Source organism: Melanerpes formicivorus, unplaced genomic scaffold (genome assembly GCF_026170545.1).
Source record: "Melanerpes formicivorus ecotype bairdi unplaced genomic scaffold, bMelFor1.0.p_v2 SCAF_28, whole genome shotgun sequence".
NCBI classification, from domain to species: Eukaryota; Metazoa; Chordata; class Aves; order Piciformes; family Picidae; genus Melanerpes; species Melanerpes formicivorus.
Genome location: NW_027142380.1, coordinates 405,164 through 477,252, shown reverse-complemented (window position 1 = coordinate 477,252; position 72,089 = coordinate 405,164). Strand labels below are relative to the sequence as shown.

General features: G+C 42.3%; 1 long non-coding RNA gene across 2 annotated transcripts; it reads right to left on the bottom strand.

The window, feature by feature from the left end:
- Positions 1-11,755: 11,755 nt before the first annotated feature.
- LOC137449046 (uncharacterized) lies at positions 11,756-70,993 on the bottom strand. Of its 2 annotated transcripts, none has more exons than XR_010989306.1 (3): positions 70,864-70,993; positions 67,260-67,376; positions 11,756-11,785 (listed from the first exon to the last, which is right to left on the bottom strand). It is a non-coding gene; the product is annotated as an uncharacterized lncRNA (long non-coding RNA). The 2 variants fall into 2 exon arrangements; XR_010989307.1 differs by lacking the exon at positions 70,864-70,993 and adding an exon at positions 67,720-68,004.
- Positions 70,994-72,089: the final 1,096 nt, after the last annotated feature.

Sequence of the window (72,089 nt, the reverse complement as noted above, 5' to 3'; positions counted from 1 at the left end):
GCCATGGAAAATCCCAGGCCAGCAGACACCAGTGGTATGTGCTACGGTTGGGGCCTGTAAAGGCAGCAGTGATGTGCACTGTCACCCCCTGTGTGTTGGCAGGAGAGGGTTGAAGTCAACTGAATGTAATACACCAAGAGTATTATGCAAAAAAAAACCAACCTAAAAATACCAAAAGGAGAGAGAGAGAGAAATGGACAACCATAGTTGCAGAGGAGATGTCAATAATTTCCTAGATCAGACTGCCTCAATAGAGGGAGAAAATGAGAAGTAGAGTTGGAAAGGAAGGTTTGTCATCAACCTGAAGCTTGATCATTCTGGAATAAGAATTATGGCTTTGCATATGCCAAGAGTGCCTCTCTTGCTTTCAAGGAAGGCTCCGTGTTTTTAGTGTCCTACATGGTGGATTTCAATGTTTATAGATGATCTCATTCCAGCGCCACTGGCCCCTAGAAACCTGAAGAAGTCTCCAAATATCCTAGAAGTCTCAAAAAATCCCTGCTTCTGACTCTGATAGTGTATGAATGTGACTATCCTTCTATAGGTAACACCTAATAGCAAGCTAAACATATCCCACCTAGAGGAGCACCCATGGGTCATAGAGAGTCTGTCTACAATCATACAAGAAAACATGAGTGCTTCTTAAAGGCCACTTTTCCAAAAAGCACCTTGAATTTTGGGCCTTGCCTTTTTGACTAAAGGCACATAACTCAGATTAGGTGCCTCAATTTAGAAAAAGACATTTTGAACACCATACCAGTCAAGAAATGATGGGAAGGAAAAAAAAACAGAGAAATGTTCTGCATTTTAAGGAGGCATGTAACAATACAGCAGAATCAGACAAATTCAACTATCAGTGAGATGATTCATCTGCTCCAGTGAACATATGGCCTTTTTGCCTTTTCTTTCCAGGCAGTGAACTCCAGGTTCATGCCACTTCTGGTTCCCCACTGGCTCACCAGGGCTTTGATGGCTGACTTTCAACAAGCTCCTCATAGACATGAGAATATATTTACCTAGAAAAGAGATCTGGTATACTCTGGTTTCCAGAAAGATGCAAAGACTGATGCTACCAGCAAGTTAATATTTTCCTCATTTAGAGGCTGTCAGTCTTTCATACTTCTTGGAATAGTGGGCATGGTGGGAGCATAATAACAGGCCCAGCTCTCAGTGCCTGTATGTTGATAGAAGTAAAGGTGTTGGGCATGAGTATATAATTGGCATCACTAAGGATCAAAATACTTAAGGCTACATCTGCAGAGCTGAATAACCCAAGGAAGCACAAGGCTATTAAAACTTGGATCTTTACTGGCTATGACAAAATGCTCATTAAGATTTCTGTGGATCTCAGCCAAAATGTTTCTTAAAGAAAACTTGAGAATCCTAAAAGAGACAGGATCACCCCAAAGAAGCTCTGATGTGGTTTCCTTTGATGAGAGGGGATAGGGGTGGGTGCAAGAATTTCCTCATTCTCTTGTCTTAGAGACAGACAGAGAGTGACTTTGCACAAGTGCAACAGCCTGGCACAGCTATCCACACGGTATTTCAAGTCCTCCCTCAGCAGGGCAAAAGTCCACCTGAAAAAGAAATGGTGGGGAAGGAATCCCCAACAGCCACTGCCCTAGCCTGAATGCTGAGGCTCTTCCAGCCCTGCTCTGTAAACAGGAATTGCCTTTGGACCCTTAAAAAACACGCACTCTATCACTCCGGAATGGCGTTAATCTCTCTGTCATGCAGGTCAAAGAAAGCTTTCTATTATAAGCTCTGTGAGACACACCTCCTTCTCAGCCACTCAGTTGCAGGAAACAAAATCCAGTTGGCCAAAATGGTCCATGTGTAACAGGATACCAGAGCAGGCACTTGAGGGAACATGAGTGAGAGGTTTTGGAGCAGAGAGACCTCCAAGCTGGAGTCTGAGCCCTTGGTGAGGCAACACTGGCTCAGTGCCACAGTCAGGGAAGCAGAAGAGACAGTATTTTTTATGCTTCCTTGAAGAAGACAATGGTCTATTCAAGGACAATAGCAGCTGAAGAGGCTACAACCTCACCTCCTACTGGAGGTCCTGCAGGGCCTTGCCACAGTGCTCCCCAACAGCAGCCTGTCACTTTCCTAGCACCTTTGCAACAGTCCTTTTCCATCTGTCTCTGTAGCACTTTCGACAGCTAGAGACCAGGTAAGACTGTGCCTTGAGGTTACAAATGATAGTGCCCCAAACTTCTTCTTCACATTGGCTGGGATCAGTGATTGACATGTCCCAGGGTGTGGTAAACTGGGGTTAGCTGAGGACCCTCAACTTCTCTTTCTTTAACACATTTTCTGTGTATTTTCTTAGGGGTCTAGAGTGCACGTTGGCTTTGCTGATAAGTTTTATCAGTACCAGAGTGAAACATCCGTTTCATTTGTACTGTTTACACAAAGAATGTTTCTCCAGTTGGTAAGTGAGGATTGAGTGAACAGGGTGACCCTTGTGTTTTCTTTCATCCCCCAGGAATGTTGCTCCTAGCAGCGTGTGCTACGTGTCACAAGATGGAAGAGAATGCTGAGTCAGGAGGCAGCCCTCCCCCACCCCTATCCTGAGGGTCTTCACCTCCACACTGGAGGTCTTCCACCCCTATGCATCATTCCCAACCCAAGCCCTAGAGATGAGGAAAGGCTGTGGCACAGTGTGTGGATACCGATTACATCTCCAAACAGGAGGAGCACACAATCGGTGGGATCCGCCTGCTTTCCAGCCCCTTTGTGCTCGGGGGCAGAAATACAAATAAGCCTCAATGTCTTTTTCCTGCTTATATGAGCCCAGATCCGTTTTTCAATAGCAGGCCCTGGCAGATAAGTATTCCCTTTTCTTGGTATTTATTTTTGAGGAGGGAAAGCCTTTCACTGGCTCTCATGACGCCTCCCTCTAGCCCTCAGGAGATGCATTGAGTTGTCAGGTAGACCTGTGATTCAGGGATGCTCCTACAACCACTGGAAGCTGGTGTTGCCATGCCAACGCCACATTACCTGTGCACAGGCAGCCCAGGGCACCACAGGCTGCTACAGGATCTGTGTTTTTGCAGATAGATTAGTCTCAGGACCCTCCAGAGGAGGATCACTGTAGGACAGGTGATGGTGTCCCTGTGCATCCTCACCTCAGCTGCTCATCTCCCTTCTTTCAGCCCATTTGCTCAGATTGTCTTCAGAGGGAGGAGGACCATCAACTTTATGAGTTAGTTTTCCACCCAAATTGATTACACCACAATTCCATTGCTAATAACTCATGTTATTTCAGAAGGACCACAGAAACAGAACTAGGTAGGAATGGTAACAATCCTCCTCAGCAAGTCCAGGCACCCCTGGCAGCAGCCATCCCCACCTTTCACCTGCTCAACATGTAACCTCATGTGCCATGTGAGACAGCAACCCAGAGCCCGTTAACAGCAAAGCACAGGGGACACAAACTGCTACCTTTCCTCTGCTTAAACTCACCAAAAGGGATATTTTAAAATCTCTCCTTTCTGAAACACACGAAAGTGGTAAATCCAGCTCTGTGCAAAGCCAACAGGCAAGAGGCACCCTGCAGACAACTCATCATATGAAGACTCAAATTTGAACTTTATTGTCTTATTGCACTTGAAGAATTCCCTGGGTAATTTCCTGAGTATTTTCTAGGTTACTTCCTTATTGCTTTCTGGGTAAACTAGGTCAAAACACTTACCTTATCTAACCCTCAGTTTGCTAATATATAAAATGAAGGCAATGGGGCAACTTGTCCCATCTTATGGATCTTTCTTACAGAAAAGCCTGCCAGCTAAAGTGTGAATATCTTTATAGATCATAATATCTGAAATCTCAGGCAGCCCTCCAGGAACAAAAAGATGCCACTGCCCACTGTACTGCATCCCAGATCTGGTTGTTCCCTCCTGAGATATTGTAGTACAACTCTACCTTGTCAGCTGCCACTCTACACACGCTTCACCTGCTCTGACCTTTTCAGTCAAAAGCTGAGCATTTTGAACCACTGTAACATCTGGGGGTCCTGCAGCATGTGTAGTGGGATCTGACAAAGGAAAGCTGCTGCAAACAGATAGTGCAGAGAGACATATAGAGGCTGTCAAGTGTCTTTGAGACTGAACTGATGCAGAGGACTGCCAAGTTTCCCTCAGCAAAAAAAAGGAGTAGTCTACAGCACCATAGAGAGAAAAGATGACTGTTTTAAAGAAAGTAGGCAATTTTTTTATTGAGCAAAAATGTTTTAGTACATTGTTAGCATGCAGGGTAAAATATACCAACTAAGAGCATCTAAGGCAGGAGGCTGTTCTTCAGAGAGCCTTTCGATTTCTAACAGCCTTTCCTGCTGCATTAAATGTGGCAACAAGCAAGGACCAATTGCAGTGTACATTACACTGCATCAGAGCTCTCATACCATCTATAGGTTCCCATCCTTTCTTGTATAATAAGATCCAGCTATCTGGAGAGATTTTTAACTTGAGAGACTCCTTAATCATTTAGTGTTTCAGAATGTAGGAGAGATTTTGCCATCAGGTGTTTAAACACATACCTACAGTCTTTTCAGAGACAGAGATAACCAAATTAAGAACTGTAACTTATCAAGACCACTACAGGGGACAGAGGATAAAGGCTGTTATCACAGCAGTATTGCTATGGTTGTCATTTCCTATAGTATCCTTTGTTTGCTTTCCTCTAAGTGCTCCTTGCCTGGCTCCTCCTCAGTTGTACCATTTATGAGCTACATATCTTCTGTTTCATGGCTCTGTCCCCATTTTATGGTATCTTCTCAACGCATTACTATGACTTGTGTAGCTGGGTTTGGTACACAGGTTCAATAATGTTAGTCCTTTGAACCACATTCCTTGAGTCCATTTTTCATCCCATTATCAGATTGGTACTGAATAAAGGCCACATGGAAAATCCCAGCACGAAATGCACTCCCATGGCTGACATTCACGTAATGGCCATGTGCAGAAAAAGTTTGGTAGGAGACCTCACCATATACTGAACTATGTGAATTGTTTGTGTTTCATCTAGTTTGAACAATTTCTGGTATCTCAAGGTCAAACTCACTTTTCATAAGTAAATATTTTAGAGGACTCATACATTAAGAACATATCACTAGCCAGAACCAGAACTAGTTCTGCTTAGGCAGAACCTTGGACAGAAAAACATTTGACCAGTGAGACTCAGACATCAGGCTCCAGGCTTCAAAATAAGGACCATTTGCTACACTTCCTAACAGAGGCTGGGGTTTCAAAACCATAAAGCTACTTGAAAATGTTGGGAAAGCGTTTCACTGCCCATTGAGGGAAAAGAAAACAAAATAAACAAACAAAACCCCAACAAAGCACCAACAAAAAAAAACCAAAAACACCCAGCTATTTCTTGACAGTTTTAAAGACTGCTACAGTAGAATAAAAGAAAGTGTCATAGTGATGCTTGCAGACATAGTGATGCTTGACAATGACTTCTGGCCACACTAGATCCTTTAAGGCACATGAATGCTGAACAGAGCCTATAGATACCCACATCCTGGAGCACCCCTGCACATGCAGTCCCAAGAGGGGTTTTCCAAACTGCTCATATGAACTGTTGCATTAAATTACATTTGGCTTGAGTGATCAGTAGCTCATCACTTAACCTCTGATTCCTAATACCAGAAGCATCTGACATAAAGAAAGCCCTTGGAGAAAGCACAGGGGAATAAATAACTGTGCTAATAAAGCTATGCAAAGTGCCTTGGAGAACAGCACTCCAGTTCAAGGATGCCCTGACATTTCTGACCCACTACAAGTAGTGGTAGAAAAATTTCAGGAATTTAATGTGGAGTGTTTAATTGAGACATAGAGGAAAGAAACCAGTAGAATGTAAAATCTATTTCTTCTTTACAGCTAAACCATATCAGCTTGGAAGACTTAGTAAATATTTTTTTTTGCCACTAACATGTATTTTGATTGTACAGAAGGTAAATCATCCTCATAAACATGATAGAAAACCACGCTGACCTGGTGCCTTTATGAATTCTGTGCTTGCAGTGCAAATATAAATGCAATAGGCTTATTGCTACACCCTGCGTAGCACTTAAATACCATTTTTCTAATTCATTTTCATCATTTGAACCTAAGGACACAGAGGAATATTTTGAATTTTATGTATGACAAATATTTCTTCCTGAGAGTGAAGCTGTACACAATAACAAACTGTCACATCCAAACTCACTAAATTTTACAGTATCCACACAGGAAGCATAGATTGATTTACCCATTTTAACACATGGTTAAAAATGAGGCTTGCAAAAGAGACTTACCAAGGTCAAAATGCACATTAGGCACAGAGCTGGGTATAGAAATCCTGACTCAGATTCCCAGTTGTCTACTCGACTGGTTTGATGGTATTCCTTTCCCTGCCTATATTTAGGAACAGATTATCTGGATGTCCCATTCAAATAAAATGTCTTGAATGGGAGACAAGTCCTTTTCCTAAGATGGTTTGGAGCTCCCCACAGAAAATTTCTAGTTTTCTTCAAATGAAATAGTGTAAATTAATGCCTGATTTGGGCAATAATTTCACTAGTAGACAAAATTCAAGCCTCCTGTGTTGTAAAATAGCTCTCCTTTTCAATTTACTCCATAATCTGGGACTTCAGAATTCAGTTCACACTCACAGGTGTCAAACTGGGACAGCCTTTCCGTACTTGCTGAAGCTTAAATTAATTGTTCATGATTAGTGCAGTAGGGCAACAACTAATAAAAGTCCTTTCCATTCAGATGTTTTTATTCAGTGTCCCAAGGAAGAAACAAATACTTGGTGGAGTCTCTCTAGACACATTTCTCACTTTTTCCTGTTAGCAGGAACACAGAGGACTGGATGAGCAATCTTCTAACACTCTGGTGTACCAGGGCAACATCTTGTTACTACTACTAGATGAAAGAAGTATGGTGGAAGTGACTGATGAACCTGAGAAGAGTCAGAATAAAGGCAGCCTAGAGTTACAGAATTTTCTCCCTCTGACGTCTTAACTAGAGCAGTATCCTGCGGAGAGAGAAATCTAGATCCCATTGAATGGGAGAACATTGGCTGGGAAAGGCAGCAGCATCCCTTTGACGGCAGAGACAAAGAGGAAAACCATCGAACTCTCCCATTACAAAGTTTCCACTGGACCAAAACAAAAGAAGCATTCAGTTTGGCTATGCTTGAGACTGGCTTTTAAAATACTCATCTAGACCTCTTATTCTTTTTCCAGTTCTGGATGCTGCATGCTGAGCCCTCATGCCTTCACTCCTCTCCTGTGGCCATACAGCCTTGCTTGGGGAAGTCTCTGTGCTCTGACTCATGCTGCTCTTCATTTCCTAATGGTCTCATGTGCTTCTTTAAGGTGCCTGACAGAGCAATATGATATTTGGAGGTTTAATATAAGGAACAAGGAAGAATATATATTTGTTGTTTTATTTACATGAAGAGCAATGCAACTGTCTCTCCCTGTCTCAGTCTCGTGCTATTAATAAAGTCCGTGTGAGGAATATACAAATTCACATCACGTGTGGAACCTGTCAGCATAACTAGACATCAGCTAGAATACTTTCCATGTCATGTATTCTCCATACAGCCCATCATTCTCAGACATGTGACCCAGCAATGTGTCATCAGGACAACATGTAGTCACCAGACCGATGAAAGGAATTCAAGGGGAACAGAAGCAACAATGCTGCTTCTTCTAACCTCTACTCAGCTTGTTGCCATCTCTCTCTGAAAAAGTTAACAAGACATGAAAAAGATGTCATTGTCCCAACTTGGCCCTGGTTTTACTTTTCATACAGCAGGCATTTATGTAAGGCCATATTTTTCCAGAGATTACTTAGAAAAAGGAACTAAAAATCCACAGCTGTGAGTTTTTAAAAGCAAATAATCGCTGCCACACAATGGCTGAAAGGCAAGCTTGTACCTAAAGACTTGCAACTGGCATCACTGATTTTCATTGTCCAATCAAAATGTTAGAAATAAAAATAAACAGAGCCCACAAAGAGAAAAAAATACACTGGATTTTAACATGGTTTCACAATTCATAACCAAAGCTGTGGTCAGCAGCATGGAGAAAGAAAGACATTTGGTCATAAGTCATGGCTTTAATCAGTCTCACTGGCATCCCATGGAAACCTTCCAAATGAAATGGATGTCCAAACTAGAGACACTCAGACTAAAGATGAAACATCACAAATAAGCTCTTTTGTCTAGAATAAATAGAAAAAGAGTCAAATGCTCAGGAAGATAACTGATACAACATTGCTCCCTTGGGCATCTTTGCCAGTGATTGACTCTGTGTGTTTTAAATGCCTGAAACAATGAAAATAGTGGACAAGCTATTCTAGTCCTCTGGGCATGAACTGCCCTCCTAATCTCTGCTCACCAGGTCTCCCCGCAGCCACATCCTTCTAACGCCCCACTTCTTCCTTCCAGCCTCCAGCTGGTGACTCACTCTTTTTAATCTGCACAGCCATCAGGATATTCACCTACCAAATCAGAGCAACCCTTGATCTCCCTGCTGTGACCTCTGCTGTGCCTATTCCCGACTATTGTTTATTACTTTCGCTTATTGCTCCAAATCTAAACTTAGACTGTCAGTACATTGGGGCAAACCTCCCATTAGAAGTGTCACAACCCCTTCTTTTCCCCTCTGCTGTACAGTCTCTGCACACCTTATGTAAGCATAAGCCTCTTAACCACCCAAAGGGATGGAGGGAAGAAAGAAAGGCAGTCCTCAGGCGTGAGTAGGTTTGAAATCAAGGGTAAAATGTCCATTGGCACAAACAGTGCTGGATAAAGCAGGCAGGGATTCATCCTGAAGGTACTGCCAAGTGCCTCTTGAAAGGTCTGAATCTTCTCTCAGGAGAGGGATCTCATCTTGCAGATTCAAGTCCTAAGGCCCACAAACCACGTTAGTGCAGAGCATGAAACTCTTCCAACAAGGCTTGTTAGAGTTACCTGTTATGAAAGACACGCATCATTAAGGACTCTTGAGATGTAGGGGTCACCAGAAGGCATTTTATCATTCTTTCTGTGTTTTCTCCAGAAAGAATAAAGGAGATGGAAGAAAGGAAAAAATACGAGATTATGTCACAGCAAAGGAATGTCTCTACTTATAGGAAGATAGGCATTCTCCACTGAAGTCAAGTATCTTCAAATTATGACTATGAGCTGTGTTGCCATGCACTGCACAGCATTTTGTACAGTCTCTCCATTTCCTCATCAATATTGCCCTTGTATTTTATGTAAACCCCTACCTTATATATCACTTTGCACAGCTCAGTTGATCTTAAGATCCCTGCCAAGTCCAGTACCATATTAGAATAAGGAATAAGAATAAGAAGTGGTAGGCTTTTGATCTTGTCAGATGGACAATGGACACTTCAACAAACAGCCAAATCACACCTTGGACATACTGTTCAATTATCTGTGGACAGATTATCTGGGCCATGGATTGACTTACTCTGTCTTTCCCCTACAGCTTCAGCTGTGTCACAGCCAGGACACAGACTGACACCTGCTGACAAATGTCCTTGTTCCTAAGGTTATTCCTGTGCTCTGAGGAGATGCGCTTATCACATTTTAAAAGATGAATGTAATAGCCACTGTCTCACCAGCACATGTTTCACATTAGCTGTGGGTAAACTCCCCACTCCCTCTCTCTGCCCATCTTCATTATCTGGATAACCAGCTGCAGATCTTCTCTGAAGGAGTGGTTTTGGTAGTCATCGCAGGGGTGTATTATGAAAGAAGGAGCTCAATTGTACTAATATCTTAATTATAAGAACAGAAAGGCTGCATAACAGAAAGTTTCTGCCTTCCAGATCCCCATCATTCAGGCCTCATTCTGTGTTCAGCAGCCAACGCTGACGCCTCTACACAAGTCAGGCTCCCTCCTCTGCAGAGCTCCATCAGCCTAGGGTTTGTTTGGAGGAAATCCATGCTTCAAACATGGATTTGGGGGAAGTATGATGATGCAGAAATGTATCACCTAAGCAGCCTGTAGAAAAGCAGGGTATGGGCAGCAGTGACCTCTGGTTCTCTTTGCAAATGTCCTTTTGCAAAGGTACTCTATTTGGATTTATGTTGATAAATGGCAGAGGGGCTTCCAGGGTGCTAAGGCACATTTCAGGCTCTATTGCAGCAGGAACTCCCTGCTCAGCGGGATAGAGCTGAGAGACTCAGACTAAATAAACTGGCTGGTCACTATCCAGACCACAAGGATTTCAAAACATATGGTACCCATAGCTGGATCTACCCACTCAAACACATTGCTTTTAACCTAAGCCATCTACTCCTTTCCAGAATAATCCCATAATTGCTTTTATGGTGACTTAACTCAGTTTCGTTCTCTGAAGGGAAAACTCAAGGCACTTTTGGATGATATCTGATGTAATGATTCTGTTCACAGCTTCTATACTCTCCTGCCCAGGGAGTCAGCAGGGGGATAAACCACACCAAGCTGCACAATCACCTTCCCCATACTGCATTTATAGGTATCTAGAGGGACAGAGCACATGCACCTCAGGATGCAAGATATGACTCAGAGCTACCTAAGGAGAATCAGATGAAGAACCAGGAGCACGTTGGAGCTGAGCAAGGACCTCAGCTCATGCAGGCAAGATTAACAACAAAAACGTATTTTTGCATTATTTATCCTACAACACAAACATGTAGTCATTATTTCATAGAGATATTTCAGGATATCTCTATAGCACCCTGCGTGGGAGATGAAGAAGCAAGGCCTGTAGTCATCTGGGAATAATAAGAGGTGAAGAGCTGGTAGAAAGTGCACATCAAAGAGTTATTAGCTAACAGTATCACAGTATCACCAAAGTTGGAAGAGACCTCAGGGATCATCGAGTCCAACCTGTCACCACAGACCCATGACTAGACCATGGCACCAAGTGGCATGTCCAATTTCCTCTTGAACACCTCGAGGGATGAGGACTCCACCACCTCCCTGGGCAGCACATTCCAATGGCTAACAACTCTCTCAGTGAAGAACTTTCTCCTCACCTCGAGCCTAAACTTCCCCCGGCACAGCTTGAGACTGTGTCCCCTTGTTCTGGTGCTGGTTGCCTGGGACCCTTCCTTTCCTAGATTATACTTTTCTGATTCAGTTAAAGTTGTTGCCTCAGCTACACTGCTTTGCCTGAGATTTTCTTATTTACTTGCTATTAGCAGTCAGTTACACAAGGGGTTGTACTTTTCTTTCTACTGGGCACAGTCACTGTGAACCCTCCTGTATCAGCTGTGACACATTCACTTTGGGATGGTGACTTCTCCGAAATATCTAGTGATATAAGTTCTTGGAACATACGGGGAAGGAGTCTTCTGCTGTACACGTGGGAGCATGGCTACACAGAGATAATACATGTCAGCTCCAGAGGACTTGTAACAGCAAGCTTTTTTTCGTTGCTTTCATCATCTATATATGGGCTGTTACTGGAAAGCATGTGACTTCCTGAAGTTCAGCTTCCTGTGCTTGTAAACATGTGTAAGAATTCCACTTTCTGATTGCTGGCAAGTGAGGTACTTCTCAGTAAAGTTCTGCTCTGCTCTCCCCACCCTTCTCTCCCCCCCCCCCCCCCCCCAATATAAAAAACCAAAACAACCCAACAATTTTCTTACCTTATGCTTATCTTCTAAAATTGCAATATTCAGCCATAACCATCCTTTAGAAAGCTGGGATGTACTGGCACAAAGGTATGAAAATTCATCTGTTTCATTATTTATGGTGCAGTTGTCATCAACGACAAAAAAAGTACTGAAACGAGATGATAATAATTAAGCACACCCAGCTGCATTTTCTCTAGAAAATTTTCCACATGCTCTGAGTGTGGGAGAACTGACTCATCCTTTATGAAGAAAATGCAGTATAAATCCTGCTAATTATTTGTGCTGAATATGCCATCTAAAATTTATCTACTATAAGAGAGTTACAGAGCTGTGGTACTTTTTCATTAAGGCACCATTAATATTGCAGCTGGCTATGCTACAGACACTCTGCAAGATCTTGAGAAGTCATGCCTCAGATTGGGTAGAAATGCTTTAAAGGGCTTTTGTTCAACACATGTTAGTATTTTTCCTTTAAATGCACTTCCCTGGCAAACAAAACAATCTCAGTGACTCCAGTAAGACAAAAAAGAAAGCCTCAGCTGCTGCTGAAATTCAGAAACAGAGGTTATGCAGCACCAAGAAATACTGTGCGTTGTTAAAGGATTCTTTGAAGGAGTGTAGGACTGGAAGTGACTCTCCTGCCATTTATTAACCTCCTATCATTAAAGGCCACTCTCAGAATTAGCTACCAGGCTGTTCATTATCAGTCACTATTACATAAAATTAGAAACGAGGGATTGGCAATGCAACAGAAACCATGACACATCTTAGTCCCCACTCAGGCTATTTCACAGAAGGTCTCTGTGTTGAGTGATACCCATTCCTGGATCTGCCACAAGTCCTCCCAGTTCCAGAAATGGACCAGCTGCAGCAGAAAAACCTGTGTGTAGCAGTATGTGCTTGTATAAACTCAGGCAATATAGCAATATACAGGGAATAGGAAAGGAGAAGGGAGATGAGAAAAGCAGCAAATGAGAAGATGCAAATTACATCAAGCTTGAAAGAACTTGTCAAGGCCTTATCCTGCTATAGATCAGTTGCCTTAAGTTAGGTGAGCTGCTCCACCTTTCTGATAAAATAAAATGAATCTTCATTGCCATTCGTATCCAGACTCATGCTCCTGTCTGGCTGTCTCTAGGATATGCAACAGGAACCTAATGGAAAGCACCTGATAGCATCAGACACATAAGGTGGTTGATGTTCCCTCTGCAGCCCAAAATGTTGCAAAGATACAAAATAATATTTTGGGCTGAGATGACTCAGAAATCAGTATCAGCCTGCCAACTTGAAAGGCCCTAGGATGTTTGCCTCAAATAGTATCTTGGTAACAAATTCGTATGTCACATTCACATACACAAATCCATACATAATGAGATTAAAGGTCACAGCTGCTTAGGAGAAGCCCTGACAATAATGGAATACAACACCAAAAAAAAAGACTCCACTAGCTACAAACAGAAAACTTATAGTCCAGTGGCATTTCATTAAGTGAACTGATCTGTTTCTACAGCTCTGCTCCACAATGGCCTGCAGCAAGAAGAGCCCGTTCGGTTTTTTGGTTGGTTGGATTGGTGTGGGTGGGTTTTTTTTCCCATGTTTTTAGTCTGTCATTTTTATCATGCCTGGCTTTCAACCAGGAGCATTACATTTCAGGTAAAGGGGTTATTCTGAAGGCTTATGGGCTTTCTGATAGGCTGAAAACAGTTTGTTTGTTTGTTGTTTGTTTTGTTTTGTTGGTGGTGGGATTTATGCCTAGGAAAAGTTCCCTTTGGTATCTAGGAGCTCAGTTAAGAGGCCAGGAATGAGCCCCTACATTATCTATTAACAATTGACATGTGAACCTGTTAACAGTTTATTTTAGGAATGTCATCATGAAGATGAGCTCTATAATCAGCAATAACAAGAATAACTAAGAATGAGAACAGTCAGACTGCATCTAAGAATCAAGAATTCCTGTCCGTCCTCCAGAAACATTCCCCTGCAAAGGGGATGTCATGTACCTTGAGATGTTTACAGATTGCATCAAGGAAAAAGAACCAAACAAATCTACTTTCAAGTACACTGGAGATTAAGTGTACCTAAGGAGATGGACTAGGTCAGCTACAGGGCTAGATTATTACCGTTCTGAAGTCACCAATCAGTTAAGCCATGACACAAGCTGGCTGTGAATATCCTGTAACATGCCCCTACCCTAGAGCCTTTCCTTACTTTGTGTGGTCATGGGTTGCATGTGCAAACTACGACAGTTTCAAGCATCACAATGAGATCTGTGCTTTCTTTTCCCCTGGGTTATTCTGCAGACTGGAAAAAGGTATTTGGGGAAATGTTTAGGAAACATAGCCTGCCTGAAATTGTGTATTTTGAGCTCAGCACTAAGTAGGAGTTAGCAGTGTCTTAAAAGAAAACACAGTGCTGCTTTAGAAGTTTAAGTTAATTTCCATGACTGGAGTAGAAATCTCATACTGGATTTCTGTGTGTTTAACATGAAACAGAGAAACCTCTGATTTAGAGTTCAACATATTTCAATGGATTCCAAATAGCCTCAAGAGCAGCTCCAAAACTAAAGGTAATTATGAAAATAAGCGCTCAAATTTCTCCAACAAACCAAAGGATTGGTTTAAATTCTGAAAAGAAACATGTGGAGACTGGTCCATGCTGCATGACCTGAACCAGAGATGCAGACTGGCTCTGCACTAATCTGGTCATGTCTGAAGCATGACAATGAACAATCTCTTATGGCTTGCACTCAAGAGATACACACATGAAGCCTTACATACAAATTCAGTTTGGATCATGCTGCAAAACTAGGTGTCCTCAAGAGCAAAGCTCCCAGTGTCCTTGGCATGAAACCTGATGATTAGGCATCATTTGCTTGACCAATTACACAGATTCACAGACTGCATTGAGTTGGAAGAGACCCTCAAAGGTCATGTTGAAGCTGTACAGGCTTGGCATAAAGTCATTCAGTCATAAAAAGGTTCATTAAGTCTTTATCTTGATAGAAACAAGCAGCATCAGAGAGTTTCCTTGCTCAGAAGTCCCTCAGCCTGCCCTGTCAGTGAGGTCAAGGCTCAGGAAATCTTACTTCTTGCTTTCAAGGATCTAGTTCACAGTTTCATCTCCTGGCTTCCTGTCTACTAGCATCTATGCTCTGGGGCAGTATTTTAGTCCCTGTAATAGTAATCAGAGAAAACAGGGAACTTGGTTTTGCCTTACTGTGTGGCCAGCATTGGCTCATAGCACTTTGCTCGTCACTGGATCCATTATTGAGCCTGAGAGCACCCAGGAAATCCTACTGGCTGCAAAACTCTCCCTGTCTGTGAATATCTCTCAACATAAGGGTACAAAATAAATACCACACAACGGTATTGACTTTACTTCTGCGTTGTACTTAGCACGTAGTCACAGCTAGGTATTGCACCACACAGACTTAATGTTTGCTTTTCAACGATGGTCTCTTTTGGCTTATCAGCCTCCAGGCCCATTTCCTACCCTGACTTGAACCTGTGCTAATGCTATACTCCCTCCTAATTGTCCCAAATCTTTTCCTTGTCTCCTCGTGCTCTGGGATTGTTCAAGCTACCCATTTTGTACAGATGCTAGTATGGTGTTATAACAGCCCACCTGACTTACCAGCACTCTGTTTATTTTCAGAGGAGAGTTTGGCAGGTTTACACAAAACTCAGAGGCTTAGCTACAAAGAGACTTGTACAGCAGAGACCCTGACACTGGATGTGTGACAGCAGTCTGATGCTCACAAGGTTGTGCTGCGGAGCTTTCCAAGAAACAGAGCTGCAAGTGCAGGGTCCTGCATCTGGGTCGAGGCAATCCCAGGCACAAATACAGGCTGGGCAGTGACTGGCTGGAAAGTAGCCCTGAGGAGAGAGACTTGGGGGTGCTGGTGGACAAAAAGCTCAACATGAGCTCTCAATGTGCACTTGCAGCCCACAAAGCCAATCAGATCCTGGGCTGCATCAGGAGAAGTGTGGCTAGCAGGTCGAGGGAGGTGATCCTCCCCCTCTACTCAGCCCTGGTGAGACCCCACCTGGAGTACTGTGTCCAGTTCTGGAGCCCCTATTACAAGAGGGATGTGGAGGTGCTGGAATGTGTCCAGAGAAGGGCCACAAGGATGATCAGAGGGCTGGAGCGCCTCTCCTATGAGGACAGACTGAAGGAGTTGGGGCTGTTCAGTCTGCAGAAGAGAAGGCTCCGAGGTGACCTCATTGTGGCCTTCCAGTATCTGAAAGGGGCCTACAGGAAGGCTGGGGAAGGACTTCTCAGGATCTCAGGTAGTGATAGGACGAGGGGGAATGGAATGAAGCTGGAGGTGGGGAGATTCAGGCTAGATGTGAGGAGGAGGTTCTTCACCATGAGAGTGGTGAAAGCCTGGAATGGGTTGTCCAGGGAGGTGGTCGAGGCCCCGTCCCTGGAGGTGTTTAAGAGCAGGCTGGATGAGGCTCTGGGCGGCCTGATCTAGTGTGGGGTGTCCCTGCCCATGGCAGGGGGGTTGGAACTAGATGATCCTTGTGGTCCCTTCCAACCCTGAATGAAACTATGAAACTATGAAACTGAAGCACTATGAGTCCCTGGTCTGGGCTAAGCATTTATACCACTAACAACTGCTTATTACTGCTGATGTGAAAAATCTCCAGTAGCCAACATTTTAAAGACCTTTATCAAAAGCTCCTAAAACTGACAATGTTTTTCTTAATGATGATAAAACACAAAATCAGTAGTGTATGCCACACTAATTTTCTGGTCTGCTGGCATTTTCCACATTTATTTCATAGTATGAGTATTCTAAAACAAACCATTAAAGTTCCAAATAAGAGTGGTTTGCTCTTACAGATGTAAATTCAGGGCCTAACTTTGGTAGCTTTTGAAACTCAGGGACAGCAAAGGAAGTAATTTGGAGACGGGCTCAAAGATAACTACCTTACTTCTCTGTATCCATTAGCTGTACAGACCTTATTTGGGACATACATTAATTCACCAAAACCTAGGTTAGCTTCCACACCAAGGTATTCATCTCATCACCAGGGACTTCTTATACAGCAATAGTGCAAGCACACCTCTCAAATGTCTAGGAAGAGGAATAAGACCTTCCAGGTTACACTCTAAAATTTTACTATAACTTAAAAACCATCCATCTCATTCCATTGACAATACTGAGTCTTACTTTTGCTTGGCAGATCCTGTTTCCCACAGATCTGCCTCTCCTCTGCTTCTCCTTGTCCCACATCCTACGCCTCAGAGCTTCCCTCGCTCTCATCTCCCTAATCATCTTGGACTAATTTCCAGAGATCTACTTTTAAAAATACAGCAGCTTGCTATAAACAAGCTAGTCTTGTCAGATTTAAAACTTGCTCAAGTTACTGAGGCAGAAGAGGGGGGAAAAAAGGTATTCCAAGGGGACTTGCCTTGTTGTGACCATTCATCTGTCTACATCAGCAGTTCCCAAGCTTGTCAGCTCTCAACCTCATTTCCGGGCTCCTGACTTCTCTTCCATCAGCACTCCTAAGGGTCATGACCCTGACTTTGGAAACTTCTCATCTGGATCAGTCAAAAGTGACGCCTCGAGAATAATTTTCTAGTTGATGCCATGTTTGTTTACGCTCCTGAGTGGTGTGATTACCCTGAAGTTCAGGTTCAAACTCGTCTCTTTGCTTGTTTGTAAGTCTGGAAAGAATTTCTGGGTGTCACTCAGCCAACAGATAGTGAACTCTGTAACTTTTGACTGTTCTGGTTAGAGACAATTATATCCCAAGTGACCTGGTATGGCATTAAGCACTTGGCTGCAAAGTTCAGCTGTGCCTGGATGAAGCAGAGATTTTGCTTCTCTGCGGAGCATTGTTGTTTTCTCTACTTGCATGTCTCAGTCATTCAGATATAACAGATACCATACTCAGACCACTTCTTATACAGTAACACATTTTCATCTGCCACATGGGCATCCTTGCTGCTTCACCCACACAACTGCATGAACCCTCACAGCTGCTTCTCTGCACATCAGTTTGCCTTTCCCTACAGTCACTGAGAATATGTGGTCAGTGGAATTTTTAATGTTCACATTTCTAACTCTGCTTTGTCATCTTTGCTTGCTGGTAAACCAAGGTAGTAAAGTGGTTTGAACAGATTTTGAAAACACTATTAAAAACTTTCCAAAAATTTGCACTTTGGATGTGCTGCAGCCAGTCCTGCTTTGGAATTTCCCTGGAATTAAAATAACTGGTAATTTTTCAACTACCTGTTTCTCCTATTTTCTCATCATATCTCTACTCAGCCTTTCACTTTGCTGCCCAGAGGCTCTCTCTCTCATGTGGTGCTCTCTTACTCTAAACCTAAAGCAGGTTTTTTGGCTGTTTCATCTCAGTGTATTTCAATGTCACTGTTTTTCAGTTTTAACAGCCAAGAGATATCTGCCTAGACACACCAGGATGGAATTTGGGGAATGTAAAGTGGAAGCTGAGCAGCAGTGGTAGCACCTGGGAGTGGCCAGCCTTCATACCTGCCTTGGGAAAATGCAGAATGTAAATCTCAAGTCCAAAGGCAACCAGTTAGTATAAGTATATGAAAGGAACCTCCACTGTACATACAGCTGAAGGACATCAAATTGCTGAAGACCAGCAGAGGAGACAGGGAAAAGAAAGACATTTGATGTCTGTGGCTTTGCACCACTCAGGCACGTGTGAGTACATGAGGCAGTTAGGTAAAACCTCTTTTTGCAATTATTCAGCCTCCATAGAAGGTTTAAACATCTGACTTTGGTTGCTGCCAATAGAAGAGATTAGGGTGAAAATGCTTTAGCATGAAAGGCAACCACTGAAGACAACATCAGGGCTTCTCTTACCCTCAAATATGAGGGCAAAGCCCCACGGCCTGACAGTGCAGGCCAGCAAACAAGGAAAACTAAGTCATGCTTTGTTAGAATGAAACTTGGTGAGTGCCAGAGCACTCCATCAGCAAGTAGTTCCTGTTTGAGCTTGTAATGATTTGCGTGAGACCATCACAGCACTTTCAGAAGGGCCAATGATCCCTACTGAATTGCAAATGGCTTTCTCTTTCTTCCTGTATTTTGTTGACACATTGTGTTCATAAGAGTGCACCAAGGTCAGGTTTGCCTTTCGCTTTCTCTAGTGCCATTATGACATGGAAAACTGGTGGAGATGTCAAAGTGATCAGGCTCAAGAAGCCGGTGTGGTTATTGCTACAGAATTAAGCATACTCTGAAATAAATCTGCCTGAGACATTTCTTGTTTCAGCCAGGAAGCTTCAGAGAGGCAGGAGATTACAGGTTTGGGGGGAGTTCCATGCTTGCAGTTAAATTTTGTCCTTTTTTTTAAACTAACTAACTAACTAACAAAAGCAAAACAAACACAACCAAATTAAAACCCAACCAACCAAACCAACCCCCTCCCCCCAAACAAACAAACAAACAAACAACCCCCCTCCCAAAAAAAAACCCACAACAAAACAAACAAACACAAAACCCCAGAACTGGATTTGCTTCAACTAGGATGGAATTAAAATTTCTGGCAGAGAGGATGCAGCATTGGACAGATCCCAAATCTGCAGATATGAATCCATCCTCATGGTCAGAAAACGTGCATCATCATGGATCATGTTCTACAGAGAGAGAAAAACTGTACTGCTAAATAGAAAAGAGATATCAAAATGAAGATAATCTTTATTTTTTTTTATCCTAATAATACACATTAAAAGAGGATTGGTAGTCCCCAGCTCTGTACAGATTTAATGGAATTTAGTTTAAAAAGTGCAGGTGGACAACTGAAAAGGTTTTAATCTGTGTAGGAGGTTAATCATCCTTTTGGAGAGAAGGTCCACTGTCAAAGGTTCACAGCTGAAAAACCAATTGCAGATACACAGCATCCATGCAATCAGGTTAAACTCAAATGAATTGTCACATGCACAGGCTCATTTCAGGGATGTATGGAAGCACCCTTTGAAGTGCAGATTTCATATGGGGATGAATGTACAGGTGCAACATTTCTAATGCTTCCAAGAAAACACAAAGGGGCCTTTGAGGAAAGAGGTTCCTTCAGCCTGAAGCAGAGGTTCTTCTCTTGAAGATTACAAGACCATTCAGCTCATGTTTGGGCTCTTCCTTCTCATCCAATAACATCAAACAGCATGTGGGAGTGTTGGAAGGTGGTAGATTCGCTCTTGTCAAAGACTCATTCAGGAATCTTTTTATTTTCTAGTGGCAAGGTCAGAGGCGTTATTGATCCACTAGAATATGGCACTGCCAAACACTTTTCAGAAAAGGTAGAGTCAAAGGACAAGGGAGTGAAGTTCAATGATATCTCCACCATAGTTTTCAAACACACACATAATCATAGAGATCTAGGTCTCTTCTAGAACTGCCAGTGCAAACAAGACTGCAAGAGATACCTTCAATATATATGTTTCAGACTTCAGGGTACCAGAAGGCCCCCACAAACCAAGAATAATTTGGGGAAGGGATCGAGGGGACGTTAGAAAAGTGCATAAAAGATTAAAATACCTTTTTTAAAAGGAAGTCTTGTGCAATCATGTAGCAGCTGCAAAGCAAGGGATGAAGAGAAAGTCTAAAGTGAACTTTTCTGGCTGCTCTGACAGCCCTCCTCTCAGAGGAGTGAACGCTGAGCTGGCACATGTTGGTAAGGTTCCCATTGCCAAGGACTGTACATAAATTGATGGTAAGGGACCCATTCTGCTTGATTTATTACTGAAAAGATAATAATGTTTGCTCAGTTTACTCATTTATCAGTTTTGAATATGTGCCCATTAACTACATAAACTACATAGAGGGGAAAAAAGCAGCTGGTGGAAGGATCCTGCAAAATGGCAAGTGAATTCACTAAAAATCTGTAATTATGAGTAAGAATAACTGTCAGGAAGTTCATGGGACCTTGTGCGTGACTGTTGAAGGGAAAAGATCTAGACAAGATCTAATTTGTGAAACTGAAAAATCCATGTAGTCCTGGAAAGGAGGAAATGAACTTTTTGAAATAAGAATGCAAAAAGATTAATTCACCAGTTTGTTACTTTTTACCCTAAACCAGCTGAATAGACAGATATGGAAAACCAGTGCAGCTAGGCATCAACATGACAGCAGTGAGTCTTACTGCATGAGTTCTCAAAGTAAGAAGCCTGACTATATTATATTATGATACAGATCACATCTGAGACACCAAATCTTCAATCCCCAAAATAGAAACATTTTATCTCTATCTTGGAAATGATAATGATGCTAAAACCTTAGAGGCTGATGAAATTAAGACAACTTTCTTTGAAGGTGCTGAAAGGCACCAATGCTGAAACAAGACCAGGGAATCTGAAACTAGTACACACAAGATTATATGAATCAACAGGACAGCCCAGAGATGCTGGGGTCAAGTAGGCAGGGTAAAAAAAACAAGCAAACAAATAAAAAGATAGCACAGGCTATGGGGTTTTGAACCTGTGTTTGAACACATTTACATTCAATATCTGCCATGCACAAAAGCAGAACCTATTTCTGTGCCCTACCCTTGAGGAATGCTGCAATATTGCCTTACAATGTGATACTCACGAGATGGGCACTTCCCTAAATTAAGTGCTTTCTAACACCAGACAGTCTTTCAGACTTGCTTTTAAAGTAGATACTTGTTTAAAATAGCTTGCTGCACAGTTACTTGGAGTCACATGCTTGTGCCATTGATCACCCAGAGAGTATTTCACAAATTCTTTGGGAAAATACTCAGACTTGCTTAGATGAATAACAGAGCTATGTCTGTCACAGGAAATCCCTTCTTGGCTTGGAACAAACTGAAGACAGAGGGAGATGTTTCCACAGCTAGCACCAGAACTAAGAGTAAGAAGTGAGAGGTGCTCAGATGTAGGTTTGAATTCAATGAATTGACACAAGTAAACTGTGTGAGGTTGCAGAACTGGAGAAGGCAGCTGGGATTAAACCTGATCAGACCCTGCTGTTTCAAGAAATGCATCTCTGCAGAAGAAGCAACAGAGACTGATGAGGTCATGAAAAATGGAGGAAGACATGGACAGGCACAACCAGAGCTAAACCCAAGAGGGTAGCAGAGACTGCTAGGTGAGCTCAGCTACCTCTTACGAAGAGCAGTGGGGCTCCCCTTGTCCCTGGCTACTGCCTGGCGGGTTTGAGAGGAGCTCACAGCTATGAGGTTTGAGTGAGGGGCACTAGTGTGGTTTTAGATTTTATGCCTTCTGAATTTCAAAATTTGTGTGTCACTGCTCTGGGAGCATCAGTGTATGGATGGAAAAGCAGATCCCTATTCCCAGATATCCTAGTGGCTTACGCATAGCAAGGACAGAAAGAGTGGCACAGCAGTTTTAGAGGGACAAAGTGATGTTTTGATCTTGCATGTCCCTTCCTTTTCTCTGGTATCAACTGGAGCACCCTGAAGATAGCTCTAAGATGTGCTCTGCTTCTCAGCGTCCACAGTGGGCCCCGCACAGCAACAGATTTCAGAATGGTCCATTTGCAGCATTTCACAAGCTGGAAGGAGGATACAAAATGCATTGTTGATTCTCCTGTCCCTCTTCTACAGCCTCTGAGAGCTGTAAGGACAGCATAAGGGAAACTAAGTACAAGTAGGTGTCAAGTCCTGCTCCAAGAGTGGCTGAGAACTTTGATAAACAAACTGGCTGGTAAAGGTGACTGGGAAGTCTGATGTGTTTAAGTGTAAATCTTAGAGGACAGATCATTCTTAGAGAGGATGCCTTCAGTTATGTTCAGGATCACCACAGACCTCAAGCAAATACTCCAAAAGGCACCGAGTATTCACTACTAGGAACAGGAACTGCTCTGCTGAATTCTGCAATCCCATGCAAAGCAAGTTGCAACAGAACTAAACCCCAAAATGCTGCAGCAGGGCTGTCGTGTGGCCATCTGCTGTGTACCACCAAGGCCGAGCAGCCTCCTTTATCTCAGCCACCTGTGCAGGTGGCCTGACTCATTCTCTTAAGCATACCTGACGGACTTAAAAAGAGGATTTAGCCACCTAGAATTGAGCATCAAAACCACACTGAAATTAAAGGGCACAAACAAATGGTGCAAACAGCCTGTCTCCATGCAGTCCAAATGTGAGAGAGGGCACTGAGTTCTAATGCTGCTGTAAAAATTCTTGCAGAAACAGGAGATCTATTGTATTTATTGCAAATTTGCTAAGTAAGGTTAATAGCCTGGCATTGACCCTGCCTCACATGCCCTTAGTAACACTGTGGTGCTTTGTCCCATGAAGATTTTACAGCAGAAGAGATAACACATGGTCGACAGGCTATTATAAACAGGTACTTTTCTTCTCCTTTGCCTCCCCATGGCCTCTACCCCACTGTAGCAGGGAAGATAACGTTTCAGCCAGAGAATGTATTTCCAATGCCAGCCTGTAACCAGCTTATGCCTGAAGAAAAAGAGACTGATCAGCCATTGAGGTCTTTATCCTGGTGGTTGAATAGCCTATGTGAATATCAACATTATCACAAATCATTCAATTGCTGAAAGTCATCTTACTGTCAGAAGGAGCTGAATGGCAACCTTTTGTAAATCCTTATGTACCTCCATTTACAGCAGCTGAGCTGTGGGAGTAAGTAGACCTATTTTTCAGCTAGCGCAATAATCAAGCCATTCCTCATTTAAGAGTGAATTCATTTGCCATGGTATTAGTCCCAAAGAACAGTTCCACAGATTGATATGCAATCTCCAAATAAAACTAGGACCGAGCCGAGGGTGCCAAAATCCTTTATTCCTCAAAACACATTTAAAGTCCCCAGCCAGATTCTGATCTTGGCATGAATCTGAACACACTGAATTAAATACAAACGCCCTCGCTTTAGACCAGTCTTTCTCAGTAGCCCCAGAGTGGCCATAAAGATCAGAATCTGTCCTTAAGATCTCTGCATACTAGCACTGTGCAGAACTAGCTCCAGACTATTTATAGCCCATGCTATATATACACGCTGCAGCTTCTAAAAGTGTATTTTATCTTTTGGGAGGACAATGCTTTCAGAAATGTAATAAAAGGAAAAGGTTTTGTTACAAAAAGAAAAGGAAAAAAAAAAAAGTCTACTCAAACCCTTAACCTGGAAGAGTGGCCCCACGCTGCCAATCAGATAACAAGCTTAATTCTTACATCACACTTTATTTGTAGCTCACTGTGTAGTTAATGGTTGCAGCTTATCTAACAGGAGAAATGTGAAACCAGAGTTTTAGAACAATAGAAGCAAAGCTGTCACCAGCAGGCTGCCAATGAATCATGTCCCCACAGTCAAGTTCTCCCAGAAGGTCATTTGTAACAGAAATACATCTCTGCCTAGAGCAGGCAAAATGCTGAAAAGTGTTTCACTTTTACCCTAATAAAATATCAAGCTGATCAATTATGAGGACAACTTCACCTGGTGGTGCTTTTATGTTCTGTTGATTGCAAGACCTAATAGTAAAGGAGATTTAATAGCAGATATTACCAAGTGAGCTGGCCTGCTTGCTTCTGCATCTGCATCAGAAGAATTCTAGAGGTGCTTTTATGTTCAACCTAAATGCAAAGTATCTAACCCCCAACCTTCTACAAACCTTAAGACAGAAGCAATTTACTATTTCCTTTCATATTGAAACATTAAAAGGAAAAAAAAAAGAACAGTTAAGCAGTGAGTAACTTTCTTCCATACCATTCAGGACTGAAACTCTAAAACCACTGAAAGACAGTGAGCCCTGTAAAAAGGATTTGTCAAGGAACAAAAGGCAGCACTGACAGTTTCTCTCTTGTGTCACAGAGATGTGCAGAAAAAGGATAAGAAAAGTAAACAAAATAAAACCAAACCAAAATAAACACACATTAAAAAAAAAACCCAAAAAACTAAACCCACAGAACCCTGAAAATCTGGAATTGGAAGCTACCTGTGTCATAAATATGGAAGCTGGTTTTGCTCATACATAATTAGTTTAAAGTAAGTCTGCAGCTTAAAGAGGGAAAAAAAATCTCTTCTGCTGCACTTGCAAAAGAGCTCCAGATTTTCTGCAAGAGGGAAAAGAACAGATGATGGGGGGGAGCTATTCTTTTAAAAGGAATGTCATTGGCACAAACAGCTGGCAGTTAGTGGCATATTATTTATATGTGCAGTTGCCTGTGTTTTTCAGCAGATAAGAAAGCAGTATCTCATTTGCAATTCAGGTGAGGAACATGAGTGGCTCTGCCACGTCTCTGGCCCTTGGGCCTTGTTTCTTATCATATCAGAAACATCTGTCATGGTGCAAATGAATTCATTATAAAAGCTCATCAGGTATCCAGTTTCAGGATGAGACAGCAGCCTGCAAAGAAACCAGAAAACCAATCTTCCCCTATAAAAGCTGTGATGGTCTGTCCCATATTCACCAGGTGGGATGAGGGCAAGCACTGTGAGGGGGAAGGGGGAGAAAACCAGAGAGAAACCTTGGAAATGTCATGATTATAAATTATACCTTCTCCAGGAGCCAACTGTGTCTGAGAACGTGCTTGCTCACAAGGGTCTGGTGGTTCACATACAGCATTCTGACACAATACTAAATGATTCTCACATCATGCTGAGTCCCCCGCTCCTCTGCGCTGCAAACAGACTCGCCTGTCATCTTGGCCTTTACGTTTTAGAGGACTTGAGAAACTATCAATATGCTGTGGTAGAAAGGATTCATGGAGAGGTGACTAGATTGGGGGCTACTATCATAAGTGTACTTGCAGTGTCTCCACTCACAGACAATGAGATGATAGAAGCTTCCACTTCCAGGGAAAAGCAAGATGCATCTTCAGCCCATGCTGAGAAGGAAAACAGGACAAGCTGAAAACCACCCATGTACCCATCTTCATCTCTGCTGTAATGCTGCACCTGGTACAAATTTATCACAGTATCGCCAAGGTTGGAAGAGACCTCGAGGATCATCGAGTCCAACCTGTCACCACAGACCTCATAACTAGACCATCTCCTCTTGAATATATAATACACTGATTATAATACACTGATTTGTAATATGGGACATATTTTTCTCTGGTGTTGTTCTCCAGGGCTAGGTCTGATGTCCCTGTGAGTAGAAGGACATTTTTATGCTCCTCTCTAGCAGGGCTGACTTCAAAATTCCCTGTGCCTAGAGCTGCATGCCTAGAAATGCCCCTGTAGGTCTGGAAGCAGGCAGCTGGATTGGAACCTCCATTTGTGTCACAGTGGAGTGACTGTGTCTTTGGGCTTTTACTAAAAAATACAAGAGAAAACATTACTATGTCTTTTGCCCTTGCTGAGAAACCTTTCTGAACTTGAGCTGACACACAGGGCAAAACTGTGGACAGGCCCTGGATTGGATTGTTCCTTCTTTATTTGGTTTGCAGCAGCCAGGTGCACATGGCCTTTTCTGTCCCACCAAAGAGCACTTTGGTGAGCCTTTATGGATGCTCCTGCTGTTGTGGATGGAATATGAAATGTGCAACATCCTTGTTTCCCCACATTGTTTCCCCACCTCCCAAGGAGTACAGCATGCAGCTTAAGAAAACTTTGCTCCTAATCACAAAACATGCATTTTTAAACATGCAGACATCAGCAGAAACAGTGGTAAGGGCTCCCACTCTAAAGCAAACAGAAACATGTGCTTGGGCCCTCACACAAAATGGCAGCAGAAGTCCAACCCAATAATTATTTTCCTTGATTTTCAGCCAGACAAGGCACAAGACAAATAAGTCATCAAAGACAAATAAAAGGAGGTTCATTCATCGCATTCATGGCTGGAATCTTTAATGGTCACCAAATGAACTAAGATAACTAAGTAACCATTGTAAATATTAATCTTTAAAGGAAAACAATACTCCCAACAACAGGAAGCCTGATAAGACATTGGATGTTGCCATCAGTGTTATGGAGTCTCCCTAATTTCCTTAGTTTTTTTCTTATGCCTCTAGAGGGATCAGGAAAGGGAACATATGGTATCTCTCAAAGGAAGTAAATTAACATTATTAATAGCTAATGTGGGAGAGGTGAAGCAGTGATTGTTTGTGGTGGTTGTTATTGTGCTTTTGTTGTTGGGGGGGAAGCCTGCCTGCTAGTGAGTTCAAGCACTCAAGCCAAATTCAGAATCTTGTATTTATAAACAGATATCTGATAACAGTTGCCTAAGCACCCGTGATGCTTTGCCAGCGCACGCACATCAAGCTGATGCGGAGAGGCTGTGTCTTGGGGTTTGTCCCATGAGTTGGCTAAGGCAGATGAAAACTTATGGTGTGGTCCCTGTTCTCAAGAAACTCCTCACATGGGTGCTCATGTTCTACTTCTGCTCCAACTACACTAATGCAAAGGAGCAAGGGTGGGTAGATGTGCACTTTATCAAAATAGAATTAGAATACAATAGACTAGACTAGACTAGACTAGAATAGAATAGGAATAGAATAAGAATAGAATAAGAATTAGAATAGAATTAACCAGGTTGGAAAAGGCCTTTGAGATTGTCAAGTCCAACCTATCATCCAACACTATGTAATCAACTAAACCATGGCATCAAGCATCCTATCCAGTCTCTTCCTAAACACCTCCTGTGATGGTGACTCCACCACCTCCCTGGGCAGCCCATTCCAATGGCCAATTGCTCTTTCTGTGAAGAACTTCTTCCTAACATCCAGCCTAAACCTCCCTTGGTGCAGCTTGAGACTGTGTCCTCTTGTTCTGGTGCTGGTTGCCTGGGAGAAGAGACCAGCCCCCACCTGGCTACAACCTCCCTTCAAGTAGTTATAGACAGCAATAAGGTCTCCCCTGAGCCTCCTCTTCTCCAGGCTAAGCAACCCCAGCTCCCTCAGTCTTTCCTCATATGGCTTGTGTTCCAAACCCCTCACCAGCTTTGTTGCCCTTCTCTGGACACATTCCAGCAACTCAACATCTTTCCTAAACTGAGCGGCCCAGAACTGGACACAGTACTCGAAGTATGACCTAACCAGCACTGAGTACAGGGGCACAATGGCCTTCCTGCTCCTGCTGGCCACACTGTTCCTTATACAGGCCAGGATGCCATTGGCCTTCTCGGCCACCTGGGCACACTGCTGGCTCATGTTCAGCCTGAGGAACAAAACCTTTACTCTTGATATCTGTTGAGGCAGCTGATCAAGTGGCTATTGAGGGGATGGGTTACCACAGATATTAGCCGCTGATGTGGGACATCTACTTTCAAGTGCACAGTGAAGGTACCATCAGGTTTCTGAGGGGTGTGCAGCAGTGCAGCATGTAAACAGCAGAATTACTTTGTAGGAGTGATGATAACAAAGTCCTGTATTATGATGGTTATGATTAGAATTGGCAACCTGGAGGAGTATCTCAAAGTCCTGGGATCCCTTGCCATTTTCTTGCATTAAGAGAAGAATTTACCTTTCTCATACCTCTGTTTTTATCTCTTTCCCAAATACAAGATGGTATTTATTTACTCTAAATAGCATTGATTCTTACAGAATGTAAGTTATAAGCTGTGGCTACACAAAAGAGTGAAAAAACCCTGATTCCAGGTTTAGTCCTGTTTGTCCCTGAAAGCATGAAATGCATTCTTCACTTCTTCAAGAGATTCTGTATTTCCTACTTTCTTCCCAATCATAAAAGCCTGAGACAATTCCTAGCTGGCCTGGCAGAGGTGAACTTCACAACACCTTTCATGCTGAGGCAAAATTAGTTGGGCAGATCTTAGTAAAAACAAGAGGACTTGAGAAGAATTATCCAGTGAGCCTGTTAGATATAAGCAGATTTGAAGGAAATGGTTCAATAAAATCCTTAGAAAGAAAACAGTGGATTTTGGTGGTGGATCTTAATAAAAATTGAATAGGCCTGTAAGAAAACTTCATGTTTCAGGGACGTGGTGTTTGCTTTATAGAGACAAAGAATTCCCTTTGCCTTTTGCAAGTGTATACTTCAACTGCAAGTTGACAGCTCAACTTAGGTTTCTAGGTCTGAAGAGGACAACTTGAATATCTTAAAATAATATAGATTTAATTAAGCTTAAACAGGTGTAACTGCTCACTAAGGAAACCATTTCCCTAACACGTAACTCTACTTGAAGAAATACCTTGGTGAACTCTTGGAGCTAGTCTAAAACACCTTTTCCTGGTGTGATGATGGGATATTTTATTCCTTAAGAAACTCACCACTTCGAATAAAAAGCTCCTGAAAGGTGGAGAGAGCTGTGCATTGTTTCCTGGCGCTGTGGAGTTACATGACAAGGATGGACTGAAGCCCGGGTGGTTTATAATGTTGTGAAGTTTCCCACACTGCCTCTTTAGGGCCGTTTAGTATTTCATGTTATGTAAACTTGTAATAAAACTTGCTCCTCCTTGGCTCAGAAGAATGGGACTTTCTGCTCAACCACGACAGGGCTGAATTCCAGGCACGAAAGGGAGGATGCTTTCATGAAGGCTTAGGAGAGGACATTTCAAAAACAGCTCTACCAGTATTGTCAGGACGTGTTTAACCAGGACAGTTCTAGAATCAGGCAAGACACTAGTTCAAAGGAATTAACTGTGTCAAACATAATAGTAACTGAAATACCTTCTGAGAAATGCAACAAATCTGCGTATCTTCATAATCTTGAATACCAATACAATGATATCACCCTGAGGATTACAACTCATTTTGCTGTGGTCACACATTCACTTTTTATTGCCTGTCCCCACCTTTCATCCACATCAAGTGTAGTTTGGCGGTGGCAGATGAAAACAAGTCTCCTTTGAAACCACTATGACCTCAAAAAGAAAAGCAAGTTAGAGCATTGTTCCAGGGAACTGCATCACCAAGTCCAAAAGCTGAGATCTCTAGCTTACCCCATATCAGTGGGGTCTTGGAGGATGAATCTGTGGCAGGCAGAGAGCATGAGCAGCACTGGGCCATATGAAGAATACACACACGTGGCTAATCCCTGCACACTTGTGACCTATTTGCTATCCTTATCTTGTAATTAATCACACTTTGTGAGAGGTTCATGGAAGGAGTGATTTGTCTGGGGGTGGCTGCAATAACACAGTTGTAACTTGGACTCTCCATCCAGGCAGAGGAGTATTGGGAAATACTGCACTCCTTCCCTCCTCACTCACAGTCCTTGCACCTTGGCCAGGGTGCAGGTGCTGCCCCTCTTCCTCCGTGGCACGTGAGAGCGAAGGGCAGAGCTGGTCTCTACCCTGCTCTTGACCAGAGCAGAAGCACTCGGAGCAAGACATCAGGTGACAGTTGAAAGGTTATTTGTGGTAAAGCTCAGCAACTTGATTACTAATCTCTGGAAACGAAGGGAAAGCTGAGGAAGGATTTTGACCCTGTGGTGCATCTCAGCTCCCATGGACACACACTGCCTCCCACGGCCACCCCAGGGAAGTGTGCTTCCAGGACACTCCTCCCCTCACCCCAAGCTAGGGCACGACTGTGACTGCCAGAGGACAATTTACAGGACAAATATTGAGGATAATTAAGGATAATCTCTGCTTTACATGCCTCACAAAGAAGGTCAGCTACTTTCCTTGTCAGATGTGCTGAAGCTAGGCAGCTCCCATGAGCAGCAGGTACTCATTTCTCATAACAAATGATAATAAAAGAGCTATCTAGAGCCTAAACATTTCCTAGATTTAATCTTCTCAGGACTCAAACAAGATCCTCACAGCGAATTCTGCCTCTAAAGGGCAGTAATAGTGAATTGCATTCCCAGCACCCATCTCCTGCTGGTATGTGCTTTCCTTACTGTACCCACACCAGCACATACAGAAAGGTGCTATAATATTTTTGTCCTCAGCTCAGATAATAATGTCCTTTTCAATAACTTGGCAGATCAGGTTGGATTAGATAGTCACATGAAAGCAAAGGAGGAATCTGCCCCAGCAACTTCTGCTTTTTATTTTTGTTTGGTTTGTTTTGGTCTGCTTATTTCATAACATTCAGTCATAAGACACTGTTTTCAGTATTGACTTACTATCATGATGGGCTGCTTCTTAAATAGCCTTTAGGTAACAGAGATATACGTTGCTGGCAACATAAAGAAGCTGGGACAAATCAATTCCTGCTCTTGAAAAATTCCACTACTCTCCGCCTAATAGGACTTAAGAGGGCATCTAATGCATGCTCTCTTCTATCTATAGATGAGATAGCTGACACAGGAGGAGAGCTGGGAAAACTGTAGATTCCAGCCTCTGTTTCACAAACCCTGTGGATCTAAAAGCCTGATTTCTTGGAAATCAGTGCAACAGTAGTTCTCATCTCTGTGAAGAAGGGTTAATTCTTGGAAACATGTCTTGTGCCATTACAGGCAGGATGCTGAAGGTGAAGGACTAGCAGCCAGAAGAAGCCAGCTGGCCTGTGGTCAAGCCAAGACTGTGCTGAGGGAAGTTCTGTGATTTCTATGGAAAGACTGATTCAGAACACAGGAAAAACATGTGGCAACATAGATACTGAGATCTCACTGTCACAGTCAAGCCATTTGAAGCACTTTTGACCTAGAAATCCCTTTTTATTGTGTCTTCATGTGTCTGTCTCTCCTTTTGAATCTAGGCACACTGCTGCAGTACTTGAACAGCTCCAGCAACATTTCTAATGTATCAGCCTAACTATATTTTAATTAAACTTATGAGATTGAAAGCAACATTTGATCATCAAGGCTCCATAGAGCAATTGAGCCTTTACAAATAGCTATGCCCACATAATTATGAAAATAGGAACTGAAAGAGGCCTTTCCATGCAGCCCAGGTAATTAGGCATTTCTCTGTAATGCATAACATTAAACAATGCATGCTATTTTATCTCTGTACTGCTCTCTGCTTTCATGGTCTTCTGAAAGCTGAAAGATATACAAAAGTCCCATGAAATTACCTGTGTCTACTGGATCAAAGAACAGGCAAGGGGAAAACCCTTGCAGTGTTAGAACAGTCAAACCGTCCATGGCTGCAAGAAAGTTCTCCCTGAAGCAGATTCATTCCCATTTATCCTCTTCATGCAACACTTCTGCTCAGAAAGGCTGGCCCTAGCTCCCTTACTGTATGTTTTCATTGAGCCACAAACAGCTTTATAAATGAAGAACCAAGGTCTGGCCACTGTAAGGTTAACAGGTTAAATGGGCTATTGATCTAGCCTGGCACCTGCTGCCTTCCCTGGTGACCTTACAGTCTGGGACAGACGCCCAGAACTTAGCAGAAAGGGCATCCAGCTCCAAACTCCTCTTCCCCTGGGGGTAGGAGCCTGGATCTCTGGTTTAGTCCTCTCTAGCAAAGTCAGACTTAGGGATGCCTAGGGTCTATCTAGCATGTGCATAGGCAGAGCAAACTCAAAAGCTAAGGGGAAAGCTCACCATTATGTTGGATAAAACAGCAAGGTTATTGGAGAGAACAGTGTCACCATCACTATTTGTGACAGCACCAACTGACTGTGTTTCATGATGCTTACTTCCATACCCCCCTCCTGCCCCCACCCCTTATAAGCCAGGCAGCATTCCTCAGCTCCAGCTCTACTGATTTTGTTGCCCATGACTGAGTTCTGTGGAAAGACATGCTGGTGAGTTCACAAGGGTGCTTCTAGCAATGAGCAGCATCTCACAAGTAATGCCCAAGGAGCAAAGCTGACTTGCTGCACACTAGTCTCCAGGTTTGTGATCTTTGCTTTGGTGAGTGGTGGGGCTCCCTGGAACTAGAAATAATACCAGCCAAGAGCTCAAACCAAAGCCGCACCAACCTCACGTTAAAAGCCTCTGCAATTCATGCTGTATTTTGCTGGCTCCCAAAAGAGTGCAATGGCAGAGCAGGGGGCTGGCACTATTTTTAAACTCTAGGATGCTGAACTGAAGCTTGCCAGATTTGCACTCCAGCTTTTTAATTAAACTTGCTGAGCACTGAGTCTTCATGCCAACTGTACCTCACAGAACAGATGCTTGTGTTCAACAGGCTGCTGTGCCAGACTCACCTCCATTCTGTATCTCCTGTGCAGCAACTACATGGCCATAATTTAAACTTGCAAGCAAAAAAGCAGAGAAAGACAAGCTCTGAAATCCTGTACCCCTTAGGAGCCCAGTTCAGCTCTTTTCAGGCAACAAAAGGCACTTGAACTAGATAGTAAAAGAGTAGGTCTAATTTACTTCTAAACAACAGTAGCACTCAAGGGCTTCTGGCTTGCAGTTAGTCTTGTTGTGTGGCCAGTAATAGTTTTATAGATCCTCCCAATACTTATGTAAACCTTTCAACTACTAGACATTAAAAGAACTACTTATAAAAATATAGATACTATCATATTACTTTACAGATGGCAAAACACAGGCCTGAGGAAAGTATCAGATAACTTGTCCAGAGGCCCCTGATAAGAGCCCAGAACCACACCCACAGCTCTCCACTCTCTGATGCCCAAATGTCTGCACAATTTTCAGACCGCTTTTGATGAAATATCTTTTGTAACAAGAATTTAAATGCTTTATAACAGTTTTGACTTATGAACTATGAGACCACACTAGTAAGATGTAAAACTATAAGCAATGCACCCAGATTTAAAGTTTTCTCAAACTGTAAAGGCAGAGTGGGCTTATACTATCAGAAAGAAAAAAGCATTTTGTATTCCCCATAAGGATATGTTCAGCTCGATGATGGATCTGTCAAGTCTGACTTTTGCTCCTTACCCCATATCCATGATAAACCAGATTAAGTACTTTGTACAGCACCTCTTCCTTACAGGGCATTACAGATAGTTAATAACCCAGTACTAGTGACAAAGCATGCTCATACAAGTAAGTGGTTAAGCCTGCAAAATCCATGTGCACCTGCTTGGAAGCACTACTGGAAAATTTGGCTTCTACCATGCTTCATGGCTGTGATTTTTAAAAGAGGCTGAGGGTTGAACATCCAGTGAACACCAATGCACAAGGACTGCTGACTGCATTTTCTGAAGTCCTTAGCAAACACCAGCCAAAGAATAGCTCAATCTGTTACACAATCATGTAGTTATATTAATTAATGATAGCTTCATACCAGTGATCCCTGACTGGCAGGAACAGTGCAGTATATACAGCAGTCTAGAAATACATCAGATGAAATATGACCATATGACAGAAGGACATTCTTAACATAGGTGTTTTATGTAAAAAGCTGTGTCATACTTGGTGCTCTTTGAATCTTCTCAGCACCACTGCATTTGAAATTCTGGTTTAGAGCCCTGCTTATTCATCCATAATGAGAAAGTCAGACTGATGTCTGTTATTCTATTGTGAGCCCATCTTAACTTCATTAACTATCAGAAAAAGGTCATGCTCTGTTAAGTTTGTTCTTTCACATCCCTTAGTACCTTTGAATCATCCTAGCTGTCAGTGTACTGACATTTATAGTCTTCTACTATCACTGCTTTGTTTATGTTCAAAGTTCATTCATTGCCTTTCCATTGGGGCTCTGCAGCGCATTCTCTGCCCTAGTACTTCCTGCTACCTTCGTACTCGAACCATCAAAAGTTTCTATCTGTTGCTGAAGAAGAGCTAGTTTCCATGGAAACTCTGAAGGAGAGGCTAAGTTAACGAGGCATAAAATGAAGACAGTGTCCTCAAGCTCACCCATTTTGAATATCTAGGTCAGCAATGTTTGCTTAAAACATTCCACTCTTCTAAAACCATGTTCACTTGACTGTTAAGGATGCAAAAAAGAGAGAAGCTCTAGCATACTCTGAACCTGGCATGTTTAATATAATACCATATATCCCTGCGAATAAACCATCCTTACAATTTCTCTCTCAGCTTGTGTTCCCTGTTCAGTTTCCTTAGGAAAACCAATGGGCATTTAGTTTTCTCAACCAATTACTTATCTTCGCCAAACATTTACTTTGGCCATCATAATCCGACTTTCAGGTAGTGTTCGAGTAACCTGCTATGATCTCACTGAGGGCTAGAGGTATTAGCTATGTCACCCTTTATAATCTCATTTAGAGGATCTACAGGAACGAAAGGACTGCACACATGAAAGTCAAATTCGTTCTCAACTTTAACACCACACCGGCAGAAGCCAAGGAATGAAACCAGTGCTGAAATCCTGAAGCTGACTTTGCCTGCTTTTAATTCTGACTGATCTCAGCCACCAACTAGAAGTAGCAAACACTGATCCGTTGAAGAGTAATGGACCACGCTACAGTAAATTATTAATTGCATTTAAATGGGTTTCCTTAGCAAGAATCACAGTTTCTCTCAAGCAAAGAAACAGCCATACCAAGTGTTAGTGCTAAAATATGCTGTCAAGTACATCAGGTTATAGAAAGCTGCCTCAAAAAAACTGCTGTGGAAGGAAATAGTACTGATCATTTGATGGTTATTTCCTCTGCTAATTGAAAGCAGATGTAATCAGCTGCAGTTGAATACCTTTTGAGATGCAACTACTTCACCACCAAAGATATCCAAGTTTTCAGGCATGTCTCAACCTGATCTCCACTATTCATCTCTATAATTTATGCTGACTGAGGGCCTTCAGTGCTTTGAATAGCTGTTGATGACCTGTTCCCATTAGAAGGGGAGCTTTGCTTTTCTTGTCCGTAGCTGATAGTGAAGGGATTTCAGTTGTTGATGACAAGCAAGAACAAAGGTTAAGAAAATACCTATAACCTTATGACTTTCTGAGAAAGCAAGGTGCTCATGATGACAGCTTACAAAACCAAAGTCCTTTCTGGGTAAAAACCTACTGTAATTCATAATGTATTCCCAGTGTTATTAATTATCAAATCTGAAGTAAATCAAGCATTTTTACTGCCCAATGCTATTTTCCCTGCCTGAACCCCTGCGTAATATGTTGGTTTAGGAGGGAGGTGCAGCTGGGACAGTTTGAACAACTTATTTGAAGCAGAACATCAGTCCCCCCCAAAGACTTTGGTGTAATCCAATTACACTAATTAAAATAATTATTTCCACTTAGCTTGTTACTGAACTGCTTGCTTGGCACATCTAGAGTCAGAGCATGCAGAGGTCAAGTTCAGCCTCTCCAAAACGCAGTGAGGACAGGAAAAAAAAATGAAAAAGAAAAGCAGTGTTGTAAGATACAAGTCTCTAGACGTTGTTGTTGGCTGGGTTTTGCTCAAGTATGTAAGTTACAAACAGGCAGGTGGAGAGGCTCTGACTTGTTTCATCTTGTCTAAACACACCATACTATCCCGCTCAGCTCTTACTCCACACCTCAGTTGTGCTGCAAAGTGAATTCCCAGCAGGAGAAGCTTTTTTCAGTGGTAAATTAGGAAACGAGATGTGCTGAAACCTTGTGATCTCTCGGCAAATGGGTACTGGGTGGTGCTGATTCTGGAATGACAATCATAGGGTAGACAGCTTGCCCTCTAAAATTGCAATTGAAGTGTCTGCTACTCATGCCTACATCTTTTGCAGAATCTCTGGAGGAAAAAGCAATCCATTTTAGAGAAGAAACAAAGAGAGACATAACTGTCAAACATTTGCTTCTTCTTCTTCTTGTTTTTTCTTTTTTTTTAAGTGAGCCTAAAAAAGAGTTTCCTTCCACTCACTCCATGTTGCCAGTACAGCTTTGTCTCCATCACTTTACAATATTCTCCTGCCAAATCCTTCCCTTGACACAACCACAGAATAAATAAAAAAAGTCCTTTGCTTCCTTCCCTTGAATTGCCAACAAGCCACAGTGGGTTTTTAAACTACTGCCTTCTATGAAGCATCACTGAAAGTAGTCCTTAGTCATTTCCACTGGGCAATCATGCAACAGCCTGATTGGACTCTTTTTCTTGGGTCAAGAAATTCTTCATAGAGAGAGTGATTGGCCATTGGAATATGCTGCCCAGAGAGGAGGTGGAGTTGCCATCACTGGAGGTGTTTAGGAGGAGACTTGATGGGGTGCCTGGTGCCATGGTTTAGTTGATTAGATGGTGTTGGATGATAGGTTGGATGCGATGATCTCAAAGGTCTCTTCCAACCTGGTTTATTCTATACTATGACTTCTAATGACTTTTAATATTACCTGGAATACTGCCTTTGACAGGCTACCTCAGCAAGCTTTTAGGTCTTTCAAAGGGCCACCATCCCTCTGACTCTGACTGCAAACTGTTTTTCTTCCTTGACAAACCCAGGACCATGAAGTTGCTTCCTCACCATCTACCTTTGTCTAAAGCAAGTGTGAACAAAGCTGAGGTATTGAAGTTCCTAAAACAACAATTATTTTGATATGGCAGATGCTGTTGTAAAGCAACCTGTTGGCTACAAACACCAGAGCACATGGGGGTTTCTCAGATGACCTCGCATTGTCACTCACTGCTCTCATTCATATCAAAATGGGCATTGGTCTCTTCTCCCAGGCAACCAGCACCAGGACGAGAGGACACAGTCTCAAGCTACTCCAGGGGAAGTTTAGGCTGGAGGTGAGGAGAAAGTTCTTCACAGAAAGAGTTGTTGGTCATTGGAATGTGCTGCCCAGGGAGATGGTGGAGTCCCTGTCCCTGGAGGTGTTCAAAAAGGGATTGGATGAGGCACTTGAAGCCATGGTTTAGTAGTCATGAGGTGTTGGGTGACAGGTTGGACTTGATGATCCTTGAGGTCTTTTCCAACCTTATTGATTCTATGATTCTATGAAAAGGAGAAGGCCCTCTGCCTTGGATTTTTGTATTCTACTGACACCTGTGGCTTGTGAGATAACATCATGTGCCTACAGTAAGCATTATCTGTCAGGGTATGTGTATTCATTCACAAAATACAAACACAAACTTCCTGGTGAAAACCAAATGAACTTGAATTAGCTACTAGTTTAATTCTTGGGTGAAGTTAAAGAAGTTAAAAGTATAACACAGCAAAATAAGGTAATACAGTCAACAACTAGCATTCTGTTTATGATGATGATGGGAAGACACACACACACACAAAAATAGCTTGTTCAGTAGATCAATAGATCTATTGATCTATTTAGGGAGAACTAAGTAATGGAACATATGCCAAGCGCCTGTGCTTAAAAGGCACAGAGTAATCCATCTCCAAATGGCACTTGCTGCACATGTAAAATATGCCCTTGCAATCTATTGATTGTCATGGAATTGGATCAAAACACCAATCCCTTAGCACTGGCAGTAGTTTGGCCAGGGTCCAAAACCCCAAATATATGATGAATCCCAGCTAAGAATCTTTTAGGTTTCATCTCTTCTGTCTTTCTTATTCAGAGAGGAATTGGTACATCCATTTATGTTGCTCCACAACCTCTGGGTTATTTTTAGTCAAGGTTTACACTTTGATGAGAAATTGCATTCTGTCATTCAGATGTCCTGCTTCTATCCCAGTAATGCAGCTAGATTAGAGTTTGCATTATCCCAGGGAGATTGTGAGATGCTAATCCATTCTTGTGTTACATCTTGGCTGGGCTCCTCACACTCTTTGCTGACAGCTTTAACAGGCAGGGCCATGAATTTATTGCAGCTTAATCCAAATTTATCTGCAAAAGTTGCCACCTGAGACTAAGCATTTGTGTATCATTTTGCCTATCTTCAGATCCCATCAACACTCTCCTTAGGAAAGAAAAGTATTGGTATTAACAATTTCTCTGTTAATAGCTTTTGCCATACATTTGTGTGATTCTCTGCATAAGCATACATTGCTCCAGGCTCATCCTTTCACTTTGCTTCTAGTAGACAGATTTAATGATCTGAATGAGAGTAGAGAACATGCTAATTAAATTCAGGTATTGAATCTAAATCAGGAAGTGCTGCAAACAAGAAGGCAGGCAGGGAAAACAATTCAAGAGCGGTTCATAAACCTAGGGACTAAATGGAAAAGACTGTGAGGTCTGTGAGAATGCAAACAGTAATGTTTGGGAAAAGGGAGATATCATGAAAGATACTGAAGTATCACTGCAAAATGTTAATGGTAAATAGACTGTAGAAAGTAAATCAGATCAAAGCTTGGAGTGAAATGTGGCATTAATGAAAACAACACATGGCTAAAGAAACTGCAGGTTTTCTTGATCAGAAGCAGGACACATCTTTATATTCAATTTACTCCCAAGGATGCTGTGGGCCAGAAACACAGCCAAAAAAAGCCAAAAGGTGAGAGGAAAGCTGAAAGTGATTTATAGGATAGATATAAAGGACTACATGTGAGTGGCACAGACAGATGGATGAGGGAGGAGTAGAAAGGCTGGCAAGAGCTTGCTGAGAAAACTACCATGGAAGAGAGGAATTTGCAAAAGCTCAAGGGGGTTCAGATGGAAAAAATAAAATACAAAAATGAGTCAAGCTTTGAAAAATAGAAGGTTCCAAGATGACTGTCCAGAATTTGCAAAAGCTTAGGGGGTTCAGCTGGAAAAAAAAATATTGAGTCAAACTTTGAAAAATAGAAGGGTCCAGGGATACTGTCCAGAAAATGGTGAAGTCTAGAAACCTATTGGTCTGAAATATATTCCAGGGAACTAAAACTGATGGCTAATATAAGACAGAAACAGACTAAAGGGCAATAAAAAAGTAATTACTATATTTTATGTGCATAAAACTGCTAACTTTTTAAGCTCCAAAGGGCAAATCCCCAGCTGAACTAGACCACTGCAGCTTCACCAAAACTTGTGCCAGTTTACTGCAGCCAAGGTCTGGAAAACCTATCATAATTCATATGTTGAGTTACAGACTGTAATTTACTCTGCCTCCACCCAACATAGTTCCCTTGCTCCTTGTATTTGTTACTCAATATGTGCTTGAGGAATACAGGTCTCAAAGGACCTCCTGGATTGTCCAGTCCTGTCTTTTCCTGTTACAGTGAGCAATACCCACTCCAGTGGACAAACTGTAAAATTACCTTGGTCCTAACTGCTCTTTGTAAAAAACCCAAATAAAATAGTCTCCTCTATTTCATATCAGAGAGTTAGAAAACCTGACTTCATGCCTAAAATGATAAAATCCAGTTTAAAACTCCCTCTTTGCTAACAAGGTTCTCCTCTTGCCCTGGCATTTTCCTCTCCATAGTGAAAGAGGAATAAATTCCTCCTCTAATTACAGCTGATAAATTGGAGGAAAGGTGAACTTTGCTAGAGAACTAAAGATGTGGCTATTTGGCTTCTTCATGATCATTTGCATGGGGGATGCTTTGAACTAAACAATACTCACGTGGACCCTGAATTGTCATGATTGCCAGGACCAATGATGACAGCATTTTCTTTACTTTTTGGTTGTCTGTTTGTTTTCAGGAAGTCAACAGAATTGAGTAGCTGGATATACTAGACTGAAATCCTGATCCAGAGGAAGTCAGCATGAGATCTATCCCTGACAATGATTTTTCTGCCTCTGCTCATTGCTCCTCTGCATCAAAAATCCCTCCCCCACCTGAGGTTCACACCATCAAAGAGCTGTTGTTCCTCCTCCTTTGAGCTTTCACATATAATTTCTGAAGGCAAAAATGACCTTTCACCAGGCCAGACTACCATACTCCACATTCAGCAATGCCTAACATGCCCTGGGTCATCTGCAATAGCTTTTTCACAGGGTTAATGATTTTGAGAAGCTCTGACAGGCATTAGGCATTAGTGCAGAGAGAGCAATGTAGAACTAAGTTCATGCCAGAGGGAGTCAGAAGCCTCATGAGACTGGCCTAACTGCAGCTGTCCCAGAACAGGGCATTTACCCTACCCCAGAGAACATTAAAAAAAAAGCCAACCCAACAAATCAGACCTTGGTTTATGAAAGATAACAAATTTACTTAGAAGAAACATTTTACCTTGTATGTGAAGAGCAGCATGGGCCAGTAAAAATTCTTGCATGGCGGGGCAGAAGTTGACTGCGGTTATAGCTCGGCAGCAAATTCCCCCCTTTACACTACATCTTACAATGCATAAGGAAGTAAAAAGACCTATTGAAAACCATTTTCTCTGTTAGATCTCTTCAATGCCCCAGATTTGATGTGATTATCAAACCACCTATTTCACAAGATACTAGGAATTCAACAGATTTATGGGGAGCGATAAAATTGATACACCTGGAAGCGCAAATAAACTTACAAATAAGCTCCAAAACATCAGCCACTAACTTAATGCTAGCAGAGGCTAGGGAAACCACTCTGAGCTTACATTTATGCTTAGAAATCCACTTTTTGAGAGGCCTGTATTAATTTTCTTTTGCAGGGCAACTTTTTACTGTTGCTGTTCCACAGCGGCTCATTTCAATGCTCAAGCAGTGGCACACAATTTCTTCTCCACAGGCTTCCCCTTCTCCCCTCTTCTAAAAGAGCAAATAATGTTGAAGAATAGTTTAGGCTTTGTGGTTCCTGTCCAACAGCTGAAGATAGAGATGCCAAACAGGAGAGGGTTGCTGTGGTCAGGAGATGGAGATTAGAGAAGAAAACCACCATCCTTTATCAGTTCATGCAAGTTAAATAGGAAGGAACTGGCTGTCGATACTTAATATGCTGCATGTCCATGAATGCCTTGCAAATACTAACCCTCCCAAACCCCTTGTGAGACAGATTAATGGACACCATTTATACACAGGCAACCAAAGAGCAAGTGCCCAGTGCTTGCCTGTATGCCTTGATGGTGATTCAGAAACTGAAGCAGTTCAGTCAAACACATCTTCTAATGCTCTCCAGTCCATCTGGCTTTGGTCTCAACAGAAAAAATGACCAATATGTCATGTTGAAGATTCAAGCATGGCCCAACACTGTTGGACAATCTGGGATCCAGAATTTCACAGAAATCTGTGCTGGGGTGATAGGACTGGTACAATTTTAAAGAATTGGGGTAAGACCTAGGAAAAAGCTTGGCCATTTCAACTCAGCTTTGCAAATGTTAGTGTTGGTCCAAGTATGACTCAATATAATTGGCTGTGTGGCACCAAAGAAACTTCTCCATTTAGAGAATTCTCACCATCAAGACTGACAGGCTAAAATGCATTTTTTTTTCCCCTGAAAGGCATGTCCTCCTTGTGCCCATAATCCAGGAATTTAATACAGCACTTCAACACCTAAATTGACACCCTTCTGGTCCTTAACTTCATTTAATTTCCTTTATTACTGAGGAATTAACTTCACTCCTTATTTAAGCCAGTGAGCACAGTGATAGGGAGTGTTTTTTCACTTCCTTTTTGATGGAAAAGGCTTTCATTATCAACAAGAACCTGGCCAGATTTATCCTATCTTCCTGCCTGAACTATGAGACTGAGGGGAAGTTCCAAGAGAAGTTTAGCTTCCCTCTCTACTAAATCCAGTCTCTTCTGTCTAGGGCTGTAAGTGGAGCAGTTATAGCACAGCACTGGGACTGTTCAGCCTGGAGATGGGAAGGCTCCAAGAAGACCTTATAACTACATTCCAATATCTGAAGATATTGAAGGCTGGGGAAGAACTGTTTCGAAGAGCTTGTAGTGATTAGATGAGGGGCAATGGAGCAGGATAGGTTTAGGTGAAACACAAGGAGGGAGTTAAGAGAGTGGTAAAATACTGGAATAGGCTGCCCAGAGATGTGGTTGAGGCCCCAGAGATATTCAAGCTCAGACTTGACGTGGCCCTGTCAGCCTGATCTAGTTGGAGGTGACCCTGCTCACTGCAGGGTAGTTGTACAAGGTGACCTTTGAGGAGCCCTTCCAACTCTACTGAATCTGTGAATATGGCAGTGGGGACAGTCCAGTGCAGCAGAGCTAAAGGAGACCTCAGACAGCTGAGATAATACCAGAAATTTCATCTATACTTGACTTTTAGCTGACAATTAAAATACTTTGAAAGAAGTTATCTTAGCAAGGGAAATGACTGGTCAAAGCAAGGGGAGCACATCTAGCAATTTGATACAGGGACATGGTCCAGGATTCCCAGGGCTTATTCTGAGCCTTGCTGCAGGTTAGCTATCATTCAACATCTTTTCCTCTCACTTTGTTCTTCTTTATAGGGTTTCATAGTACTTTAATGCAGGACTTCACAGAGGATGTGTTTCTGCAATTCATTATGTGGGGTGCAACAAACCAGCTTGCTGCTTTGACATCATAGACTGAATAGTGACTGAATTGCTCCATGCCTTGGTTTTCCATGGACATAAAGAGAACATTCACATGCTTTGAGGTCTTGAGCGAAAAAAGAGATGCAAACACAAAAGTGCTACTCTTCTATTGAGAAGAAGAGACAGGTTAAATTCCACCCTTTGGTTCCTCACTCCATTAGGACTGGCATGAAAACATAAAGGTGACAGGCTGGGCCTCATTCTATTAAAATTTAAATTTAGCAAGGAACTGGAAAATTACTGGGAGCCTTATGTCTAACCTCTGCCTCAGAAGCAAATATGCATAATTCTTGTCCCATAGCTAAATTTGAATGAATTACCAAATGTTAGGCCAATAAAAGAGCTGTCCGGTGCAAACCTTATCTGCCCTCGATGCACGTATCTGCTTACAATATCCTTTGTTAGTTAAACAAAACAGAATCATTGTTGCTAAGAAGTGAATATTGTTTAAGATTCACTGGCTAACACGCAGAACACTTTCCTGCGTTCTCCCAAACACGTTCCCTTTCTGTTCTCTGAGGCTTTTTTCCCCTATTTTTTTTTCTTCAGACTTGGCTAAGGCTGAAGTTTTCTTTAGGTGAACTTGCTTGCAAGGTGGTATGAACTTTGAGGCAGGCAAACATTTCAGCTGATACAGTGAAGGGTAAATACCTGTTCAGATCAGAGCACACAGTTAATTTGAGGAGCAGAATATAACTGAAGTTATTCCCCAAGCACTGAGCAGGAGCCTATTTGCTCTGTCTCCTACCAGTGAACCTTCTTCCTGATTATTTCCCTGACCTGCTTATAGCTTTTCAAACCTGTGTTGCCAGTGCCCCAAATTCCTTCCTCTAAATAGTCGGTTACATAGAATAAAACAAACCACAGTACTGCAATATCCCTATGAGTAAATACCCTGCAATGCTTCCTGTGATGTACTTTTTAATTTGATCATCTTTTCTAATGCCTGCATTTCCATGCTCTGCAGCATTTACTGGGGTTGTTTAGTCTGGAGTAAAGGAAGCTAAGGTGATATCTTATTGTGGTGTACAATTACCTTAAAGGAGGTTGTATTGAGGCTGGTATTAGAATGGAATAAATAACATAGAATAGCATAGGATAGAATAGAATAAACCAGGTTGGAAAAGACCTTTGATTGGTCTCTTCTCCCAAGTAACTACTGATAGGGTGAGAGGGAATGGGTTTAAGTTGTGCCAGGAGAAGTTTAGCTTGCACATTGGGAAAAACTTCTTTACTGAGAGAGTGGTGAGGCACTGGAACAGGCTGCCCAGGGAAGTGGTGGAGTCACCACCCCTGGAGGTGTTCAAGAAGGGTGTAGATGTGGTGTTTAAGGACATAGTTTGGTGGTTATAATAGTTGAGTTACCATCTTTTCCAAGCTGAGTGATTCTATGATAAGGCCTACCATTTAAAACACACTTCTGTCAGGATAATTTTGCATGCCCTGTAGGGGTCTGCCAACAGAATTCTGCCCACCTGAGAGGTTACCACTTCAGGTCTCTGACTGATGCAACATACACTGGTATAAATACAGAGAATCAACTGGTTTGTAAGCTGTCATAGCCTTGCAGGGTCTTTGGCTGAAGCCAGCACAGAAAGCTATGCAGAGTAGACAATGTCACAGTGCCCACTTTTGCCCACTGTAACTAGACATCCTGGGCATCTCTACACAAGGCTGCAGCCTGCAGCATATGCAGGCACAGATATGCTACAAGTATGTAGGGAGGACATACTTAAACCCAAGAATATTATTCTGCTTTCACAGGCACAGCATTGATAAAAATCACTTTTTACTACTTTTGCTTCCCTATCAGAGGTAAACATCTCACATACTTAGCTTTCACTAACTACCAATTTTCTAGCCTAAAGACAGATGGAAAACATTTTTGACAGTCCTAAAAAATGAAGTTTTGAATTTTACACTCAAAACAGACAGAGAACTAGAGACAGCAGTGGAGGCTGCATGATCTAGAGATCAATCTGAGAGTTCATAACAGACATTTAAAGGGTTGAATTCCAACAGGCTGGCAATGAGAAACTCCTTAAGTCTTTATAAACAGCAAACTCCTCTCTGGAAAGTAAAAGGAGACTAAAATGCAACTAAAACTTGTGGCCCTTGCACAAACTGTGTCTGAATTTCTGCTGACATGAAGTAGACCTCATGAACAATGTTCAGGCCTAAATGTGTGATACAGCCAAAGTGGTGACAGGTAAAGTGGGCTGCCTCTCTGCACTGAATGAATTTGACACCATTTGCCAACTCTTCAAGGCAGAAAGGTATTGGGTATGCCCCAGCACGGTAGAAATGATCAAAATTGAAAGATGATCACATGTATTGACTGAGTTTGTCTTGCAAAGGAACTTGGAAGTCTGGCTGCCTAGGGGCTCTTGAAAGAGCATATCACAGAGATTTGCAGAAAACTGCAACAAGGTAGTCAGTGCAGATGCATCTTTGCCCCATACCAAGCAGAATTAAAATCTTTCACCTCATGTCATCAACCACTGACAAAAAAAAAGCTCATAGGGACATATTCTGTCTGAGATAGTAGAGATCTGCAGCTTCAGAGGATGGAGGAATTCATCTGCTGCACAGTTTTATCCACTGTGGAATCACAAATGGCTGTGATGTACAGTGTATAAACACTGAGAAAGTCTCAATTCAGTGTGAACTTGAGAGCTAGATGGAAGAATATGTTCTTTTTCTGATCAAGGAAGGTCAATCAACAAAAGCAGATTACAAGATACATTAAGTGAAACAGTTCCAAGCCCAAGCAAAGTGATGCCAAGATCAAAAAGACTATCTCCTCTCAGGAATATCTTCCCCTCCACAGTTAGATATAATCACAGGGTAGAACATAACTAAAAAGATTCAAAGCATCCATCAAAAAAGAGAACAGTGCCCTAGATCTAAATTGCAGAATAACTATTCCCTCCTGCCTTCAAAACATTTCCTAATCTGCATTCTTGATGGATTGGGATATCCTTTTTCAAAGCTGCACTCACACTCTCGGGAATCAGAAACCAAGATAAACCTCCCAGGAACTAAGGATTGCCACAAGCCTCCTACTTGCTGATCCAAAACTTAACTCTTCCAGCAGCTTTCACAGCCATAAGCACTGAGGATTGTAGAAATACACATCACAAACATTTGAAAGCTTATAGTCCCAGGACACTTCCTGGCATAGACAACCCATCCCAAAAAAGTGAGTGATATGTGACAGACATTACTTATGTCATGTGACTGCAAGGTACAGCACTACACTGGAGCTTGGGATAGAAGGTATAGTTGTATAGGAAGTTTCCAGCTCCCAGTCCAGGGTGATGTGTACTTCCATGAACTCCTTACAAGCCTGGACTGGGAGTCTTCTTCTATAAGTTTCTTTTATAAAACCTTTCATGCCTTACTTCATGTGTTGCACTCATCCACCTCAGTGTGCCATGGATCCCTCTAAGTTTCCCTTTTCCTCCGCTGCAGTTTATTAAAGCTACTACCTACTTACTATTTTAGATAATGCATAGCAACATGATTGGGAAAACAGAAACGAGTTTGGGGATGATTTCCCTCCCTCCCCTCTTTGTTTGGTTTTCTGGAACTATTTCATCCCAAACATTTGTAAATAGTGCCTGGAGTTACATTCCAAGTTCCAGCAGTAAACACTAAACTAGCTAATATATATAGAAGGATTCCTGCTCTTCCAGAGTATCCAGGCAACCTTGTAATACAAAGTTAAAGCACAGCTATTTGTTCAAAAAGTATTTTCACAGCTATTTCCTCTTCCCCTCACCCTCCCCACCCCCCCTTGACTTTTTCCACTAGGCACTACTTTTATTTTATTATCTAGAGATTCTGTTCTCTTTCTGCCTTTTAAAGCCTTTATAGCAGCACAGATATTTAGTGTACAATAAAGGTTGATTTCGTTTATGAAGAAGGAAAGAGAAAGAGCAAGTTTCACAAAGAGCACCTGAATATAACTCTGCTGTAGCAACTCTGGAAATAAGATAATTTCCAAATGCTAAGGAAACCAGAATGCTGCAGGAAGACTACACCTACCCAAACACTACAGCAAGCTGAAAATGGGGTTTGCTATGTCTTACCTCATACTAGCTGAAGTTATCAGAATGCTCTCAGAGAACATAGGTGAGGATAAACTAATTTCTTTCCTTTCTTTTTTTTTTTTTTTCCAAAGGGAAAAGATCAATTTTTATTAAATTTTCTAATTGAAAGAGCTTTGGAGTGAAGCCAACATCTCAATAGGCAGTGGTTTTTATTTCAAACTGTCAATTCAGAATCAAAACTGTTACTTCGACATATTGGGCACCTTTCCGAGGGAACGCTGACATTTCATGTTGCTGTTTCTCATTTGAAAATCTCTTTGGAGCATTTTTCTACTATATGGTTCACATTTTCAACTCTTGCTTCCTCTTCTGGTTAGAAACCATCTTCCCTACTATTAAAGCTTTCTGCTGGGCTAAAGAAGTCTCTTTGCTGAACATCTACTCTCAGTGCCATTCTTTTCTCACGTTCTGCTGTACATAGTTGACAACATAGCTGGTTTTTGTCTGAGTAATAGTCAATAAAATACTGCTTCTTTTAAAATGATATGGAAATGTTTATTGTTTTCAGGCTTTGGGCTGAGGGTAGCAGGAGTAATAAGAAAAAAAGCCCTGAAGATGCAGTGAGAGATTTTGGCAGTAGCATTCTCATACCAGTTTTTGCAAAGCAGCCCTAGTGGATTCCATCTATCTTTGTGCCCACCAAGCTAAAGAGAGTGGGTGACATCAAACTTAGGAAATCAAGTTTTGCTTCCTCCACAGAGGCAAAAACCACTTCCTAAATAACAGTTTTTGCTTTTACAAAATCTGCAGATTTGAGGTCATGTAGATTAACCAGGAAAACCAGCCTGACATGAGGAAGAGCTGGAAATTAATTTGCCACATTTATGAAGTACAGAGTAGTTTACACATCTCAAGTGTCCAGAATGAACTCCCATTGCCTTTTCCAGGCAACTCAGCTTCCAGCGAAGTGTCTCTTCCAGACTGCTCTGCTCTTGAGTTTACCAAAAAGGAAGCAATGGGTGCAAGGGCAGATGCTGATTTAGTAAACACAGACTCCTATCAGGCAAGTTGCTTTTCCTGAAGTTGTTTATGCTGAAAGCTGAGTTTGAGAAGCTGAGGCCAGCAAGGAAATATAGTTTATGGTTTGGCTTCAGAGTTGCTGTGTAATTTGTCTTCCAAGTCCTGGTGTTCAGAAAAAGCTATCTTCACAGCACTTTTCCTCACCTCAGTACCAAATCTGGTCTTGTTCTTGAACAGGTGAAGATCTTAGGTGATTACTTACTGCTTGAGCCCACAGAGTGATGTCTAACAACAAAGGCAGCAGGTAAAGTTCACTACAGATTTCTTCTCATTTTGAAGAAGTCCTTAATTCTAGCAGCTTCACTAAAGAACATGGTGGATTCCACTAAGATAAATGGGACTGGTGAAATACAGCTGTTACTCAGTGATTCTCATTTGTCAGTGGTACCTCATAAAAATTAACCCCTAGGTCTTTGATACTACATTGTAACTACCTGGTTCCAATGATAACACAAGGAGAACTTAACTAATTTCTAAGTTCACTCATGAAATACCAGGCAAATAAAATGGAGGGACAGTTAATAATAGTTCAAGAGGCTGTTGAAAACATATTAGTTTTCAGGACCCTGATGACAAGCAAGTAAGAAGATGACAAGCAAGTAAGAAGATGACAAGCTAGTAAGAAGATGACAAGATGCAGTGAGAAGATGCAGATGACCCTGATAACAATATGCAGTAAGAAGAACCACAGCTATGTGTAGATCTCATTTCCCCATCACATCTCCACTAAACCCCCAACCCAAACCAATCAAACAAAAACCCAAATAAGGAAAAAAAGTTTCTAACAAGTAAGTTTCCAAAGCCTCTCTAGGATGTCAATTGCTGTTCAGCCACTTCAACACTTCAACCTATTTCCTGTTTCATTGCTCCCATACATCAAGGGAAACTGTTTAAAACGAACGATGTTCTAAGGGTTATAACTGAGCCAGGAGGCAAACAACCCTGCTCATGCTTCCAATACAACTTCTACATAGTATCTTCTCTTTGTTTTGATATATTTTTTTCTCTTTTAAACAAAAATAGTCATATTGAACAAACTAGCCAGTGTGGAAGGGAAACAGTTCAAAAAGTGGGATTTTTTAATCATGTTTCCTTCTCTGCTGGACAGCATGACAGAGATTCAGAGTATTACTAGCAGCTATAAAGCTGGGTGAGTACAGACTGCCTTGCATATTCCCAGGCATATCAGAATGGCAAGGAATATTGCTTTTGAAGGTGATGGGCTTTTGTCTCAACATGATAAAAGATGAAACATTTACTACCTTCTTTCTAATGCAAGGTGGTTGCTCAAGCTTTGGGCACACACAAACATTACCTCCCTTCAGCTTTGTATAAATAAATGTCAGGAGCTCACAGTTTTGGATCCCCCCTGCAGATAAGTATGACTTAATTTCCTTAAAAGCAAAAAGCAACTAGATGGGAGTTGGTGGTTGTTTGGTTATTAACTCTGTTTTTCCCCTCTCATCCCCAAATTTTGGATGTAAACAAAGAAACAACTCAGACAGAACCTGTGCACCAGGAGTTATGCTTCAATGCCCAGACTGGCCAGAGAGAGCAGACCCATCCTATAGGCTACAGGTATCACTTCTCCCTTCAACAAAGGTAGGCACTTTGGTACCCAAAATTCTTTCCTAGCAGTGCTACCAGGTACTACTCCAGAGTCTCCTCATTCTCCAACACTAATTTCCACAGACAGCATGGCCTGGTTTCTGAGAATAGGATCTGGTCCTCAAGCAAGAGTTTGGTCCAAAGCCCTATGAAATAATGAATGACCTTCCATTATTTCAGGCTATACCTACTCCAGAAGGTCAACTGGAAATGAAATCCCAAAGACATGGTAAAGCTCTGCAGTTAACAAGAGTGAAAAGGTTTTGGCAGAGGGAGTAACTGCTTCCCCACTGCTGCTGCTGTTATGTTCTCCTAGGATGGTATCAACTCAGTAGGCTCCCAGAGCAACAAATTTCCCCAACCATGGAAAAACAACTGCTGCTATTGTGTGATGATGGTAAAGTCAAAGCCCTCCAACTCCTGAAAGTCAAGAGTAAAATCCACAGACCACTTTGTAAATCATGATGACAAATCCAAGGGGCAACCACTTAAAACAGAAGGACCAGATCTGCAGTGTGACTTGGATGCCACCATGTCAATTTATATCGTGTGAGGGAATCCATCCTGCATATTTTAAAGCAGCAAACTTTGACTAGATTAGGCTGGCCTTAATCATGAAAATGTTCTCTTTAGGGAATTCCTGTCACCCAGAAGAGAATTAACAGAGCACAGCCATTGTTAGCTGGAGAACAGAGGCCAAATGCTTTTCTGGCCAGCGCCTGTGGAAGGGTTGTGAGGTCAGAAGTGAGAAAAAAGTCTCCATGCTAGCTCTACTGGCACTCCAGCAGGACTCCACTAGGTTGTAAAGCTACTTTTCCTCTTGGTAGGATTCCATATGCTCCTCTTCAATGCATGACAGACAGAAGAAAACTTTGACAGGAAGCAAGAGATTCAGAGAATTGAAACTCAGTCTAGACTCTGTCTTCTCACATCCACCCAGCAACCTGGAACTAGCTTATCTCCTAGGAAAATGGAATTTCTGTCATCAGCAATTCTCATCTGCCCCAAACTACTACATAACTGCATATTGCTTCCTTTCCTATACCGAGTAGCTAGCACGTACTCACCCATCTGGCATTCCCCGAGTAAAATAACAGCACGATTCTCTCAAGAGTGCTCGCTCCCTTTACACCAAGTCTTGTCTCTGGGATTCTCCAGAGAGAATCACATCCTCAGTGGTGACATAAGCCTTTTCCACCCTTCTCCATTAAAAGCCATGTAGGATCCAGCAGTGTGGTTTGAGAGAGACAAGGCAAACATGCAAGACAAATAGAGACATCTTGCCAACTCCAGAGCAGTCTGATGGATCAAGACATGAGATTCATCCAAGGCACAACTTGTTGCCTTCATTCAGATTGTACAAAGAGTAGATGAAGCCTGGAAACAAAATTGATCCATCTGGATATAAGCTGATAGCAGTAATTAGAGCTGGTAAGAACTGTTGCAACTGCTGGCATCTCTCTCCCCTTGGCTCTTTGCTGCCCAGCAGCCTAATTCAATTCACCACTGTTTTAAATAATGGAGCTTCAGTTCTTAGCAATAGCTTGTCCTGTCTGAAATATCACTTTCCAACCCTGTGGCAAACCTGGAAACTGTTTAGAAATAGGCAATGAAAATGTGAGACAGATTCCTACACACAAAGGCATGAAGGAAAGGCTTACACATCTCAAGGTGAAGACATCACAGAAGACTATGACAGAGCTACACAGACTAGCTAATAGCATAGGAAAAGCTGGTAATGTAACGTACCCATGGGAAAACCAAAAGCAAAAGTCTTTACTTCTACCACAAGCATTTAGCTGCAGGCAAACATAAAATTATATTCCTGTTCTCCAAAACCATGAGTTAGACACATGGATAATAACTCAGAAACAAGCTACAGAGGTTGGAAAAAGTTAGGAAGGGTCATTAATTTGGGTACTGTATATGGGACTGTATGAATAAAAACTCTGCAAAGAAAATTCCACCTTTAGCTTGGTTGTTCTGTTATCACCTACAAGATTTCTTGGGTCTGTCCCAGAAGATTTGCGTTTGGGAGAATAGATGCCGGTTTCCTAGTCACTAGCATGTCTTAAGACTTCCAACCAACTAAGCATGGAGGTATAGCACAGGTTGTGGAAGGATGGTGGGTCCAGAAGTTCAATGAAATGAAATCTGCAGCTAAAGCATCTGGAAATTCATACATGTTCTGATCTGTGGACTGACTGAAATGTAATTGAAGCTGAGCCCTCAGTGAAGCAAAGATGCTACAGACTCGTGGGAGTTGAATAAAGCTTTTTAGGTGATCCTCCCAGCTAGATTTCTCCCTCATTCAACTGTTCTCTACTCTCCATCACACTATATAGTTACATTTCAGCTCTGAGAACTGCTGCTTGTCACAGCTCTCAAGAAGTTCCAGATTTCATCAATCAGACTCTGTGTGATGAAGCCTAGAATTTATTCTGCTTCCAGATCCTCTGGTATCTTAAGAGACAGAAGACCTCCTTGCTTTTTCTCATTCTTCATGGGGTTATTTCAGCTACAGCAGGACACAATTCAAGTGAAGAACTACAGTGCCTATAAAAATGCTGCTTATGAGCATAAAACTTTAGCCTTCATCCTAGTTTTAGGCAGAACTGAATCTGCCTCTTGCAAGTGCTGTCCTGCCCGAAAATGAGATCAAGTTCAAGGATCCCCAAACTGTACCATTTCCAGAAGGGGCAAAGACCAAACCACAAAACCAACCCAAACAATGCTGGGAAAATTTTGAAACATTAACATTTGTAAAAGAAAGAGGGAATGAGGGAATGGGTGAGGCAAACCTACTGACTGGAAGAGTGAAACAAAAAAACAGCCCAGGTCACGTATTGGCTTTCTTGTCCCATTTGACATGCACCATAACACAAGGGGAATGGAGAAGTTCAAGTTGGAACAAACTTCCTCTGGAACATCTCCCTCCTTCAGGGAGCTGCCACCTGCTCAGCCCCTAGAGCGATGCTGCCACTCAGAGTTGGCATGCTGAGACCTGGCATGCTCCTTGCACACATGGAGGTAGTGGTGCACATGAGAAGTGAAGTACTGAGCATGCTCTTTCCAGCAGTAGCCTGCAGAGTAGGGACATCCAGGATGGGATCATCACAAGGTTCTTGGTGCTTTTGTCTCCTTAGCCCACAGAGCCAGCAGTCACTGGCAGACCAAGGATGTGCTCCAGCTACTTCCAGGCAGGAAGTTTTTTTATTCATGGCAGGAAGGCCAAGCAGGAGCCCTAGGGCCTTTGGTTTGTGTAAGCTCCTGGGAATTACTGGGGGACTATGTAAGGGGTGATCTGACCATGCATTTGTGGTCTTCTGACTGATTCAGTAGAGTAGGCAGCACAAGCGCTTTTAAGGAAAGGCTCTGACTTACCAACTGACTTGAGCTGTGTTTACTGAGGAACAGGCTCCATTGCCCTCTCCTCACTGACATCTCTCAGGCAGGCTTCATGTCTGTTTGAAGCCTCCTTAGTCCTTGAAGAACTGCTCATTTAGGTCAGTCGGCTTACTAGTTTTCATCAACAGCCTGGGACATTGGCATCAAGCTGTCCATTAGCATTGTGTCCAGAGGGTATTAGGACAGCATGGACATGAAGTGACTTACAGAAGATTTCTCATGAAAAGGATGTTTCTGAATACTTCAATTCCTATTTCCAAAACACTTTTTCTCAAGTGGCAAATCTCTCTGGAAAATAGTGTTTATTCTAATGTTGTGTAAGTATGTCATGACGCTGCTCTCTAGCAAGAGCAGAGGTCAAGGATACTGCTATAATTAGGAAGGTGCAGCTACTGTTACATTATTAGTGATCAAAAACATATCAAGGTCTTCAAAACACCTTCAGTAATTTAGGACCAGAATTCATGAGGAAGCCATTATCTCCTTATGACTATGTAAGGAAGATAACATTGAAGAGATATTTAGAGGAGATTCATTTCTAGCAGGATGCAACAGTTCTATACTTGTCATCCTGGGAATTCCTTCTCTGACTAACATAAGAGCATGCATGCAGAGGACATCTGCCTAACTCATGTCGTGCACACACTGCAGGAGTAAACCAGAGGTGTTCGAAAAGCTTGGCTGATGTGGTTAGTTGGATTTGCAATTTCTTTTGGGGGGAGTGCCAGGAGGTCCCAAGTCCTTATACTTTTTCAGTACTGTATCCACTAACAGCTGAAATTCAGCTCATCTGGTACCTTTCAATGCATATAAGCCACCAAACCCTTCTTTATTTCACTTCCTGCTGACCACTGTAGAACCTAGAAGGCCATGCATGGGTCTCTGCATACATAGGCTTGTTTGTGAGTACATACATGGGTGAGTGTGTGTGCGCACACACATCTGTGTGAGGGAATCAATGACCCAGAAATACAGTTGCTTTGAAGCCAAGGGTACTAGAACTGGATACTGCTAGCCACAGCTGATGAGACCACTCTCATCACTGCTGTTCTCAGTTAAAAGCCCACATGAGATAAAAAGAAAAGCAATTGCCATTTGACAGACCTGACTGCATGGTATACAAGCTTCTTCCTATGTTGAATACTGGGTCCAGAGAGGCAGAAAAGATGAATCAGAAGCTAATTCTAACTTCAAGAGGCCTTTGCAACAAAAGGCTGATTTGAGAGTACCAACTGCCTCAAGGTCCTTTCCTGCTAGCAAAGCATCTTTAATAAAACTGGTCCACCACCAGGATATGCTTGCACTTGGGGAAACTGCTATCAGCTGGCCAGACAGATGAAAAAGCACTGAGTGAAACTTAAGTGAACTCATTTTCTCTGCCAATGGACACTTTCAGCCAGGTCAGAGCAGGCTGAAAAGACATAAGAATTTTTGGTGCTGTTGTCCTTCTCTGTCAATCCAACAGATGCATACAGCATAGTTAAAGAGAGGGAACCTTTATGTGATTTGGCCTTTCTGAAAGTGTCTGCATAAGAAAATGTCCCACCAAGTGCAGCCTTGATCTAACCTTTCCATATATGACTGTGATCTATAGGCATTGACATGAGCACAGCTTTTGTCAGGGAGGGAGCTGTCATTTTGGAGGAAGAACCCACTGGAATGAGTATATTTATATCTCAAACACTTTGCAAAGCTGTTACATACGGTACAGCCTATTCTCTTCCACTGCATATGTATAAATAGTCTCCTCATCTCGAGGTCAGTTGGGCTGGTGTCTGAGTACCTGCCCCAAACTTGGAAACTCACCCAGTTTGTCTGCTTGTGCCTATCAACTACTTTAGCTTCTCTGTTACATGTTTTAAATCTTGACATTGCAGATACACCAAGGAGACTCCAAGACTCTTAAAACCTATCAGCAGGTGCTTGCCTGAAAATCCCACCTGTAAAACTGCATGTGCCAGATACTGTGAAAACATCCTGGGTTGAGTCTGCCACAAAAAACCCAGGTAGGGTGACAACAGTCAGAGCACTGACTGGCTTCTGCTCCTACTTCAGCCAGTAAATTTGTGGCCAAGAGCATATTACAGGAAGTGGGAATGCAGAATTCTTCCCTGGCCTTCCCAGTTTAGGGCCAGGGCTTGGTTCCAGCTTTCCAGTGTCTGTGTGTATACTTGGCACATTACAGCCTAGGTCCTTCTGGTACCAACTGACAGAAAACACTGAAGTGTCACCTTTGACTTTCTAGCCTAGTTTGTTTATGGTTGCCAACACATAATCATTTTATTTAGTGCACACTTTACTAGCTCCTAAAAAACAGTATCCCTGTTGAGGTAGAATCTATAGTAGAGAGGGATTCCAGAGTCAAACACACTCAGAAGACCTTTATTTTATCAGGTGAGAAAATGCCTCCTGGCTGGTGAACATCCCACTCACTCCAGCCTTTTGCTGAGAGTGGGGAAAGCTGTACCAAGAAGTTAGGTCTAAGTGTGATGCTAGTTTAGAAATAGAGGAACCTCTCCTGGGTCCTACAGTGTTTATTCTCCCTCTAAACCCTGCATAATATTTATCTGCTCTCCAATGTTTTGTGCAGCCTGGCTTTAAACGCCTCAAGCATTGAAACTCCTTGTGTTTAGATAGGCTAACAAGCTAGCAATTAGGAAACCCTTTGCAAAACCCAGCTTACGTAGTGCTTTTGCCTCATTTTTTATCATCTTGCTTCTCTTGTTCAAATTGTTTATGCCTTCAGTTTTGGGTTTTTTAAAATGCTTTCTTTTTTCTCCTCAGAGTGGGACTTGGTTTCCCATTGACTACTTAGCTTTGCAATTGGGAAACTTAGCAGAAAACTCACCCAGTACTATTTTTACAGTTATCAGTAAAACTCCTAATGCTTATTTCTAGTAATGCTTTTGAAAAGTGCAAGAAATTATCTTTCCAAACTTCTGGCCAAGTCTCCTGGCCAGGTTTATTTATACATGATCCCAAAATCCTGAAATCATAATAGTTCCAGGAAAAGAGAAAAAGGGAAAAGCAAAGCACTTTATGGCATCTTCAGTTGGTGAAGTCCACATCCATTTCTGCTCAACGTCCAAAGCCAATCTGAGCTCCCTGACCACCGCAATTCTCCAATTATTAGACTTGTTTATGTGATTTCTAAAAATAGAGAGGAACTATAATTTTTGTTACATTAAAATAAGAGTCTTTTCTTAAAGACTGGGATGTTAAAGAAAGAAGCTATTGGGGGAAAAGGCAGGAAAAAAAGTTAAGAACCTTTCCTTCAGCCAGCTTCTCAAACATTGCATTTCCTCTCCACATGAGTTGGAGAACAGTATTGGAAAACTGTTGTTTCTCATATGCTTTCAGCTTGTGGCTGGTTTCAGAGACAAGTATTCACAGCTGCATGAAACAACTGAGAATCTGCTATTTGCAGTTACTATTCTTTTTTTCTTGTTCTGCAAGAATCTGGAGTGCTTACACATGGCTCCTTTTGTCCTATCAGTCCCACTCCTGTCACCAGCCTGCTGGCCGTGTGTGGGACTTCCCACATCTCACTAACAAGACTTACCCCCAGATACAAAGCTGTCAGGCAACTGCATCCCTGTCATTCACTCTTGCAGAAGAGTCCTGAAGAGTTTGTAGTGATAGCCAAATCACCCTTTTTTCCTGAGTGCAGTCAGCTACAAGGACACTATTAGCATATCAGTCTATAGCACTAAGATCCATTGGTACCAAAATTGCTTTGTTTTTCCATCTCTGTTTGTGGAACACACCAGGCTATACTTGTAATTATATTTGCTTGAAATCTAAGCAGTTTCTTGGAGATTTTTTAAGAGCTTTAAAATCATAACTAATCTTTATCATTCCTGAAGCTGATAAATGTTGGAACATCTTTTGTCAAGATGTGAGAGCTGTGCTTCATCAGCTAGTTCAAGATTATACATTTCCATGGTGAAAGTGAGAAACTGAGTGCAGAGCAGAAGCCATAAGATACTTACAAACAGCTCCACTTTTCTCTATGCCCTCTTCCAGTAGGGCTCAGTGAAAAATACCATCTTATCTTTCCTGGACTTGGGTCTCTCTCAACAAATTATACCTATCAACCCTAGGAAATACAATTTACTCCTATTTCAGAAACCTGCTCATTTCCTGATAACTCTTCACTTGCCAGTAATGTCCCCTGCTGTCTATTATATATATACAGGTGAGAGGTTTGGCCATCAGACACCAGCTGTCACATTCTGACCCCTTGCTCTCGCAGAACAGGCTCTTGTCTTTGTACCAACAGAAGCCAAGGCACTAAACAGCGCTCACAAGAGTATCCAAATTTGGCCCTGAATAAGTGCCAGACACCCAAGACCTGAATGTGAATGGACTAACCTCCAAAAAAAAAGCTCATGTGTTAAACTCAGCTATGCTTCCCACCATAAACATGAACTCATAGGTCCTCCAGCAGCTCAGATCAGGTATCCATGTATTGGTAATGGGTGTCACTAAGATGAATTACCTTGCTTCTTAAGCACATACCTTCCATTAATAAATTACACCACACTAGGAACAGAATTAACATCCCAGCAGTGCATACCTACAGACAGGAGGAGTGAAGTTCCAATACTAACATGGGGCAAAATTCCCATGCCTTGTTTGCCCTACAGATCACTTTTCTGCGTAACACCAGCCTTCAAGCTCTTCATACTATTTCCACCCACTCAGGAGTCCTGGAAGCTGTCTGATAAGAGCACAAAACTGGACCAAGTGAAACAGACTGACTTACTCCAGCATACAAGAGGTTCTTCTTTTCACCTGGGTAATTCATCCTGCTTTCCGCCTAAAGTACCTCCAGGATACGAGCGCACAAATGATAGAGAAGAAAGGTATCTGTCATGAATTCTGCAAGCACAGCATTTACCAGGTGGGATGTGAGCAATCACCAGACAATACTAGAGACCTTTATTTGTCTCCTGGAGAATTACCTTCCAAGTGCCAGCAGAAGGGCACATAGTTTATCTAAGTTTGCCAGGTCAGTTTTTAGCACAAGTTGCTCCCACATGCCGCTGCCTCTCCTGTTCAATGTGTCTTCTTTTCCCAGCATGCAACAGCCTTGAGAGGAAAGTTACTGTGCCCAGGAAGAGCCTGGCACTGCACTAATGTACACTGACAGTGTGTTTTCTTCCCTGGAGCCCGGCCACATGCAAATCCCCTTTCTGAGTCACTCTCAGTGCGAAAACCAACACCGGCATTCTGCTCTGTTGAAATGGTAAGGCTGAGAGAGCAAACATAAAAGGAGCTGCCTATCAGAAGGGGTCAGGGATGAGCTGGTGTCTGGAATCATTGGAGGCAAGAGGAAGGAATTCCTATAAATATAGTGTAACACCAATAAGAGGGAAGAGGGGGAAAAAATGTAGCAAAGGATGCTGGAAGAATACAGCTGGGCAGAGCAGGTGATACACACTTCAATCAGTGACCTATAACACAGGTCAAGCCCCACGAGCCAGACTCTTACTATCTACTGCTTTTATTATTTTTATTGCATACATTTGGGGCCAGATTTGCCCTGCTCTGTCCAAATGTGGCAGATGCCACCCTGGCAAGTACCAGGGTTGAAATGGGGACCAGCAGAGCAATAAAAGCAGGATTCTCTGCAGCTTGAGGTGGAAAGCCAGGCCAGCCATCTGGGAGCTATAACAGACCAATATCCTCTGCAGATCGGACACAGATGTGGACATGTAACCACAGGCCAGCGTGTTACACAAACACAGCATGTGGACAAACCCTGCCTCAAACGCTTACAGTCTGCGCCGGCAACAAAGGCAGAGAAAGAACAGGACAAGCAAAGGATTGCTAGCTAAGGGGAGAAATGGGTCTCTAGTTTTCTTGTGATTGAGACCAGAGTGTAGAAGTTAATCTAGACCACTCAATTACTAGACTGGAACCATTCACAAAACTGTGCTTCTTCTAACAGAGTCTTTGTATATGTGAGATTCAGAAATTAAGAGGAAGCTGAGGTGATGTGTGGTGGGTTGAAGGTCTCAGTAAAGTCATTCCCCCTGGGCTGCTTGGCCAGAGTCTTTGAAGTTATTGGTTACTTTACACTGAAATGAAACAGGAGGAGGGGAATAAGTCAAAGGGTTGCTTGGCTAAACACAACCTGTCTTCTGCCTTGGGAAAAAAATGAACAAATGTCATCAGGGCTCCATTGAAGCACTCCAATGACTAAGTCAGAAACCTTTAGACACAACCTCTAATGCATGTCTCTGAAGGCAGAAACATGGCAGCACATACAAGTCATAGGTCACTGTGTGAAGCCACATTGCTTTGAGACAGATACTAACAGGAGCATCTCAGGTGTGTTTGGGACCATTTATAGAAACACCACCTGGCAGTTCCTTCCCAATCTTTCCTCAGAGCAAAGGCATATAAAGCAAATATATAATCATGTAACTGATTACTCTTACTGTATACTTGAAAGCAATCCTATGCTCCAGGCTGATCCAAGCTCGGTGGAAGAGCAGAGTTCTGTTTTCAAGGCCCTCTCTGACCAGGTAATAATTAGATGCTACAAATAGAGGGTCCTGGGCTATGTCTATAAACTATTTCTCTCAGCCCCTCCCCTTCAATGTTTAAAACCCCCTCAAATTGCTTCTAGTAGCTGCAGTTGCTGTTCTTTCTCTAGAGATGCCTTGTTTCCTTCTTATCCTACTACAACTTCCAAGCCTCCACTTCTACTTCTCACCATCATATGACCCAGTGTTGGATGTCAGCATTGGCACAGTAACATTTTTCTAAGAGGATGGATAGAAATACTTGACACCATGGAAGCATCAAGACATGCTATAGCAGGAAACAGGAATAAGAGCTGCCAAAGGAATCATCATGACCTCCTAAAGCGTTGTAACATCTAGTAGTTGCTTGATAAACAGGTAGTCTTTGAGGTGCTTGAAAACATTGCTGTACTAAATGAAGAAATGGTAGATACATGTGTTTTTCCCTTTCAGATACTTTTAAACACACTCTCACTTTTAAATACACTCTGAAAATGTGAATTTGAACAGATGCAGCCACCTGAAGTTATTGAGTTAGAGACAGAGGAAAAACTGTAAGCATATTATAGTGTTGCAAGGAGAAAGGGCAGGACTAACCTATTTCCATAACTGCACACTGTTGTGTGCTATACATCAAACAATAGCTAATCCATACACTGAGCTACATACACTTTCATACACAATAGACCAGGATGCCCACAATATTAAGTATAACTTGGTGGTTTTCAAACACATAGTCCAGTCCACACAGTTCTGAGAAGCAGAGTCAATGCAGAAACATCACCAAGGTAGAAACATCACTATAGTCAGGTCTGTGTTTTGGCGAAGTCCAAACCATGGGCTGGGGCACAGCTATAGCTAAGATGAATCAGTGCAAATAGGACTTTTTCACCACTTGAGGGTCTAACACTAGGTGCCTGTGTGTTCACGTAAAGCAATCTGAAAAGACATATTACAGTTCCTAGGGAAAAACCACATACTTGTTTAGAGACATAAGAATCACCTCCTCATGTTAACAGTAGTACCAGGCGCTGCAGTGATATCACTACCCTTGAACTTATCCTTGAGTGAGTCATCTCCAAGATTGTTGATGCTGACAGGTTAAAATCACTGCCCATGGATTACATTCAAAAATAGCTTTAAAATATTTTCTAATTATTTTTGCTTCCACTCCACCAAACATTGTTAATCAAGAGCTATTTCCAAAGCACACTATATTATAGCAGTGCCATACTCTGCAGGAGGTGCATCAATTGGTTTGGACTCTCTCCAGCTCAACCTGCCAGATGATCAAACTGTTCTCATTCTTGGAATAAGGTGCTCTTTATGGGCAGGGAATTTGTATTATCTCTTTATTTACACAAAAGCCAAAACAGATCCCCAGTGCACAGCTGTGGGGAAATCAAGCTGCCTAGCTTAACTTTGCATTTTGATGTCCATTTGCTACCAGTGATATAGGTGAGACTTTTGTTCATTCTTTACCAGGTTGTTATCATTTCATGTTGCACATAAAGACCTAGCCTGTACTCTGTCCATGTGGGCATGAAGACATGCAACATTCAGCCCCTTCATGTGAATAAATTGGAAGCAATTTTGCAGCTCAAGGGTCCTAGGATCCAGCTCTGCAAGTCTTGCATGGATTGTTTGGCTTGGCTAGCACTGTGTGAAACACAGCAGTTCCCGTTTGCAGAGATTTTACACTTCTGGTTTTCCTCTACTTTGCACTCCTAAGTTTTACTTCCAAATCTCAGTACAAAGGAAAACGTGAATGCAACACAGAACAAACTTCAGTGCTTCAAACACAGAGTTACCTGAAAGTACTCCAGCAAGTGCAGAAATCAGAACAGGTTCTAAATAAAATGCAATTCAAATTTGTCTAAAAAGTGACTCTTGGCTCTTTGAGAGGTTTCTAACCATCAGAATCCTTTTCACAACCTCCTTAACTCAGAGCTGGTGAAACAATTGGAGTTATGCATATTTCATTGTTTTGTAGTTTCATCCTAAAACAATGCTAAGAAAATTTTTGAAACAGCAAACAAACAAAAAACAACATCCAATCCCCCCAGCAATACCAAAACAACACAAATCAAGCAAAAAACAACCCCCAAAACTTCAGCATACATTGCTAGTTTACCTTAGAATGTTTATCAGTGTGAAGAGGCTGTATATAAATAAACAGAACAAAAGTAGTCAATTAAATAATTATAGTAAAAATGGCACAAGGTTTACTCCACAATGCTCTAAAATTGACTCAGTTTTCAAATAGTTTATTTTTCTAAGACTCCAAATTGCCTTTTGCAGAAATAGAATTATTCTATTCTATTCTATTCTATTCTATTCTATTCTATTCTATTCTATTCTATTCTATTCTATTCTATTCTATTCTATTCTATTCTATTCTATTCTATTCTATTCTAACATCAAAACACTTGAATGTGTCCAGAGAAGGGCAACAAGGCTGGTGAGAGGGCTTGAACACAAGCCCTATGAGGAGAGGCTGAGGGAGCTGGGATTGTTTAGCCTGGAGAAGAGGAGGCTCAAGGGAGACCTTATTGCTCTCTACAACTACCTGAAGGGAGGTTGTAGCCAGGAGAGGGTTGGTCTCTTCTCCCAGACAACCAGCACCAGAACAAGAGGACACAGTCTCAAGCTGCACCAGGGGAGGTTTAGACTCAAGGTGAGGAGAAAGTTCTTCACTGAGCGAGTCATTCGTCATTGGAATGTGCTGCCCAGGGAGGTGGTTGAGTTGTCATCCCTGGAGGTGTTCAAAGGGAGATCGGACATGGCACTTGGTGCCATGGTCTAGTTACGGGGTCTGTGTTGATAGGTTGGACTCGATGATCCTCGAGGTCCTTTCCAACCTAAGTTACACTGTGATTTAGTCTTTCCTCAGAAGCTTTTAGAATGTATAAGAAAAATTTCAAAACTCCTAAGTTTTATCAAAAAAAGAAAAAAGAAAAAAAAGTAGCAAAGCTTTTGTTAGTTGAATAAATCATCAAGCAGCAACTCTGATTCTAATTAGAATAGGTCCAAGGCATTAAGTGTATTCTGGATTCTTCCAGAGCTCATTTTTCTCTCTGTAGCCATGTGTATTTTCCTGATCATCACAGCAGGAGATCCGCAGTTCTCAAAAACAAATTCATATTTTGATCCTGAAGATCATGATATGTTCCAATCTGGAGTGTTTGTAAAGTTTTACAACTATTTTTATTGACATAAAGAGTGTTTTCACACTGCCTCTCCTCCCAGGCATGTTTAAACAAGCAGCAGTGTGCAGTGCCAGAACTCAACAGAAACATGTTCTATAGACAAGTAAACAAAATACCCGATGGCTTTAGCTACCCACACCATGAAGGGATTTTGAGCAAGTCACTTCAAATTATGTTTGGGTCTTTGGACACAAAGCAGAGTTGGTTTAGAGTTCTTTGGCTGTGTTTTGGGTTGTGGTTGTTGGGTTTTTCTCTTATTTTGATTTTTAAGCCATTGGCTGGCCCATGCTCACCAAAGATGTGCCTATTCATTCCGTTCCAGCTTAAAGACTCAAACTGGACTTGGTTTCAGTAAGAACTGTGTGGTATGTAATGTGGTTGTAATTTAGCCTGAAAACATAGTCATCTGTGCCAGACCAGCCAGCCATCTGAACAGCCAGTCAAAGCAGACCGGTTTTGTAGGCCTTAAATAATCACATCACTGGTCAGAGAGCTGTATTGCAGCAGCAGAACTGTCAATCACGGTCCTATGGATGGTGATCAGTCCATTCACACCATAGTCAGTTTAAAGTATAAACAAACCTGAGAAAGAAAAGCAGCAGCTTTCCCTGAGAGCCAAGGTTAGTCTTTGCCATAAATCTGTTGGCAGTGGCACAGAGTGACACACCACCTCCTCTCATGTGGAGATGGGGCCAGCCCACAGGAAGCGTCTGCCTCCGCAGCAGGACTGGGCAGCTGGCTCTCACTGCCGTGTTTACCCATCCCTGGGACACTCCAGCAGTAAATTTCCTGCGGTGTGACAGTGCAGGCAGGAGGGAGCAAGCAACCTACATGTGGCTGTAGCAGAGATCGCAGCTTTGTCAGCAAGAGCTGAAAATACCAGCTGGTTGGCATCCCTTCCCTGCCCTTTCCTCCACAAGCACCTCTACCAGGTCATATATCAGCACAAGGGGCTCCACCGTACCTATCTACAAACTCTTCCTGAAGACTAAGCACATCGTGACTTGGGATCAGACCTTTCCCCCATCACTGGGCATTTATTCTTGCTTTTCATTGATGTTAGATCCATTCTTTCAAAATTTCTGTTCTCAAAAAGGGATTTTGAATCTCAAAATGATTCTGTCAGAATCCACTATCTGCATCACCAGCACCCCAGAGGGCATGAAGTACTAACAGGTCACAGTGCCTTATCTGCAAGGAATATGACTATAGCCTACTCAGAAACAGCCTGCAAGCTTCCTCTCACAGTTCAGTTAAAAAACACACCAAACAACAGTGCAAGATCTTGCAGGAGACTTAATTTCACTATCATCAGCCCAGCTGATGAACTAGTTCTGCCCTGCCACAACCATGATTCTGACCTCCCCAAAGCTGAAGATCTTGGCTGCTACTGAATCTTCTCTAGAACAGAGATTGCAATCTTAGCTCTGTGCTGGCAAGTAAGGAGGTGAAACTACAACCTGTATCTAATGCTCCAGCACAACTACTGGCAACACTGCAATAGTCTGCTGTGAACATCCTCCTGATGCTGCTATCAATTTTTTGCCAGCAGGCACTACCTGTATTTCATGTTGAAGAAAACAAGCCTGCTCGAAACCTGGAGGACCTTTCCTTCCTCTCCATCCCTTTCATTCTTTTCTCTGTGCTCACATCTCCCTCCTGCAGGAATAATTACTATTTTGACATCAACTTGCATCAAAAGCCAGGAGACATCTGCCAATATTTTTTCAGTGACAGACAGCACATCCTTGTCATCTGGTCCCTATTTTGTGAAACACAGCTCTCTTTATTTGAAGCAGACCACCACAAGTTCAGCATTTAGAGCCTAAGCGTCACATTAGATGAGAACATTAGGATCTTCTGCTGTGTAAGATTTTGGCATCTCCTCACTTATGGTTAAGAACTGTTGACATCATAAAATATAACCTAGAGCTGAAGTTCAAGATGTTTATTATGCTGAGGAGGAGAATTGCATAGTGTGGGAAGAGAATTGCATGGTCTCCAACACAAATAATTGTGATCATCATTTTGAGGCATGGCCACACTGTGTTCCATATTTGCAGTTTGAGCTTGGTTAGGTTTTGTTACATGACAGCATGTCCAACAAAAACCACTGTGCTGTGCACTGCAGCAATGTTGGGAGGACTCACATGAAATAGACTAGATTCAGAGCCCTGTTGCAAGCTCTTCAATGTCACTGGAGCTAACATGACAGAGGAAAAGGTGATTCAGCATCATGAGAGAGCATTTGAGGAGCTGGGCAATCATTGAAGGAGGACAGAGATGACTGGGAAATAGAAAGTCATTGAAGGACAGTATTTCAGTGGTCTTTCCCTGCATGCCCTCGAGCTTTGTTGGTGCTTTTCAGGCAGCACCAAAACATACTGAAATTATTTCAGAAGATAGTACTCCTTATAATGGCTTCTTTATAGCCAAAACCAATTACACATTTACCTCCATCCTAAGGGGTTTGCACTGCACTGGGACTTTTTAGATGACCTGGCATATTATTGTGAAGCTATTCTAGGGCATACAGTATTCTACAGACTAGCAGTTGCTGCACACAAGTTTAGTACTTTAGGGTTGCTCTTAAGTACTTGGTTTAAAAAAACATATAAGAAAACAGGTGGGTTATATTTTTGAAGGGATAAAAAAGTATTATTAGAGCTTGGAAGTGCAAAATCAACCATATTAAGAGTGGTTTGAACACAAGCACCAGGTATTTACTTTAAGGACCCGAACTTATTTCAGCGTGGCACTTCTATTCCCACCAACAGATAGGAAAACAAGGTTTTTGGAGCCTAACTTCTACATGTCTCTAAATGCAAGCAATACACTGACATAAAACACCTCAGATTTGGCAAATAGTCCCATTTAAGCCCCTCTCCTTAATCTACAAACTCTTGCTGCCCTCTGCCTAGAAGTACAAAACTTACTCAGGTTTGATGGTGCCACTCAGAGTAGCAGCATTACAAGGTTTGAAATTTGAACACCTTGCAAAGACTTCTGTTAGTGTGTCTCCCTTCCACCCCAAAAATGAGCACAGCTGGGCAAATAGCTACATTTTCAGTCCAGTGCAAAGCTGAAAAATGCAGGCAATGCTGCTTGCATTGGGTCAAAAGAGTTTACTTTCAAAAAGCCCTGAAATCTGCTTGATGACTCTTTGTTCTAGACTCAGACAAATTCATCACTGAATTTCAAAAGTGTCAAGATGCTTCTACATTTCTGTAATATTGTGTTCTGGAAACACTGAATCAGAACATTTAGATATTAAGTAAAGGCTCTTTTTGGCAGAAACAGTATGTAAACAGCAACGTGAAAACTTCAGACGTGGAAGGAAGGATCAAAAAGAGACTTTCTGATTCCCTGGAAGACTTCCCCACTCCAACCCAAAAGCTCAGCATTTAAGCATATTCATATGCACAAGTTACACCTTCGCAAGTCTGAACCCTAAAAGACTCGTAGAGTCAGGTTCTATGTAAATCCTCTCTGTAGATTAATTGTCCTTGACATCCAAGCATCTCACGATACAGGCATTCCCAGATAATTATTGCATCCATGGTGTCATTTGAGATGCCTGTGAAGAAATAAATCCCATCCTGATGAATGACAAAGCAGTACAGCTTTTCCTTGTGGGTTTCAGGCAAATAAAAGTTGAAACCAAACATTTTTCACACACCAACCATTCAAAAGTATCTGTTCACACTGTGAAAGTGGTGCCTTCCTGTAAGCAACAAACACCCACAGGTTCTTGCCATCCATCATCTTTTCTCTTCAGTATTGTAGTTAAGACCAACTCAGCAACTTTATAACCTCTCAACTTTGCAGTTCTGTACAGTAGAAACCCTTGGGTCAAAAGTCCAGACAGACCATATGCACCATCTGCCACGTTCAGTTAACATAGCATTTTAAGTAGTGGTACATGCTGTATTATCCCTCTTGCTCACAAGTTCTGGTAACTGCAACTGCAAATTAAGCATGCAGCTACACCAAATCTGCATTACACTGCTCTCTGCACAAAAAGAACACGAAGTTAATGATATGGTGGAAATGGGTGAGTTGTGGAGCCTACTGAGAGTCCTCCCACCTTCACCACCATCCACTTCCAGTTAAGTGATCTGAACATACCTCTAGGTTACATCTATAACCAAAGCTCATGATTCCTCTCCTCAATAAAATAAGAGACAGTGACTCCACTTGTGTCTGGAGACCTAAGAATTACTCTTATGTTGCAGCAGGTATTTTACTTATTTCACTCCCCAGGAAGTAAAGGCAGCATCAACCAAGCCACCTGCCTACATCTTCTAGTCCTGCAAAGAAGAGATTTCACAAAGGCACAAGAGCAGCAACACAGGAGCCTGACTGCTGCTTTTCAGAAGAAACAATCTCTTCAAAAAAAGCAACTCTAAACTTCTGCCACACCACCCTGCCGGCACACCAAACTTCAGCTTTCAAAGTTTCCCTCACCCTTAGCCATTCTGCCGAGGCTGCCAATAAGGGCAACAGTTAGCATCAGTTATGATGGGAGGATCTGCAGTGCTGACATATAACCCCATGGGAACTGGACTGTGCCCAACATTTCTGCTTCCACAGGCCATTAAACAGCTGTCAAAGAGCGCTGATCTATAATTCCTCCTATCCCACCCCATGCAAATTCTGAGTTCGTGACAGAATGTGAAAGGCTCTAGGTACCCGCAGTCAACCAGGCGTCCAGAATGAGGAACTGCCTAATCCACAGTGCTGCCTGTTCAATGGCCAAAAAGATCTTACAGACAAAGATAAACATACCTCTCCAATTTCCAGCCAGCTACAGCCCCAAGGACAGGCAGTCTTCTTCAGCTTTATGTACCGAGGAAAGAATTAGCTGTTCTTTGGCAAGTATGTCACAGATCCTGCTGCCTTCACCTACAGAAAAAGATTGGTCACCTTTGAATCTGGCACAACGCTCCCCTTTCAACTGGATGTTTTAACAACATTGCCTTCCTTGAATATCAGCCTGCTCTGGCAAATTCTTTCAGGCTGGATGGTACTGTATTTTTCATGTTGGTATTCATAAATTAAGAGGAAAAAGTAAATTGTAGTCATCTGGCAGTGATAAAACACCTTTTAGATCATGGGGTTTGGCACCTTCTCCCCTCCCCCCCAGAAGTTCAAGTAGACACTCTAGGACTGAAGGTACAGCATCCTAAATAATAAGGTATCTTCATCTTCCATGGATTCATTTTTCCATTTATTTGCTTTCACCTACCTGTCTTTCCTCTTCCCATTTCCACATTTTTTTCTTCCTCCCCTTCCTTCTGTTTGCACCCTCTACTACATGTACATGTAATAAATATTGAGGATCATGATGTCACCCAACACACAGATAAAGTAAGATCTGCTCTCAGACCACATGAAATTTTCACCCCAAAAAGTCACCTCATAACTACTCCCTTCAAAACACTAATTCTTCCCCATTACCTTCACTTTTCATCTCCCTGCCTCTGCTACACCTAGTGCACATTCCCCATGTGAGTGGATACAGCAGAGCTTGGGATAGAACTCCTCAGTGAGCTGGGAGGTGAAAGCCTCTTATGTGTTTTTTATTTATGTCCTGTAAAATACAGCATGTGAGGTTACATATGAGAGGCTCTGTAAACAAGGTGAGGGCCAGTTGCTTTATACAGCATGGAAAGTTTCTGTTTCTTGGAACAGACAGGTCAGCTTGGAAGGCAGTCAATCCTCAAGGTCTTTCTCCCTCTCTGGGATTCATCTGAAACACCAGCTAACCCAGAGGGTGCTGCCCAGGAGTTAGGAAAGCCAAACAAACAAACAGATCAGGGTAAGGCACAGCCTCAGCTGCAGCAACTTTTCAACTTCTCGACTGGCCAGGCACTCAGAGGTGGGGTCCTGTCGTCAGACCGCTGGTATTTCCTCAGCTGAGAGGGTCAGCAGTCTGGAGATTTCTGTTAATGAGATGCACAACTGGGACTGGCAAGCAGCAGTTGTCCCAGGGTTAACATATGCCTGTGTGCCTCTCCTGACAGACTTGGGAAACCAAGGAGAGAAAACCTGAGAACTGTTCCAGAATTAGATCAGATGGCCCCAAGCCAGCTTCCCATCACTGGGTGCCCAGAGGAACAGGCAGAGAGGCTCAGATAAGAGGTTTATGCTGATGAGCAGGTACAGCACCAGTGAGGCTGAAGAGTAAGGTTCATTTGCACCTCTGCTCCCCTTTCTGGCTCACCTCTTTCACCAGCTGAGCCTGCTCTGACTTTCCTTCTCACCAGCTCCCCATACCTAGCTCAGCTCCAAGCTGTCACTCAGAAGAGTGACACTTCTGAAAAAAGTCCAGATGCTTCAGCTATTTCTATTCTGCCTGGCATAAGGTGAATATCCAAGTCAGCTGGCTGTGCTCTGTCAGGTCTTCTAAAGCCAGCATCCTGCCTCTCAAAAACACCCACCTAATTTTGGAAACACCAGACTTAACTTCAGTGCTGCTGACGAGCAGCAGAAAAACACACTCAGCTTAATCCCAGCTGCAGAAAAGGTTCCAGAGAAAAGATTCCAGAGAAATGAAGATGCCTGAATAGGAAAAAAATACTAGCTCCTGCTCACTTACGAACATTTTATGTAGTTGTTAAGGGAGGAAGACAGAAGCCTTTTGCCAAACACATTGTCTTGACATAATTATTCCCCTCTCCTCCTCCCCCTGCCAAGCTAACCTCTCTCTGAATCAGGCCATAAGGAAGGAACAGAGCCAGACAGGACTTCTACACATCTTGGCTCAACATCCTGCAAGTGTAAGCTGTCAGGCAACACTGTAGCAGCAGAAATGTGTTACTGAATAGTATGAGAATATTAATAAGCAGGAGATGAACGCTAACATCTGTCACAGAGTCCTTCAGAACCACCAAAAGAATGAGAAAGGAAAAAAGAGACGAAAACAAACTAATCTGCCATTCAGGGCAGTACTCCCTTGTTCCAGAGGGAACAAAGTTACCCCAGGCAATAAGCTTCAGCGTCACAGCAGTCATTTGAAGTGACTCGTAAGGCTGAGACTTGCAAGATTGGTTTAACTCTGCTTCTGCTGACATCAAGACTGAATATAGATTCAGTGGAAATGGATATAAATCAACAAGAAGCACTTTTGAAAGGCTCACATTTATATTCCAGGCTCAAAAGCAATCAAAAAAATCTGAAACCCAGTTTATCTCATTTCCATGCCATAGGATTAGCTCTACCTTTGTCACGCCTTATCACCACTTCTCCAATTGCCCTTGGAGCTTTGCAATGCTGTGGGCTCTGAGCACACCCAAGCAGTCTGTCCCAGGATGTCACTGCCTTAAAATCCCATCAAAATCTCTCTTCCAGCAGCATAAACTCATTCCTTCTTGTCCAGTTTGCCACACAACACAGACAGTTTGTTCCCTCTCTTTTGGAGGGATTTCAGCAGGAAGGCTTTTTTAGTATCTGTAGGCTGTAACAGCTGCGATCAGTTATTGCTAAAGCAATTATGTGCAGCAGTGCTATGGTCTCACATTCATGCCCCCTAGAAAGCAATGAAATGCAAACAGAAATGAAATCAAACCTGCAAGTCAGACCCCAGCACCTTTGATGCTCATTGATAAGAAAGCTGCTGTGGGGTGCAATAGTAAGAAACAACTTTTGCAGGCCTTAAAATAACCATCAACATTGCCCCAGCTGACATACAGCCAGCAGAGGTTCTGCTGAGATTCTGAGACATCTCTCCTTCATAAGATACAGCTTGGAGTTGCCTCTTCTCTAATAAATCAGAAAAAAAAATCCATAACAAATTCTCAATATCACCCTTCACAGCACAGTCACCTCTCATTGTTCAGAGGTATGTCTGCCCTCAAGCCAAGACTACAAATGAAAAATGCAGGAGAAACAGAAGCTTCCCTGTGCAGGGCCTTTCAGAGCTCCATCTCATCAGGTTAACTATATTAGCAAGGTGTCTGCCTCCAGGGCTGGTTAGGTGTGTGCTCTCACCTTTCTCCAGAAGTATTGAGAGGACTGCAGAGGTAGATTTCAGTACACCTCTTCATCCCCAATGAGCTATTCTGTGGGACTTTGTGTTTTACAATTGCAATTGAAACCTGAAGGAGCCTGTATGGGATTTCCAGCTTGGCTGTGGAGCTTGTGAGGAAAAAGCACTGTGCATTTCTAATCTCTGCAACTCCAGCTTTAACTCTGAATCCACTGTGAACCCTAATTCAGATCTGAATAGTGATTCTTTGTGTTTTTCTAACTAGTATTATCACCTGTCTGCATGTCAAACAGATGTCACCTGACATTAAAAGTAGCTCCTTCTTTGTAGCTTCATTGAAGTAATTAGAAAAGGCTACCCTGTATTATCCATGGAGAAATCACCAAAAAAAGTCACACTTACCATGTGGTCTAAACATAGTGCTGGGGATGAAGGACTGCTTGCTCTTCACTGTGTTCTGTTAAAGCATCATTTTGGAGCCACTGAGAAAATCAGTTGCTGTCTCTGCACCTTCTCCTCTTGAGGATCATCTTCTCTGTATTGAAAACAAAGCCATTGCCTTCAGTTATTCATCTCTGCAGGAGGTGGAACCATGTTTGCCCAGTGATCTGTAAACCTACATTTTTGAGGAATTATCTGCTGGCACCAAAGTCAGGATCCATAAGTCATTCAACACCCTGCAACTAGGAAATTAGATTCTACTGACATCTCTGGGAATGTTCTTTCTGGCTTGAAGCTCTTCTTATTTAGGTATCATTGCAAATGTGTCTTGTAGCCAGTATTGTTTGGTGGCCAATACTATTGTTATAGCTCTATAAATCTTCAGACACTCTGCAGTAGGAATGTGGTGCCAACAAAAAATGCAGCTCTCTGCTCTGTTTCTAGTTTGGGAACACAATATGGAGCAATCCATCTAGACAGATGTGGCATACTGAACACCTGATAAAGAGTCTCAATAGATGGAGAGGGACTTCTGCATTGTCTCTCAACTAATATGATTTTTCCTGTTCAAATGTTACAGCAAATAAGTGAAAAAACAAAATAAATCACAGATGCCATGGTATATTAGTATTCCTAAGACCCATAACTGGAAAAGGTATAGTTGGCAGTCACTAGGGGTGTCTGTGTGTTTTCAGTCTGTCTTTCCTCCCCTGTCAAAAACAGCTACCAGTCTTACTTTCCTTTGTAGTATGAAGAGGGTAGCAGCATGCTGGAAGACTGCTTACTGCAGGAAAAGCAGCCTCTTTACAGAGAGCAAGGGAACAAGGAGCATCAATCCAAGATGATGGGGCCAAAGGGGACTTGGCAATGCTGCAAGAGCCACCTTCCCATCTGTACAACCTCTGCAGCAGAGAACTGGGAACCCCAGGGATGCTCTTTGTTGGCAGCCTCCCAAGTTCTCAGCTGGCTGCTCTGCTCCTATTTGGTGTGAATGAGAGAAATGCTGGCTTCAGTTGTAATCCTGCCTCTTTCCAAAACCCAGCAGTCTGGCAGGAAGGGAGGTGCTTTAGCAAGGGGAACTCAAATTTATTCAGCGCAATCCAACCTGCTGAGGAGATCAGCTCTTGTAGAGCAGGTGGCAACATTATGGTGTTAGGAATACTTATAATAGCTCTGCAACAAAAATT